The sequence below is a fragment of the Panthera pardus genome, unplaced genomic scaffold, assembly GCF_024362965.1.
Source record: "Panthera pardus isolate Hobbes unplaced genomic scaffold, ASM2436296v1 HiC_scaffold_324, whole genome shotgun sequence".
Taxonomy (NCBI): Eukaryota; Metazoa; Chordata; class Mammalia; order Carnivora; family Felidae; genus Panthera; species Panthera pardus.
In genome coordinates this window covers 51,387-120,000 of record NW_026526904.1, presented here as the reverse complement: position 1 = coordinate 120,000, position 68,614 = coordinate 51,387, and the positions used below count along the sequence as shown (strand labels likewise).

Genomic DNA, 68,614 nt, shown 5'->3' with positions numbered 1-68,614 from the left:
GCTGAATCCCTGTATCAGTTCTAGTAAATCTTGGTGGAGTATTTTGGGTTTTCTTAATAGAATATCATGTTGGCTACAAATAGTGGAGGTTTGACTTCTTCCTTGCTGATTTGGATGCCTTTTATTTCTTTTTGTTGTCTGATTGCTGAAGCTAAGTCTTCTTATACTATATTAAATAATAATGCTGAGAGTAGATATCCCTGTGTTGTTCCTGACCATAGAGGAAAACCTCTCAGCTTGCCTCATTGAGGATGATATTAGCTGTGGGTCTTTTGTATATGGCCTTTATGATGTTGAGGTATGTTCCATCAATCCCTACTTTGTTAAGGGTTTTTATCAAGAAAGGATACTGTATTCTGTCAAATGCTTTTTCTGCATCTATTGAGAAGATCATGTGATTCTTATCCTTTCTTTTATTAATGTGCTGTATCACGTTGGTTGATTTGCGAATATTGAACCACCCCTATAGCCCAGGAATTAATCCCACTTGATTGTGGTGAATAATTCTTTTAATGTACTGTTGGATTCGATATGCTAGCCTCTCATTGAGAAATTGTGTATCCATGCTTATTAGGGATATTTACCTGTAATTATTTTTTTTTAGTGGGGTCTTAGTCTGATTTTGGGATCAAACCAAATGCTGGCCTCAGAAGGAGTTTGGATTTTCCTTCCATTTCTATTCTTCGGCACAATTGAAGTCTTGGTATTAACTCTTCTTTAAAAAAAAATTTTTTAATGTTTATTTATTTCTGTGAGACAGGGAGAGACAGAGTGTGAGAAGGGGAGGGGCAGAGAGAAAGAGGAAGACACAGACTCCAAAGCTCGCTCCAGGCTCTGAGCTGTCAGCACAGAGCCCAACACGAGACTCAAACTCACGGACAGTGATACCATGACCTGAGCTGAAGTAGAAGGCTTAACCGACTGAGCTGCCCAGGCGCCCCCCCCCCCAATAGTTTTTTATTGGATGCCAGACATTGTGAATTTTACCTGTGGGGTTCTGGTTTTTATAATAACAGTAATAATTCCTTTAAGTGATTTTGAGCTTTGTGCTGGGATGCAGATAAGTTACCTGGAAACCGTTTTATCCTTTTAAGGCTTGCTTTTAAGCATTATTATATGTGACCAGAACAGCCTTTAGTCCACGGTAAATTTTCCCAACTACTGAGGTAATAACTAGCTGTGAGATCTACCCAACCCCCTGCATATTTTGAGGTTTTCTCACTTCTGGCAGGTGAGAAGATGAACTATTTCCGTCCCTCTGTGAACTCTGGGGTTGCTCCACACATTCTTTTTTGGTGGTACTTTTCCCTTGCTTGGGTAATTTCCTCACACATATGCACTGATCAGAATTCAGCTGGAGACTCTAGGGGAGCCCTATGCAGATCTCCAGAGCGTGCTCTCTCTCTCTCTCTCTCTGCACTCTCTCTCTCTCTGCAGTTCTCTCCCCCTCCATGCAGCTCTCTTTTCTCTGGTCCTCTAATCTCGGAATTTTCCTTGTCTTGGCCTCCCTGAATTCTCAACTGCTTCCTCAACTCTGGGGAGACCATGGGCCTCTGTTTTGGGTTTCCTCTCCTTGCACTGATGCCCGAAAACCCTCTCCAGGCAGTAAGATGGGGAAAATTATACTACTCACCTCATTTCCCCCCTTCTGTCAGGTATCAGTGACCTGAACTGCCTGTTGTACCAGATCCAAGAATTGTCTGTTCCAGTTTTTTTAGTTATTTTAAGTGGGAGGATAAATCCAGGCCTGTTTCTCCATCATGGCCAGATCCAAATCCTAAGTCAGTCTTTTTAAAAAAAATTTACTTATTTATGGGGCGCCTGGGTGGCTCAGTCGGTTGGGCGGCCGAATTCGGCTCAGGTCATGATCTCGCGGTCTGTGAGTTCGAGCCCCACGTCGGGCTCTGTGCTGACAGCTCAGAGCCTGGAGCCTGTTTCGGATTCTGTATCTCCCTCTCTCTGACCCTCCCCCGTTCATGCTCTGTCTCTCTCTGTCTCAAAAATAAATAAACGTTAAAAAAAATCAAATTAAAAAAAAATTTACTTATTTATTCTTGAGACAGAGGTGGGGGGGGGGCAGAGAGAGAGGGAGACAGAGAATGCCAAGCAGGCTTTGTGCTATCAGCACAGAGCCCAACGTGGGGCTCAAATGCACAAACGCTGAGATCATGACCTGAGCCAAAATTAAGAGTCAGACGCCTAACCGACTGAGCCACCCAGGTGCCCCCAAATCCTGTCAGTCTTGAACTAATCCTTGAATGCTGTGTTAATAGGATTGGCTGTCTTTCTCATGTGACATGTGTGTGTCCTGTGATGAAGAGGTTCAAGGAAACTCCCAGAGTTCTGTCAGTGTAAGGGTGTAACAGTTGTTGCTACCCTAACAATTACCACTATTTATGATAATGAGGATGTTACAGAATTGTGTGTAAAGCATGTGGCATGTGGGCACCATTAAAGAACATCTGCTACTAGAGGCAGAAAGGAATACTGTTTTAGGTCAATACACCTAGAGTCACAAGGTGCAGGCTTTGCTGTGGACTAGCAAGGGGATCTAACCCGTTGGTATAGCAAGGGGATCTAACCCCTTGGTACTTAAGTTTCCTCATCAACTGGTCTACTAACAGAATCGGGGTGAATGTGGGCTACTGCACCCACTCAAAGGGGAGAGTGCCAGGAAGGAGGCTGTGAATGTTCAGCTGGGTCCAGAGGCAGAGAGTCCATAGAACACAGGGCCTCAGCATGTCCCACTCAGCAGTGCAGGGAGAGGTGCATGTTGCTTGCATCATCCCTGGACATATCCTGCAAGTGGCTAAGAAGTCCCTGGAAAACAAGCCCACGGGACATGTATAGGGAGGAGTGACTCACTGAAATTGAGAGTACTCTGGATATCTAGTCTTTCCACTTCATGCTGTGGGGACCATATTTGTTTCAGGGTCTTTGCTCAGCTTTGGCTACTTTTATAATGCCAGCAGCTACTGCTGTCACTGACACTGCTGTGGAATAAGGCACAGCCAGGGGTTATGGGCAGGAGCTCTGGGGCCAGACATACCTGGGAGTGGGTGCTGGTATCTCCCCTCCTGGCTCTGGTGAGCTTCAGTAAGATAGTTAGCTCATACATAGTATAAGTTACTCATCTGTAAAACAGTGATTAATAATAATAACCACCTCCCAAAGATGTTATGGCTATTAACGGAGTTAACTGATGGTTAAAACAGGGCATCTGTGGAAACAATACTGACAAAAACAATAATGATCCTGGTTAATGTTTATCACAAATTTATTCTGCATCAGGCGCTATGAAAACTCCTGCTAGGGTCATCTCATTTGCTTTTCACTACAACCTATGAGGATTGACACTATTTCACGGTGGAGAAGACTGAGGCACAGAGACAGTAAGGGAAAATCCCCAGTCACACAGCTGATATGAAGAGAACAAGCTGAGATTGGCACTCAGGAAAACACCAGAACCCAAATTCCTGACCACTGCTGGGGATGGGGTATGGCATGGAGTGGTCCATTCCAGAGGGGCCTCGGCTGGGGCTGAAAACTCAGAGAAGGAATCAGAGAGGGCTGCTGTGGGCAGTGAATACTGGGAACACACACAAAGAGGGCAAAGGGGTCAGAAGGAAGGCAAGTGATGATGCCCTCCAGATGGTTGGAATCAAAAACTCCTAAGAAGTGCTCCAGTGGCTGCCCTCATGGGCTTTGGCCTCTGCTTGGGCTGTCCAGCAGCCTTGGGGCACAGCTGGCCAGAGGCCAAAGCCCATGAGGACAGCCACTGGAGCACTCCTGCGATCATGCTCCCCCAGTCCCCCCGAGGGTCCCTTCTCTGTGCTCACAGACCCAGACCTGCACAGTGTCATCCCACCTCCTGATGGGACACTCATCCCAGCTCCTCTTCTCAGAAAACCTTCCCTTTACCTCCAGCCCTGGGGGACTGCCCTGGATCCCCAGTCCAGGGCTGGAGTTTCACCTGAATCCTGGAGAATTTTCTGTTCCTCCCTAACAGGGACATTATTACAGACCCCTACATGGTGGCAGGAAGACCTCTGTCCTGCACAATGTTGTGCGTTTGCAGGGAGCAGGAAAGGCTCTGGGTGGGTCCTCTGAGGTAGAACTGGGGTGCTGGTTGACAGGACAAAAACAGGAGGGACAGGGTGTAACTGAGGCCCAAGACTAGGGCTGGAGGAGGGGGCTAAAGAGGCTCCTGGGGGAGAAGGGGACACCTGGTGGCTGGCAAGGGGAGCAGGGAGATTTCAGCAGAGGGAAGAGGTGAAGAAGCTGCCACCAGGAGAGGGGGTTTAGGGAAAGGACAGGGATGATCAGAGGGATTTAAGGGGGTTGCCAGAGGCAGTGATACAGTATCCCTCTCTCCGGGATACAGTATCCCACAGTGGGCGCGGAGAGATGGCAGAGACGACAGGATCCACGACCTCCATTTGTGGATCTGGGATTCACCTTAACACCCCGTGGGGCAGGATGCAGAAGTCGCTATGATCAGAGGTGACCAGGGTGGGTCAGACGATGGTCATTCCCAGGATCCAGACCTGAGATGTCTCTCAGAATCCTTCAGTCTAAGAGACCTCCGCATCCCTGGGGTGAACCTGCCTTCCTGATGACGTGGTGGTGACTGCAGACAGCGAGGGCTGCAAGAGCCCAGGCCTCTCCCCCATAGGGTGGACTGAACAGAGACTCACTGTCACGGCCCACACAGCAGCCCTGAGCTGAAGATTTGTGGCTCTGTGTCACAGGGTGCAGCCTGTAGTCTCTGTGAGTGGGTGTGTGAGGCCGCTGAGCTGAAAAGGAGCTATTACCTCAACTAGGAATCCTCTCAGCTGGTTGGAGTCTAGTTGTCACATGTGACATCTTTGAGCTGTTTGTGGTTGGGGTCTAGGATGAGAGGCCTCTGAATGATTTGTGAGCCTCTATCCCAGGGTATGAGGTCTCTGAACTATTTGGGGGAGTCTTTGTCCAGAGGGGTGGGTCTCTGAAATGTTCGTGTATCTGCATCTGAGAATGATTTTGAGAGGAAGGCAGGATGCACCTTACTCTCACAGGGCTTAGCACTAGGCCTGGGATTTCACATTTGCTGTGCTTTCCCCCATGCCTGCCCTGCTAGGGATGAGGGCTTAGGGCCCCCATCCTCAGGGAGGGCCTTTCCTCAGCCATACACAGCCCCTAGGAGCCCATGGTAACAATACAGGTCAAAGGAATATCTGTTAGCATTACTCCCATCCTTGCTAGGGGCCAACCACTGTGACAAACCTATGGACATGTACTAACTCAGCTGATCTGCCCAATCCTCACGGAGAAGGTCGCTATTTGCAGGTGAGGAGCCTGAGGCCCAGCAAGGGAGGCCAATCTAAGCTCCTGAGGAGGGAGGAACTGGATGTAACTTAAGCTTTTTGAAGCAGGCAGGGAGACGTCAGCACAGCAAGGCCAGGTAGGAGGTGACCAGGAAGGGGGAAAGCTGAGGTTAGTGCATGGCCACAAGGACCCTGTAACTGACTCACTTTCAGGATGTCTGTCCCTCTCTGGCACTCACTCACATGCCCCGTTACCGGGCACAATACTTGATGCACAAACGTAGAGGTGGTGGTAGAAGGTAGACAGGTGAGGGAAGCACCTCAAATGCACCAATTTTCACAAAGCCTCAAGCAAACCTAGAGATTCCTGCCCCCACTTCCCTCCTTGCAGCACTTTTGGGCACTGAGATCGGAAGGAGGGCAGTCAAGGTCATGAGGGGGTGTGGGCAACCCTGTGTACAGCATAAGCCTCCCCATACCTGAAATGTGTCCTTGTCCTTATAGGCAGAGGGTCCTGATGTATGTCAAAGCAGTGGGACTGAGACCAAGACCACAGGCTGCTGAGGTATTTCCTAGATACCCCTGGGGAGGGGCGTCTTTTCCTCTGGAGAGACAGGCACATCATCCAGTAGCAGAGCTGGGAGCCCATAGGTGGGTGCTAATTCAGTGGGGACAGTGGTGCTGCCAGATGGTCTCTCTGTCTCAGTCTCTCTAATGCTATCTTCCTTTCTGTCTTCTCTGTGCCTGAAACTTTGTTGCCCACCCACGTGGGTGGGACCTCACTCACCCAAGAGGACCCTTGCTTGGCCTCTCCTGAGGCTATCATCTTTTGACATGGATACTCATGGGGAACTGTTAGGGGGTTGCTCACGAGTCTATGGAGCTGTCCAAGAAGGCATGTTCAGCTGCAGATGGGTAGAAAAAAGGTTCTCCCTTAGGGCAAGCAAGGAGCTGATCCCCATGTATTGGGTGGCCTGGGCCTCTGGCCTCTGAAAGGGGGCTTCTGAAATAGGGGCTTCTCTGCTAAAAAACCAACCGACCGACCAACCAACCGACCAACCAACCAACCAACCAACAAAAAGTCTCCATGGCTCAAACACGATAGTCAAACTCCTCACCATGGCCCTGAAGGTGCTTCACTATCTGGCCCCCATTACCTCTCTCACCTTGTCTCCTACCTCTCTCCCTCAACCATACTTGGCCAGCCGCAGTGGCCTCCTCACTGTACCTCATACACCCTGCACTGAGTTCCACTCCTGCGTTTTTCTACTGGCTCCTACCTCTGTCTGGGATTGTTTTCTAGCAGATATTCATCTCCAGGTGTCTGCTCAAGGGTCACATTCTTTGAAAGACCTTCCTTGACCTGATTCTAAAAATTGTCCCCCTCTATTTCATTATTCCGATTTAATTTTAATCGCAATTGCCAAATTACTTGACAAATTACTTACATTTTTGTGCTGTATGATCCCAATAGAATGTAAGCTCCATGAGAGCAAGGGGGGGGGGGTTGTTGTTGTTTCCACGCGGTCATATTCCTAACACCCATAATAGTGCCTGACACATAATTTGGAGGGAATTAATGAATGAATGAGAGAATGAATAAGTACAAGGCTGTGGTGAGACGCATAGCTACACAGGCCAAAGGATTCTCCTAGGGAACACGTTCACGGGTGGCAGGATGCTGACAAAGTCCGCAGTCTTTATATCACTTTCTCAGTGTCCTTGGGGCCCCTGGAAGATGGCCCTTTCCCTAACAGAAACAAATGACTTATTACTGACAGTCAATCACAAAGGCCTGACACACAGCAGACCTCTAACACCATCCCCGTGCTCTACCCCTCCTGCCCCTGTTCCCCCACTAGACCTAGTTTGCATTGCCCACGGAGGCACAAGCCAGCACAACGCCTACCACATTAAAAAAAAAAAAAAAAAAAATCACTTTTAACGCTCCCTATTACACTGGCGGCCACCGGAGACAGGTAAATTTCAGCGCAGGAAGACTTTCTCCCGAGTCCACCACTGCAGCGAGCTGGGGTTTACACCCTGGCTTTGCCCTCCCTCCCTTTGGGACCAGCCTGGAACGGTCCGTGGGCATCTGCATCGACCAGCCATTCCAGGTACGCGCCACTAAGGGGCGCGCGAGCTGGAACGGTAAGCGTCACTGGACACACCTCTCAGGGCCACAGAGGCAGGACCGTCCACTCCGGGAGGTACCACTAGAGAGGGGACTCCGATTTTGGAATAATCCATTGTGTATGTGACAGTACTGAGGGTCTGCTTATACAGCGTGTGGCATCAGCCACAGGTCGCAGCGGAGGCGCTAATGGCGCCGCCAGGTCCTTCCCCACTCGCTCCACTCCATTCTTCCTGCCCATGTGAACCTATGTGAACACCGGGTCTCAGGCCGCTTTATTCATTTGCACTTCGCCGACTCCACCCCTCCGTTTCTACATGGTTACGTCCAGCTGGGCAGCAACGAGGTGAGAGACTGGCTCTCCTATATATAGGGGGCGAGGTCAGAGACTTTCTAGGTGATGATTGGTCCGGGAGAGAGTGTGCCAGAGTAAGCCCTTCCGGGGCGCAAAATGGCTCCGGAAAAACTCCCTACTCCCCGCCCCTGTCTTCGTCTACCCCGTTCCCATTGGCTATCTAGCGGGGTCAGGCACAACGAGGGCAGGAGCTCTGGGCGAGGGGTGTGTGTGTGTTTGTGTGGGTGTGGGTGTGTTTGTGTGTGTGTGGCTTTTCAGAGGGCGCAGTTTTTCTCCGAGTTGAACTACTCTCCGACTGACTGCCCCGAGGGGCTGAAGATGCTGTCCCAGTCGGTGGCGAGGTTCGGCGCAACAGCTCGTTTGTAGCCAGAGTCTGGCGCTGGACGCGCGCCGTGACTGTGCAACTGTCTTCACGTGAGCTCTTTCAGTCTTGTTCAGCCCTAACTCGGTCACAAGCCTAGTCGGGCGCATTTGGCACGGCGCCATCCATCCTACAGATGCAATCAATTAAGTCCAGGGCGAGGTCTGTGCGCTTGTTTGGCGTCCCTGCCTGGGAAGTAGAGTGTGTCAAGCAGTTTGGGGATGTGTATGGCTAGAGAGGACATCACAGGCACAGTTTGAGTATGTTTGATCTCTCTGAGCCTTTTAGGAGATTGTGAGTGAATGGGATATTTTATCTGAGTGGATTTTGTACGCCACGGGATAAGGACTTTAGGCCGTGCGTGTCTGTATATCTGGGGGTGCATTTTCTGAGCTTTTTGCGCATTTATGTCCGTGGGGTTGAGATCTGTGTGGGCGTCTGCACCCCAGGGTATGAGGTCTCTGAGCTGTTTGTGATTCTGTTTCAAGTTGTGATATCTCTGAGCTGCGTGGGGTGGGGGGCATTATCTTAAGGTGTAAAGGATCTGTGCTGTTTGCGAGTCCAAGGTGTGGGTTCTCTGAAATGTCTGGGGACTTTAAAGATAAAGGTTATGTGATGTTTCTGAGTTATTTGAGCTTCTGTCTTTCCCTTTTTATTTTGAGGTCCTTGTAATAGCTTGGGAGGTGTCTGCAGGGTTTGGGAGTCTTCTCTAGGATGTGAGGTCTCTGAGCAGATTTAATTTGTTTCCTGGAGTGAACACGTTGATCTGTTGCGGGGGCGGGGGGGGGGGGGCAGGAGTTGTTTCAGTGTGTATGATCTCTGTTGTTTTTTTGTATTCTGTGACTCAAGTTGCAAGCTCTTTGTGCAGAGATTTTTTGAATCTTTTTTAGGGTGTGTTCAGGGATCTGTTTTTGGTGTCCCTGGGTATCTGAGCTGTTTGGCGTCTGTGTCTGAGAAGTAAAATCTTTTATCTTTGTGGTTGTGAGGTCTCTTTCCAGGAACTGAGGGGTTTGGAAGCTGGCAGATATGATTCCAAAGCCCGGACCCCCAAATCCTGGTTGTGTGTCATCGGGAAAGTCACTTGTTTCCTGAGGATTAAATATGTGTCAGCATCAATAAAATGGGGGCAGTGCGTGTCTTGGAGGGTACCTGTGCAACTTAGAAGTGTGTGTAAAGGTCCTGACTCCCAGCCATCCTTCCACAAGAATTTTCTGATCACCGGCTGTGTGCCTGAGTACTTTCCTTGGAAGTCGGAAGTACAACACAGGATAAAACTGACAAAGTGTCTTATTCCCTAGAGTTAGCCAGTAAATGTATTGACTGTCAGAGGATGTCAAGTGCTACATAGAAAGAGAAGGTGGGTTGGAGGAAGGAGTATGTGGGGATCATGTTGGTATTTATGCAGGGTGATGAGGGAATGACTCCCTCAGAAGGTAATGACTGAGCAGATTCCTGAGGAAGTGAAGGAACAGGCCGTGGAACTACCTGCAATTGTTAGAACATTACAGGCAGAAGGTACAGCAGGTGCAACAGTACTGAGGGGAAATCCACTGAGTATGTTCCTGATATCAAGGAGTCCTGTAATGCTGGCAAAAGCCCTCAAAACTGGTTTGACACATAGAGCGCAGTGAAAGGTGTCTGGTGTTGCTGTCTCTATTTTTCCCACAACCTGTGAGGGAGGTGGTCTTTATCCCCATTTTATAAAGGACCGGAAGAAGGGCACTCCAAGAAGTGCCCAGAATCTGATCTCCTGTTTACACCTGAAATTGCTAAGAGGGGTGAAACCTTGTGCTCCATCATGAAAGACTTGAGACATGAGAGGCTTGAGTGTCAGAGCTGCAGGGCCCACACCATCCAGTTTGGATGTCAGCCAGCCAGCAGATATAAGCGATAATATGGGAATCATGCCCCTCGTTACATTTCTACACTTGATGGAGGTCCGGACTGAGAAAGAAATGGGGCAGAGAAGAGAGGCAGGAAGGGGAAGCTGGAGAGCAATGAGGAAAAAAAAAAAACCCAACACACTGGCTTCATGATATTGCCTGGATTTGCCCCAATTCACTTTAGTTAATTGATTGTATTGAGATATATTCACCTCTCCCCCTCCCTTTTCTTTCCCTTCCCTTCCCTTCCCTCCTGTGCCTGAGCAGTTCAGCTCTAAAGCCATTAGGTGCTACAGAGCAAGGCAAGTGTGTGCATGTAGGGGCATCCCACACTTGGAGTCAGAGCCCAGGCACAGTGAGAAGGGCATCCATACATAGGGGCAGACTGCACTGGGGACAGAGCCCAAGGTAGTAAGTAAGGAGGATGTCCCTGGGGGTTGGATGGGGAGAAGGCTAACTGGCTCAAGGGTTCAAACTTCAGTGGAGTGTGGAGGTCAAGGTCAGGGATTGGTTCAGCAGAGCATGTGAGGATGGGCCTCTGTGTACAACTGGGATGCCTTATATACTTTAGGATTCGTCAACTCACTAAATGTGGAAGACTCGACTCTCACTTTTGGAAGAGGAAATTTCAAATACAGAAAGGAAGAAAACAAATTCTGAGGTGTTCTATTGGGATTGGAGGTCTCCATGTGAACTCATGCTTTATGATATGTATGCGTGCGTATGTGCATATGTTGATAGATACAGATGTACATATGTATGTGTGTGTGTTTGAATGTGTACATACATGTATTCCAAACTTTCTGGAAACAGCAACATCCCAATAGTAATAAGTACACCTAGCCCCGACCGTCCTGGCTTCTAAATATTATTCTGCATTCAGTGATGGGTTCCCAGGCTGGGAGAGCGAAAGGACAAATGAGCCTGGCTCAACTTGTGGTACCAATCATAAGGGACAGTTCAAGGAAACTTGTGGTACCAACAATAAGGGACAGTTCAAAGACTGATTTGGTGATGTCAGAAGGACACAGAAAATAGCCTGAAGGGGCTCCCACTGGACATTCTGGGGATGATTTTATTTTTTCAGTTTTAATGAGATACTATTGATATATAACATAAGTAAGCTTAAGATATACACGGTGATGATATTTATATATATATACATATATATATGTGTGTGTTTATATATATATGTATATATGTATATATATATATATATATATATACATATAAATATAAATGTGTGTGTGTGTGTGTGTGTGTGTATGATCCCCATAACTTACTCTTCTTATGGCCGGAAATTTGTACCCAACACCACCATTTTCCCCAACCGCTGGCAAACACCATTCTAATCTCTATTTCTATGAGTTTGGCTTTTTAAATTTCCACATATGTGAGAACATACAGTATTTGTCTTTCTTTGTCTTCTTTCAGTGTAAAGCATTCAGGGTCCATCCATTTAGTTGCAAAAGTCAGGATTTTCTTTTTATGGCCAATTAATATTCCATTGTGTATTTATAGCACATTTTCTTGATCCGTTCATCCCTCCATGGACACTTACATTGTTTCCATATCTTGGCTGTTGCTACACAGTAAATCATAAAATTGGAGTTACTCCTCCAATTTTGTTTTTCATTTTCAAAATTATTTGACTATTCTAGTTCCTTTACCTTTCCACATAAACTTCATAATCAGTCTATATGTCCAAAAAGTCCTACTGGGATTTTTTATTGGAATTGTATTAAAATGTTGCATTCCTTTGAGGCCTATTGACGCCTACGTTATTTTGATTTGATCAACCCAAGAACACAGTATGTGTCTCCATTCATTTAGGTCTTATATTTCTTTCCTCAGCTTTTTGTGGTTTTGAGCATATACATCCTGTGTATGTTTCGATAGACTGGAACGGGGGAAGCGATTGTAAATGGTACCTGCAGGTGGTTTCTGTATTTTGTCTTGTTATGTAATTGTTCATTGCTAGCATGCAGAAAGTTGCTTGATTTTTTTGTGTTCAGCTTCTATGCTGTGACAGCATTGAATTCACGTATTGGTTCTAGGAGGTTTTTTTCTGTAATTTCATGGGATTTTCTACATACATAATCATGTCATTGTGAATTGGAAGTTTATTTCCTCCTTCCTGACCTTTCTTTTTTCTTTCCTTACTGGAGTGACTAGGACTTCTAGCAAAATACTGAGTAAACAGAGGGGAGAGTGGATATCGTAGCCTCATTCCTGGTCTTAGGGAGAAAGCATGTAGTCTTTCCTCATTAAGCAGGATGGAGGGTGTAGGTATCTTTGTAAGATGCTCTGTATTGTGGAGTTGTTTCTAGAGAAAGTATTGTAAGTCCTGGAGGGTGAACGGGGCAATAGCTGAAACGTCAGCAATGTTCTGGTCTCAAGGCTGTCGAACGTGGTAGCATTATGAGCTACAGAGCCCCACGATCCCCCAGAGGACAGTTAAGATACAAAACCCGCTGTAATTCCCTGACACTCCTTAAAACTTCACGTACTCCCTGCATGCCTTCACGTAGCCACCAAATGTATGTCTGGTTAATGTCTAAAGGTCCATTGTGCTCTCTATCCATGCTTTGATATTCTTTGATCCTCTATCTAATGAAATATGAAATAAGGGCTATATGCAGTCTGCTGCTCTCTCACAGAGGCAGCCCTGCACACCCGCTCGGTCTAGTGTCTGAGAACTTCTTCAGTGCGTGGCCACACTATATCCAGGTTAGGAAAGTTCCCTTCTGGTTATAGTTTGCTGAATGTTTTTATCATGAATGGCTGTTGAATTTGGTCAGATGCTTTCTCTGCATCAATTGATATGATCATGTGGGTCTTTTTTTTTTTTTGATACACTAATATAATTTCTTAACTGATTTTTGAATTCTACACCAGCTTTGTATTTCCAGGATAAACCCAACTTGCTCATGTTGTATTATTCTTTTTATATATTATTGAATGATTTGCTAGTGGTGTCTTTGTCTGATTTTGTTATCAGGGTAATGCCAGTCTGATGAAATGATTCAAGAAGTGGTCCCTCTCTTCTATTTCTTTGAAGAGGTTGTAGAATTGCTGTTATTTCTTATTATATTTCTACTACTTTTGTAGAATTTTTTAAAATTTAGATTCAAGTTAGCGTATAGTGTAGTAATGGTTTCAGGAGTAGAATTTAGTGATTCATCACTTACATATAACACCCAGTGCTCATCCCAACAAGTGACCTCCTTAATGCCCATGATGCATTTAAGCTCACTCCCCCCCACCAACACACACAACACCTCTCCAGCAATCTTCCGTTTGTTCTCTGTATTTAAGAATCTCTTATGGTTTGCCTCCCTCTCTGTTTTTATCTTATCTTTGCTTCCCTTCCTCTGTGTTCATCTGTTATGTTTTTTAAATTTGACATATGGGTGAAATCGTATGGTATTTGTCTTTCTCTGACTGACTTATTTTGCTTAGCATAATACGATCTACTTCCATCCACAGTGTTGCAAATGGCAAGATTTCATTCTTTTTAATCCCTGAGTAGTATTCCATTGTATATATATGTACCACTTCTTCTTTATCCATTCATCAGTCAATGGACATATGGGCTTTTCCCATAATTTGGCTGTTGTTGATAGCACACTGTTACTTGTTCTTAAGTGTGTGGTACAGTTTTCCAGAGAAACCGTCTGGGCCTGGAGATTTCTTTCCTGAAAGTTTTTAACAATGATATTTTAGAAATATATGTATGTTTTTCAGATTACCTGGGTGGTGGTTTTTTGTTTTTTTTTGGTTTTGTTGGGTTTTGTTTTGTTTGGGTTGAGCTTTAATAGTTTGTGTCTTTCAAGCAATTGTTCTGTTCCATCTCAATTACCAAATGTAAGTGCATAGATTATTTGTTAGAATCCATTCAAATTCTCTGGATTCTGTAACCTATTTCATTCTGGATATTGGTAAGTTGTGTCTTTATTTTACTTATCTTTCTTTTTGTGTCAGTCTGGATAGAAATTTATGAATTTTATTGACCTTTTCGAAGAACCAGCTTTTGGTTTCATTGACTATCTCTATTCTTTTCCTGATATTTGCTCTAAACCCTGTTTTTCTTATTTGCTTGCTTTAAGTTTATTTTTATTTCCTGTTTCTAGTTTCTTAAGGTGGAAGCTTTCATTATTAACGTGGGTCCTTTCTTCTTTCTAATACAAACATTTGATGCGGTACATTTAACACTAAGTACTGCTGTAGCTGCATCCTGCAAATTTGGATATGTTGTATTTTCATTTGCATTCAGTTCATCTGATAAACAGTTAGTATCCAAAATATTTTCTAATTTCCCTTGAGCCTTGCCATTTGCACCATGGGATTATTTAGACATGTATCGTGTAATTTCCTTGTGTTTGGAGATTTTCCTCTTCACATTTTCTTACATATTGGGTTGTTTTTTTTTTTTCTTTTGCTCAGGCAACATTCTCTGTATGATTTCAACTATTTTATAACTTCTGATATGTGTTTCGTGACCCAGGATGCAGTCCACCTTGGTGAAACTTCCATATGTGAAGGGTTCTATACTTGTCAGTTACATCCAGGTAGTTCACGGTGTTGTTCAGTTCATCCGCATATTGCTAATTTTCCTTCTATTCCTTCTGCATATGACTGAGAGAGTGTTGACCTCTATAACTGTTACTTGTAGATTTGTTCATTTATCCTTCAGTTCTGTCTGACTTGGTTATATATTTCGAAGCTTTGTTATTGGGTGTTGTGCAGAGAAGAGTTAACGTAGTAGGCCTGAAACTGCTGTGCTTACAGACATCAGCATGTTGGCCCTTATCTTGCATCCAGGAACTTGAATTTCAGAAGGTTTCCCACCATTCCCTACCGAGCAGGGTGCTTTATTCTTCCTAAACTGTCCAAACAATATGTTTCATGTTAAACATCTATGAAACATCTCAACACATAGACATCTATGAAAATACCTTTCCTTCTGGGAATCTGAAATCTTGGTCTGTGCTGGGCAGACAGTACCTACGTGACCAGCCTCCATCCCAAACCTCTGACGCTGTGTTACTCACGAGGTGCCCTTGGTAGACAGCATTTCACATGAGTTATCATGATTTGTTGCTGAAGGGACAAATTGTGTGACTCTCCTGGGAAAGGACTCTTGGAAGCTTGCACTGGTTTCCTCCAGATGTTACCCAGGGCACCATTTCCCCTGGGCAATTTTGCTTTCTATCCTTTTGCTGTAATAAATCTTAGCCCTGAGGATGACCTTCACGTCCTCCTGGGGATGCAGCAAAAGCAAGGGTGGTCTTGGGACCTCCGAAACCATGGTGGCAGCCATGGGACTCACTAGCAGGAAAACCCTGACTCACTAAAATATGGTGGAAGACTTTGCGTAAAGAAAGGATGGCACGGTAGAGATGATAAGCTGCTTGTGCCTCAGTGACTATGGATGTGCCCACGATATGAAAGAGCAGCTGAGCTGTTCTGAAAGGTAAATGTTACACACGGAATGCAAAAATAAAAGGTCCAAGTCCAAGAGCGTTGGCTCACTGCATGCCTTGGCTGCTTTAGCCATGCTGGATGATATGAGGTGAACAAGTGTAGCCAACTTATGACTTGGGTCTTTATTCTCTGGAGGCCGGGGAAAAGGATCCAGACCTTCCCAAAGGTGAACAAAAATGTTGAAAGTTTAACTTGCTGTCTCCTGCACGTGGGAGAAGACAAATTTAATTTGTTGCCTGGGCTAGAAAAAGCTTTACATAAACTAGAGGCAAAGACGGAGGGGAAGGCATTCCAGCCTTTTCTTCAGCTGGCTTACTGCTGCTGTGGCTGCGCCTCCCGGCATTCCAACCAGGATGTCCCCTATATGGTCACCCGGTAAGTGTCCACTTACTGCTAGGAGTTTCAGTAAACTTGCAGTGAGAGCGAAAAGGGAGGATTTAAAAGTGGCTTTGTACGTTGTGGCTGTTGGTGCCTGGATGTCTGAGAAAACTGATGTAAGATGTTAGGCAGGGCCACTGTTCAAAGCAGCTGCCCCCAGCAAGGGTATGACCTGTTCTAGCCTGGTTGCTGGATAAAGGAGAGAGACAAAAGGGACAGGAGGTGATGTAAACCCATTTTGAAAATTTTGAAAATTCTGAAAATTCAGAATTTCATCCTGAACAATTCCTAATGATCATGAGTCTTTCTCATTATGTAATAGAGTTTTCTATGAGAATATTTTGGTCGCTTTTGCTAACAGGCCCTCCTTACAAAAGGTTTGGAGGAGAGCAGGAGATAAATAAAGTCAGGGAAAGGTTCAGTTTCAGAATTGTACGCACTGATTTTGTAACAGTGGAGAAAACAAACCTGGCACCTGGGGAGAAGCAGAGGGAAGAGGCGAGGACATTAATGGCCTGTGTCTGTCCAGACTATTCTTGGAAATTTTCTATTTTTTGTTAAGGAAACACTCTCAGTGCAGCCTTTGCAAGCCTTTGTGAGCACTGCGAATGCAAATTGACTCCTGAGCCTCGAGCCATACCTGCCAGAGCTCTGACTGTGGGACAGCAGGGGTGGCCCCAGCTCCTGGGCGTTGCACGCATGGCACCTCCACGTGACCTCCACCCTCAGAGAGAGGATGAACTGGTGTCGTGGACAGACACAACTTTGGGAAATAACTGCCTCCAGGCATCCCTCTAAAACCAAGGGCTCAAATGAATATTCCAAGTGGACAGGGAGTCCTAGAGGGGAAGGCCCGTGGCGGGAGGCCACATTGAGGCCCCGGTGAGCCGTGTTGCCGGATTCGGTGTATGTCCAGCTCTGGGCTCCCTAACGATTGTAAACTCTGTTTCAGGAGAATCACGTGTGCCCGCTAGGATTACCCTTCCTGTGTGTGTGCCCTGACCAGCCCGACACTGCCTCAGCCTGGAAGACTTTCAGGTCAGGTTCTGCTTCTCGACCGGTGTGTGCTGTGCCTGAATTTGTGCATCAGGCCAGCTAAAAAGGTTTGTACAAAAAAACTAATCAGTAAGTTACCTGTTTTTCTACATTAGACCTTTGTGGTTAGTGCAAATTGTTTTAACTGGTTAAATCTAGGACCCCTGAGGGATGTGATGGAGATCAGTCCTGCAGGCTGGTCTTACCCTACCGCATTGGTCCTAAGACTGAGACCTGTGGCACGTCCCTCCTGCCCTCTGCAGACCGGCATCTGTGTGGTTCATCATCATGACACTAGGTCCATTCATTCCCATTTGACTTCAATTCCACAAGTGTGGACTGGCCTTCTGCCGAGTGTCAGGTCCTCTGGCCTGAAGACACCAAGAGGTGTGTTTCCAGCCTTCCACGAGGCAGACACGAGGGAGACAGATAAGGAAACAAAGTGGCAATGTTCAGTGACCGCTGGCAGATCACATTGTGAACATCTCCCACTTAATTCCTCCGGTCCTTTCACAGCATAACCTGGAGAAGACCCATCCGGTCAGTACACTTGGGTTCCCCTCATTCTATTTCCTGCACGCACAGCCACAGATATCAAGTGATACTGGCATGTTGTATGAGACGCAAAGCCATGAACAGAATTGCTTTCATTGATGTATTTTCCAAAACAGTCAAGGATTATTGGTACCTTCCCAGGTAAAACAACATGCAAGTATCCCTCAATTTACATGGAAGTTAACATTTATGGAAAATCCACCTTATGTAAGTCTCTGTCAAAAAGATTTGCCTCCCTGAAACTTTCCCTTTTTAAATACTGATACTTCCCTTTAATCATTTCAACAATCACAGCCTCCCTCTGAAATTTTCAAAATGTGCCATTGTGGTTATAACCCACATAATATGCTGGTCCTTGCCTGGATTTGGTGAGAGGAAATACCATGGCAGCATGGTACTCCCAGGAAGTACTCCCTAGGAAGGATTCCGGGCACCCTCATCCTCTGCCTGCTTTCTGTGATAAGAACGTGTTTCAGGGACAGCTGAGATGTGAGGTAAAGCTTCATTTCAGAGGTCACCACTGCTGTGGAATGTCCACGCCCGGATGGTTTTGTGCTCGTCTTGGCTCTTAGCTCCTGGGACTGGGGTTCTCCTCCTCATTGATGACAAGCCTTTCTAGGTATGGACACCATAGTAAGGGCCTGGGCAAGGGCTTTAAGCTTCTGTCCTGTTCGGGACAGCAGATGATATCACAGGACAGCTGAAAGGACAAGAGGGAGATGATCTCCTAAGGTCAAAGGCAGGTTTTTGATAGGTGAAGGGAAGACATGCGCCCAAGTTCTGGTTGCTCCAGGCTGACGTGGAGTGGAGTGTGGGTGTAAGAATGAACCAAAGGCTGAGAGGACATGGGGAGAATAGACTGCATAACCTCACATCATATGGTTTACGTGGTCCTCAAAAAAAGCCCATGCCATCATGAGAACTTAATGTCATCTTCTGTCACCAACCCTACCCACTGGCCATGAAGAGAATGGATTTGAGATAGACCGAAGCTTTCATGGAGAAAGTCCAGTGGGGTCGTGATGTCCTCTCAGAAAATCTGCCCTGCCCTTGGTTTGAGTCTCAGGCTGTGCTCATTATGTTCTGCTTTCTGTGTGCTTTCAGATTGGTCTCTCATGTGTGTGTTTGTCTGGAAAGAGTCAGTACATTGAAGTCAGGCTTGCTACCACAGGGATTTAATAAAGTTCTTGAGAGTCTCCTAGGCAGAGTTAAAAATCACAGATTCTAGGGCACGTGGGTAGCTCAGTTGGTTAAGTATCCGACTCTTGATTTCGGCTCAGGACATGATCTCACAGTTCGTGAGAATGAGCTCCGCATTGGGCTCCTTGCTAACAATGCAGAGCCTACTTGGGATTCTCTCTCTTCCTCTGTCTCTGCTGCTACCCGACTCACGTGCATGTTCGCTCTCTTGCGCGCGCGCGCTCTCTCTCTCTCTCTCTCTCTCTCTCTCGATAAATAAACATTTTTTTAAAAATCACAGATTCTTAACATTGTGACCATGCTAAATGAGATTCACTGGGTGTGGATCATAGCATGTGCATTTTTAAAAAGTTCTTGGGTTCTGACTTAGGAGGACTCCTTGTCTGGGAACTACTGGAGCAGGGCAGTGGTCCCGTTTTTCTGCTGCCTGGCTTCTCTCTCCATTGTTGTGAGGGTGCAGAAGTGACAACAGTTTGGTGCCTTCTCTGATGCACAAACCCAAGAACTTCAGCTAGGAGACTGATGTGCTGTCTGCTGTACTAACAAGGCTCGGAGAGTTATTGTTTCCACAGAGTATCCTGAATCCAGTCCCTGTCAAGCTTCCATCTAAGTGATTGCTGTTGAAATCAAATTTCTGTATACCATGCAGTTCCGTGCTATAAAATCAGTTTGTGTTATATGTTAGGTGTAACTCTAAATATTTGCAGTGGCCCTTGGATCCTAATATTGACTGAACAAGTGCACAGTACAGTGAATTTTCTGCAACCTGTGCCTGCACCACTTACGGCCCGATGCCACTGAGCAAGTTACTTAACATCTGTGTGCCTCGTTTCCATTAGCAACGTGGAAACACTAGTTAGTAGTAAGTGTAGCTACTTCTTGGGGGCAGTTTAGAGTACTGACTGTGTTAAGACAAGAAAAGTCATCAGGACAGTGCCCGGCATGTGGCAAATTGCCGATCAATTCTAGCCGTTGTTGTTACTGTTGTTGTTCCCACATTTCCGGGAAGCATGTTCTGGAAAGATGGTGTCAAGACTACCTTTGACTCACTGGAAGGACTTAGCACTATCACTTCGGCTCCTTGGGGACTCAGGAATTGAGTCTGTGGGGCACGGTGGAGGGCGTGCTTTTATTAGCATAACGAGTATTCAGCTCTCCTCATGGGCCATTGGGAAGCCTAAATGCAATGCTTGGTTGCATCATTGTGGGTTCCTATGGAAAACTTGAATGGAAACTTCTCTAGGAAATTAGAACGAATGACCTGTTTGCACATTTTGTACAGTGTTTGGAAAATGAAGTGGTCACTGGATGATGATAGAACACGAGTGTATAAATTTGTGTAAACATTTCAAAGAGTGAAATGTAAAGGCCAAGGGCCTCATCATGTGGTGGCTTCTACAGCCGTTAGTTGTATTGAACTCCTATTGGGAGTTCAGTCTGTTGGGAAGATGTGAATCTGGTAAAGATACGAAACTGTTAACAGTCCAGTTTTCATCAGTAACATTTGTTTTTCTTCCACTCATATTCATTATTCATTTAACAAAAGGCTGGTGTATTAGTATTTTCTGAACTGAGTCATGAGGAGGTGGTAAACAGTGTGTTTGGAGAGTCTTAGGAAAGGTGCAGTGAGGAGAGAATGGGAGTGGAGGATGAGGTGAAAGTGTGCAGGGGGCAGGCAGAGAGAAGGAGTAGCAAACAGGAGGGAAGGATAATGGATACAAGCAGAAGGAAAGAGACAGGAATACAAGCTCACACTTCAGGAGGCTTACTACAGGCCTGGATTTGTTTTTAGCTCTTTCCCTACAGCAATGATTTTAAAATTCATGGAGTATCCACTGCAGCACTGTGAGGTAAGTGTTTTTAAGGGTATCGTCCCTTGTTCCATCCAGATGAGGAAACTGAGACCCGTAGAGGTTAAGGGGTGAAGTAACTTACCCAGAGCCACCTACTCAGCAAGGGCAAGGTCAGGGTTAAATCCAGGTCAGAGAAAAACATAACAGAGACATGGAATTTGGCCATAAACTGCAGTGCACCTCAGTGTCCAGTGTCCTTTGGTTCAAAAGACAGGTGAACATGTAAGACAGCTTATCCTGATTACACTGGATCAGTGCTTGGATAGAACATGATGTCTCAGGTGCACGAGAGACTGTGAGGTGACGAGTCAATACAGGCACATCACTAAGTCGGGATCTGGTTCATATCAAGGTCTATAGACGCGTTTGCTGCGGCAGATTTCAGCGTTGGTATCCTCATCATGATCATTATGGACAGTAGTTTATGGTATATATAATGTTTGGAAACAAAACAACAGATAAAATCCTATAGATTTTAAAGTCGTTTTTCTAAAGACTCGATCTCTTTGGTATCTTGACATTTCAAGATAATGAATTGCTTTGATATCCTTGCCAGCTGAAAACCCGATCAGTGCATTTAAAGCGGAGGAGAGCTATGTGGGACAGTAGAGCGGAGCAGTGAGGGAAGCAGAGAGGTTTGGATGGAAGGTTAGCTAAGTCTGCAAGGGCTATGAAAATGCCACAGACGATGCAGGCCAAAACCAAACCAAATCAGACAGCAACTTGCTTGTCCCTAAGAAGAGACAGTTGTGCTATTGAGATAAGCATCTCTATTAAAATTTCTTAGACTTTTGCTCTCTTTTGGCCCCCGGGGTGCAGTGTGTGGTTCTTATAAGGTAGCACTGCTTTGGTCACGCTGTGGGTGAGAGTGGCAGCCTCACCTGAAGCATTCTCCGTTTGTGGGCCACCTGGAGCACGTTATTTGAAGTCTGGAGGCCTGCGGATTCATAAGAGAAAACAGAAAGCAAATGCATAGTACAATAGTTAGATCCAGCCACCTCCAGTAGAGCCCTACATAGCAAGTGAGATGCAGGCACAGGTGTTGTAGTCATTGGTTGGGAAGTAGCAGGGTTGGGTGGGTGACTCAAAGAAGAAGCATGGAAGTGAGTACAAGGTGAGAAAACACATTAAGAGGGGACAAACAGCGAAAATCCCGTTTTCTGGCCTTGCTTTTCTGCTATGAAAATAGAGTGCTCTAGTATTGTGGGGAGAGGTTACCCTGGTCCGAGGTCCGGGAGGGAATCGCTGCACTTAGTGATGAGCATTCTGATGACCCGCCATGAACAGTAACGAGGGGACACTGAGTGTGTGAAGGCACGAAGGTCTCAGCCTTTACCATAGACACATTCATAAAGTTTCTTAGCCTTGCTGAGAGTAACACTGCCTCACCTTACAGAAGCTCGAAGCCGCCATCTGGCAACACCACTGGTGCTCCTCCATCTCCTGATCCAGCTGGGGGTGGCTGCCCAGGCACTGCTCCCTGAGTTGCATAAGTATGATGGTAACCGTGTGTGTGTGTGTGTGTGTGGCAAATATAGGGTAAGAGACTCTATTCATTTAAGTATGATTCACTAAATAAGTTTCAGCTCTTACCTAGACACTGTAGACACTGTGTTGGGTGCCTGGGCGATACAGTAAACAAAGACACATCACTGCCTTCGTGGAGTGAGTTTAAGCCAAATCATTCAAGAATAGTTAATCTAACAATCATATAAGTCAATGTAAAAATTACTACCGTGACTAGTGGTACCAAAGAGGTGTGTTTTATTGAGGTCTGATTGATAGGTAAAGCTATAGGTAAAGGTATTCACATGTACAACCCTTTCTTCTTGTTGGTGTGGTTGTTATTATGTGATTATCATTAGCGGTAAGAGCACTTTTAACATAAGATAATCTCTTAGCAATTTTAAGTATATAACGCAGTATTGTTAGGTAAAGGCACTACGCTCTGTAGGTCTCCAGAACATACTTCTCTTTCATAGTTGTAACTTTGTACCTTTGACCATCACCTCACCATTTACCCCTCCCCTTACCCCTGGCAGCCATTGTTCTACCCTCAGCTTCTAGGAGTCTGAGTATTTTAGATTGCATGTAGAAGGGAGATGGCCCAGTATTTGTCTTTCTGTGTCTGGTTTATTTTAGTAGCCATCAAGTCCTCCACGTCCAGATGACATGATCTTATCTGTGTAAAACCCTGAAGATTCTGACAAAAAGAAATTCTTATACCTAAGGAACCAATTCAGTGACATTACTTTCATTTTTAAAAATAGCTTACTGGATATGAGATTCTTGGTTGTTGAGCATTTTTTAATTTTTTAATTACCCAGTTCCTTCTGGCCTCCATATTTTCTTCTGAGTAAACTGCTATTAATTGTATTTCCCTCATAAGTGACTGGTCATTTTCTCTTGTTGTTTTCAGGATTTTCTCCTTGCCTTTGGCTTTCGGCACGTTTACTGTGATGTGTCTATGAATCTCTCATTTATCCTACTTGGAGTTCATTGAGTTGCTTTCAGGCACTGTTTCTTTGAATATTTTTTTCTGCTCCTTTCTGTCTCTGTTCTGGTACTCTCCTGCATCCGTGTTGGTGTTAAGAGTGTTCCATATGTTTGTGCAGCTCAGTTTATTGCCCTCATTTGTTTTCCTCACTTTCTTCAGACTGTATAATCGCTGTCCATCTGTCTTCAAGATTGCTAAATCTTTCTCTGGTAGTTCAACTAGTGTCGATCTCCTCGAGTGAATTTTTCACTTTAGTTACTGCACTTTTCAACTGCAGAACTTGTATTTGGTTCTTTTTTAAATAATTTTTCTCACTTTATTGTTATTCTGTCTTTGATGTGACATTTTCATCATACCTTCCTTTACTTTTTTGATTGTGGTTTTCTTTGTTCTTTGGACCTGATTATAGCAGCTACTTTGAATTCTTTATCAAATCTGACATCTGGTTGCAAGCACCGGCAGTTTCTGTTGCTTATTCATGCTTTCCTGTTTTTTGAATTATCATAATTTTTTTCGTGTCTAACTATCTAAAATATTGGAGCAGTACTGGGTACTGATCCATCCCACCCCTTCCTGGGTTTGTTACTTCTATTTCCTTGTCTAGTTGTTTAGTGTCTAGCTGGTTTATTTTAGTGGAGTCTGTTTTCTCTCCTTACTCTCCCCCACCCCCACCCTTGTGTTAGGCTTCAGATTTTAGTCCTCAGGGAGAGACGACTTGGGGATGCCTACTGTCCCCTTGGGATGACTGGTTGCGTCAGGTTCTCTCTGATTGTCTCTTTGCCTGACCACACCCAGCTGTTCCGGTTCGCTGACTGTGGGCTACTTGTTCAACCGTTTTCAGCGATACCCTGGATATATTGCTTCATAATATAAACCAGTGAAATCCGTGCTCCTTTGAAGGGCTAGCTGCTGAAGTTACTGTTTCAGAGTTTTTCTGACCCTAGGCAGGCTCCTTGCAGCTGTCTCTTCTCCCTGATTGTCTCAGGTAATCCGGCCAGCCTACAGTTGATCCTCTATGTCCAAGACTTCTACCAGTCTCCTACCGTTTGCCTTGTACCACAACCTCCACTGTTTTGCAAGTGCCCTTAGACTTGCTTGACCTTCTCCTCAACACCCCTTTGCAAATGAACTTTGTTCCTCTGAGAGGAGCTATCTGCTTCAGAACCTCTGAGCCACAACTCTGTAGCTGGGGAGTGGGGACAATGGCAGCACATTCTTTCTCCTGTTTTTCAGCATTACACTATGTAGCGTTGCTTTTGAAAATTTCCATTTTTAATTGTTTATGGCTGGTATATGGAAGCAGAATTTACTTTTACATACTGACTATGTGTCTCTTCACGTTGCTAAACTCGCTTCTTAATTCAAGTAATGTTTTATGGGTTTTTCTTACAGATTCAGGTGTTGCCAGTGAATAATGACTGTTTTACTTCTTTATTTCTGCTTGACTTTTTTATTGGCTAGAACAGCCAGGAAAATATTGACTAGAAGTGGTGAAAGTATGCATACTTACCTTGTTCCCTGTCTCAGGAGGGAAACATTCAGACCTTCAGGATTAACGATTACAGTAGCTTTAGATATTTTTGTAGATGCCAGTTATCGGTTTAAGGATGTTGCCAATAAACTGAATGAATCTTGCCATCTCCCCAACATTCATGTTGAAACCTTTCTCCAGTATGATGGTGATTGGAGGTAGGGCCTTTGGGAGGTGATCAGGTCATTCAGATGAAGCCCACATGAATGGCATTAGTGCCCTTATAAAAGAGACCCACCCCTGAGAGCTCCCTCAGCCCTCCCGCCATGTGAGGACAAGAAGTCAGCAGTCCGTGAAGCAGGAAGCAGGGCCTCACATCCCAAATCTGCTGGCACCTTGATCTTGGGCTTCCTGGCATCTGGAAATATGAGAAATAGATTTCTCTTGTTTTTAGAAGTCATCCAGTCTGTGGTAGTTTTGTTGCAGCAGCCCTAGGAGACTAAGCTAGAAATCCTTCTTTATTCCTAGTTTGCTAGGAGTTTTTATCAAGTAAATTTATCAAATAAATACTCTTTATGCATCTATTGAGATGCTTATATATTTTTAGTCTGTTATTATGGTCAGTTAGCGTGAGTGATTCTGAAACATTGAACCACTCTCAAAGCTGTGGAACCATTTCACTATGGTATTTTGTCTTTTTTCTATGTTGCTGGTTTCAAACAGCCGATATTTTATTTTGGATTATTGCATCTGTGGTCATGAGTGCTATTGCTCTTGTTAGCCTCAAAAGTAGAACAGCCAGTTATTTTACCAGCAAAATGAGTTTGTTCAGGAATAGCAGTGAATTACGGTTTGGAACAAGCAACCTAAGGCAAAATCCTAGGCAAGTCCAATAAGCAAAGTAGAGGAACGTTATTTTATGGAGAAGAAGGAGGAAGTTGGAAGGGTTGTTTTGAATGAAAGCCCATTGAAGAAAAGCAAGAGTTCAGGGTAATGACAGTTTCTCATTGGCTGAGTTGGAGGCGTAGTCAATATCTTACAGGACATGCAATGTACATCTTTTCCTGTTGGGGCCTACATGATTGTTTCATGTTGATTATTCTTCTGTTGGGTCTATAACTGACAGTTCTTCCTGTAATTGATGTTGAAGTGGTATGGTTCTCCTTTCTAGGCTCTGGACTCTAGTGAGGTTTCTCTCTTTTTTTTTTTTTTTTTTTTTTTTTCCCAGAGTCTGTAATTTATTTTCTTAATTTTTTGTCTTGCTTTCATATCAGGATATTGCTGGCTCTATAACATGTGTTAGGAAGTGTGACCTCATCTTCAGTTGCCTGGAAGACTTTGTTCAAACCTGCATTATTTCTTTCATATGTGTTTGATAGAATTTAAACAGTGAAACCATTCAAGCCTTGAGTTTTATGTGAGGGAAGGGTTTTTGTTTTCTGTTTGATTTAGTGAATTCAATCTCTGACAGATATAAGGCTAGTGGTGTTATTTTCTTGACTGGGGCCTGCGAGCTAGGGCCTTTCAAGGAGTTTTCCCATTTCATCTTTTTTTTGGATAATATTTTCAATAATATTTTCTCATCCACTTCATGTCTGAAAGATCTGTATTGATGTCTCTGCTGGCAGTAGTGATATTAGTAATCCATGTCACTCTGCCCTCATTCCTTATTATCAGTCTGGCTAAACCTATTAGATTTACTGGTCCTGTCACAGAACCAGCTCTTAGTTTCACTGATTCCTTTGTATTGATTTTATGATTTCTAGTAGGTCGATTTCTGCTCAAACCTTCATTATACTTTTTCTGCTTCCCTTAGGTTTAAATTGATTTTGCTTTTCTAATTTCTTAAGGTGACAGTTTAGACAGCTGATTTCAGACAGTTCTTCTTTTCTAATGTAAATATTTAATGATAAAAATTCCCCTCAATGCATTGTTGTAGATTCACCTTACAGATTTTTACATACTGTGTTTTGGTTTTCTACTTCTTGCAGGTTCTTCTTTGATCCCTGCATTATTGAGAAATGCCATTTAATTTCAAAATATTCTGTGGTTTTCCAGATACCTTGCTGCAATTAATTTCTGTTTAATTCTTTGCGGTCAGAGAACCCAGTTTGTATGATTTCAGCCCTTTAGAAGTTGTTGAGATTTACTTTATGGCACAGAATATGGCCTGTCTTGTGAACCTTGTGTGTGCACTTCAGAAGATGGTGTCTTGTGCTGTCCTTCTGTAAGCACCCGTTAGGTCATGGCTGTTGATAGTGTTGCTCCACTGCTCCATATAGTTTCTGATTGTGTTGTCCACTTGTACTGTCAGTTGTGGATGGGGGAATGTTGAAGGCTTCAGCTAACTGATTTCTCTGTTTTTCCTTTTAGTTTTATCAGTTTTTAGCTCTTGCATCAGTTTTTACTAATGCATGCACATTCATGATTTTTGGATCTTCTCGATGACTGGACCTCTTTTATTAAGTAACATCTGTCTTTTCCCCTTGTGATAATCCTCATTCTGAAGTATATTCTCTGTAATATTAATTTAGCCCTTCCAGCTTTTCCTGTGATTCACGTTTGCTGAGTGTATGTGTCTTAGTGTGTTGGGGATGCAGGAACAAAATACCACAGACTGGGAGGCTTATAAACAAACTTGGTATCTCACAGTTTTGGAGGCTGGAAGTCCAAGATCAGGGTGCCGGCATAGTTGGGTTCTAGTGAGGACCCTCTTCAAAGTCACAGATTTGTGGTTGTGTCCTCACATAGTGGAAGGACAAAGGATCTCTGGAACCTCTTTCATAAGGGCCCTAATCCTGTTCATGAGGGCTCTGCCCGAGGGCCTCATCACCTTCCAAAGGCCACACCTCCTAGGTTAGGAGGTATGGGGGTTAGGATTTAACATAGGAATTTTGGAGGAGACATCTTCAAACCATAGCATTATCGATAAATTTTCCTTTCAGTTACTTTTAACTCAATTTACGTATTCATATTTAAAGTGAGATTCCTTTTGACAGTACATAGTTGGGTCTTTCTATTTTTACCTAAAGTGACAAATGAGGTCTTTTAATTGATGTGTAGGCAGTGTACAATCAGTGTGTTAACAGTTTACGTTTAAGTCTTCCATCTGGCTGTATATTTTATCCTATGGATATTTTATTCACATTTTCCTTTCCTATTCCCTCTATAATTTTGGATCAGTTGAACATTTGGTGTTATTCCATTTTATCTCCACAATTGGCTTACTAGTTATATATCTTTAAACATTTTTTCGAAACGGTTGCTCTAGGGTTCTAATATATATTGTTGCTTTTCACACTGTGCCTTCAAATGATATTATACCACTTCCTGTACACTGTCAGAATCGTAGGACTATGTACCTCCATGTCCTTTCTCCCAGCCTTAGTGCTATTGCTTTCTTGCATTTTATTTCTACCAAGGTCGTAAACCCCACAACACATTGTTACTATTATTTAGATGGTTCTCTTTTACTGAGATTAAATATAAGGAAAAAATTCATATACGCCCGCAACTTTACCACATCCAGCACTATTCAGTTCTTTGTATAGATCCAGATTTTCTTTGGATTTCATTTGCCTTCTTCCTGAGGAACTTCCTTTAACGTGTTGTGTAGGGAAGATCTTCTGGCAATGAATTTTCTCAGCTTTTTTATTTCTTTGAAAGTTTTTGTTTCACCTTCATTTTCAAGAAACATTTGCATTAATCAGAAAATTCTGGCTTGCATGGATTCTGATCAGTCGTCTGCCCATTCTGTCCTGTTTGTTCCCTTGTATGTAATGTGTCTCTTCTTTTCCTTTTCTGTCACAGGATGTCTGTGTTGGTGTTTGAATCAGTCTTTCCATTAGTTGATTGGGCTTGAGTCCTGTGTTGCTATAATCACTTTAAATATAAAATAGACTTGGGAACCTGGGTGGCTCAGTCAGTTGAGCGTCTGACTTCTGCTCAGGTCATGATCTCCTGGTTCGTGAGTTTGAGTCCTGCATTGGGCTCCCTGCTGTCAGCACAGAACCCACTTCAGATCCTTTGTACCCTTCTCTCTCTGCCACTCCCCTGCTTGTGCTCGCTCTCGCGCGCGCTCTCTCTCTCTCTCTCTCTCTCCCTCAAAAATTAAATAAACATTTAAAAATAAATAAAAATAAATATAAAATAGACTTCAGGTTCCGGGTGCAAGATAGATCAGTATACAAAAATCAATTGTATTTCTGTACATTAGCAGTGAATAATCCAAATAAGTAAGTAAGAAAACAACTTCAGTTACGATAGAGTAAGAAGAATAACATATTTAGGAATTAATTTAACCAAGCAGGTGTGAGAGTTACACACTGAAAATTACAAAACACAGTTGAAAGAGATTAAAGCAAATTTTAAAAAATGGAAAGACTGTGTGTGTTCATCGATTGGGAGACTTGATATTGTTAAGATGGCAACATTCCCCAAATTGATCCAAGCATTCAGTGTAATCCTTATTGATATTCTAACTGCAGCTTTTTAGAAATTGAGAGACTGCTCCTGAAATTTATGTGGAAATTTCATGGACCCAGAATTAATTTAAACAATCTTGCAGAAGACGGCCAAAAGTGGAAGACTCGTGCATTCCCATTTCAAACATTATTTCAAAACTCCAGTAATGAATACGACGTGGTACTGATTTAAGGATACACCCAGAGATAAACAGAATGGCATTGAGAGTCTGGAAATAACCCGTCTGTCTATGGTGAGTTAAGTGTTGACAACAGTGCCAAGACAATTAAATGGGGAAGGAGCAGTCGTTTTAGTAAATGGTGCTGGGACAACTGGATAGTCAACATTTAAAAGAATCAATTTGAATCCAAACCTCGTACCACAGATAAAAATTAAGTCAAAATGGATCCAAGTCCATATGTAAGAACTAACACTATAAAACTTCTTCTGTAAGAGCGTGTAGGAGTAAATCTTTGTGACATTGGGTTAGGTGATGGATTCTTAGCTAGGACATCAAAAGCACAGATAATAAATGAAAAGTTAGGTAAAAATGGCTTCATCAAAATGAGAAAAAGTTTTTGCTTTAAAGGACACCATAAGAAAGTGAAAAAAACAAAAGAATGGGAAAAAGTATTTGTATATCTGATAAGGGCCCAGTAGTCAGAATGTAAAAAGAACTCTTGCAAGCTAAGAGTAAAAAGACAACCCAATTAATAATGGGATAAGGGAGGCACCTGGGGGCTCAGTCAGTGAAGTGACCGACTCTTGATTCTGGCTTAGGTCATGATCTCACGGTTCATGAGAGTAAGCCCCAAATCAGTCTCTGGGCCAACAGCATGGAGCCTGCTTGGGATTCTCTTTCTCGACCCCTCCCCGTTTGAGCATGTGCGTGTGTGCTCTCTCTCTCTCGCTCTCGCTCTCTCGCTCTCTCGCTCTCTCTCTCTGTCTGTCTCTCTCAATTAAAAAAATGGGCTAAGCATTTGAATAGACATTTCTATTAAAAAAGATCTGCAGATGCCAAATAAGCACATGAAAAGATGCTCAAAAATATTAGTCGTTAGGAAAACAAAAATTGAAAGCACTATGAATTATAACTTTCCACCCTCTAATATGGATATAATTTAAAAAGTGAAAATAACAAGTGTTGGGGAAGGTGTGGAATAATTGAAATCCTCATACATTGCTGGTGAGAATTCAAAATGGCACAGCTGCTGTGGAAAACAGTTTGGCAGCTCCTCAAAAAGTTAAACAGAGCTGCTGTATGACACAGTTATGCCATCATAGGTATATATATCCAAGACAAATAAAGAATAAGCCCCCACAAAAACTTGTGTACGAGTGTTCCTAACAGCATTAATCACAACAGAGTGCCAACAACCCAGTGCCAACCAAATAATGAATATATCACCTGTGGTGATGTATCCATATAGTAGAATATTATCCAGCCATAAGAAGAATGGAGTAGTGATACTTGCTGCAACACGGACGAAAACTGAACACGTTATGCTAAGTGAAAGAAGCCAGACTCAAAGGCCACATAATGTAGGATCCTATTTAGTGGATATGTCCAGAATGGACAAATCTGTAGAGACATAAAGCTGCTAGTAAATGTCCAGGGCTCCTGGGAGGGGGGATTGGGCAGGGACTGCTAATGGCGTAGGGTTTCTTCTGGAATTAGATGTTGGTGATGGTTGGCACAACCATATGTACATAGTAAAAGCCAACAAAAAAGGGTGAATTTTATGGAAAGTGACTTACAGCTTAACAAAATGAAAAAAAATTGTAAAGGAAAGCATTTGCTTTTGAATATGATTTTGGCCATTTTAGAAGTACAGTTGCCTACCCCAAAAGATGTAATACGCTGTCCAGGTCTTGCCTTCACCAGTTTGATCATCAGAGGTGACCACTGTAGTCTGATAGGTGTTTCCGTCTTGTCCCCGTTATCAGTATTTACAAATTGCACCTGCACATACATATACACTTACAGACACTGGTTGAGTTAGGATTACCACTGATCTGCTACTCCCCATTTGAAAATAATAATAATAATAATAAAATAAAAATCTCTGGTCAGTACAAATTTGCTCCTCTTATTCTGTTTCAAGGCCAGTGGGTGCTCCATTGTAGGATAGGAACACTTCATCTTTCATTTACCCTCCCAAAGGTCATTGACTACCAATGGCCATTTAGAGCCCACCCCCACTCCCCGAAATTTGCTATTCTCATTGTACACATACTTCTGTGGCTGTGTAAATATTTCTTTAAGACAAGTTAATAGCAATGGAAATTGCTGGATCAAGGAAACCTTTTGCTAAGGAAACATCTCTGAAGTACCTTCTTGTGTGCCTGATACCACTGTATGTGCTGGGGAGACATTAGAGAAGACCCACATATGTTCCTCTTTTCATGAAGCTGAAATTCTGCTGAGGGTAGGGACACAGTAGAATCAAATTTTGATAGACGCCGTCAGAGAGCCCTGCAAAGTTCTTTTGCCAAGTCACACTACCCTCGGTGTGACTGGAGTAACAAATGCCCCTTTGCTGGCACCCTAAGCACCCCATTCATGACGTGGGAGATGTAGACAGGAGGCTGGACACTTTATCTCAGGCTCTCTGCAAGATCTTGGCGTATGCAAGTGGAATGATCCCTGTGGGGAGTTTAAGAGTAGTGAGACTATGATGGAAGGATGCAGCGCCCATTAGTTTTATTCCTGGGGAGGAGTGGAGCTGGAGGTGATGTGACCCCATCTGGGCAAATTACCAGGGTGTGGGGTGGCAGGAAAGGGTGAAAGGTTGCTAGAGGAGCAGCAGGTTGTACTTTCCTGTAATAGGATGTACCACTGAAGTCCCAGATGAAGCAGTCTCCTCTGGGAGGTACAGCTGGAGTGAGGGAGTCTTGTGTTCCCAAAGAAACCATTGCGGGCAGGGTGCAGGGGAGCTCACCACCATGCAAGGACCTCCACCTCTCCGGAGGTCACCATCGTCCCACTTCTGGCCCCAGCCCGTCAGCTGTACAGATTCTAACCAAGTAGGGACCAGGGAACATGGAAGAGGAGCACATGAATGGTTTCCTCATGGGTGAGCAGAGCAGAGATTAAGGACCACACTAGACTGGTTAGTCTAGATGGGATTGCCTGCCAGGATCTTCCAAGGAAAAGAATCCCATTGGCTGGAGGTGGGGTGTCCTTCTCAGAGAGTTTATGGGTGCACAGGTGGGGCTTTGAAGAGTGGAGGTGGAAGTGGAGGGTTTGGAATCATGCCGTGGAACCTCAGGCTGCTCACCAGCAAAAGAAGCTGAAGATGCTACCCAGGTCAGTGGGATCACTGGCTTCTCTTAGTCTGTCCTTTAGTCAGTCTTCCTGCAACTTTTTTTTTAACAGTGCTTCCAGGATCCCACTATAGTGAAATGAGCCCAATAACAAATCACTAAATCTTTCTCCAGTGTCCTGTTATGTGTCCACCAGACTATAAGTCTTGGATGGGCAGAGATATTTCAAAGAGGGGCTCATGACCTACTCCAAGCCAGTTTCTTGAGGGAAACAAGGTGCCCTACTCAACCCAGAGAAGTGAACACTTAGAGGATAGGATTTTAAGCATGAGACAGGAGAGATGTTTGAGTGAGGGCAGGCAAGTAAGAGATAGGTGGGTTCTCATGTCCATGAACTTCTCCCCAGTCGTTCCTTAAGCCCTGACTGTATTCACACCTGTGCCTGAAAGGCTGCAGATGCAAGACTGTGTTCCTGGGGGAGGGAAATTCACAATGGCATGAGAGATGGGCCAGTGTGTGTGTCCCCTGAGGAGGACAAGGTGCACGCACCAGGCAGGCCCAAGTCAGCCTCGCCGTGGATTCTGCCACGTGAGCAAATAGGCCTGCTCTGGTGTTGGCTTCATGGTGGGAGATCGGGGGGGGGGGGGGGGGGCGGGGAACGTATGCGCCTCACAGTTTGCACAAAGCCCCACAGGAACTGTGGACACCCTCATGCCACCTTCCCCTTTAAAGCAGAATTAGGCATTGAGAGAAGGGGACAGGTTTCCTTTGGGTTCCTTTGGGTGGATGGGGAGATGATAAGGTAGAGAAGCGGGTGGAACAGGGGCACCCTCAGTGGTCAGGTAAGTGGTCTGTGGCAGGTCATCCTGGCACGGCAATGTGAACCCCTTCACCATCTCCTTCCCCCACTGGTGTTCACTGGCTTGCAACAGACCTGCTGACTGAAGGTGTCCTTGTGTTTGGGGCTCACATGGACACTGGGAAAATTGGGTGGCTGCAGTGCCTCCAAGGGTTAGGAGCTGAGAAGGCTGAAGAGAGCAGTGTGTTCAGGGTGAATGGGATGAGGGCCAGGCCTTCCACAAGACTGAGAGGGCGTGGATCTACCCTGAGCAGCGTGGGACTGTCCTGTTCTGCCTTCCCCACAGGTTCCGATCCCCACGATGGGGCAATGGCTCCTCAGCAGGAGGGCTCTGGGGCCTTAAGGACAGTGGGAGTCTCCTGAAGATGGCATGAACCCTTCCAACCTAGAAGGTCTCCCCATTTTGATGGGTGGAGGGCTCTACTGTCTGTCAGACATGTGAGCGGGGGCTTCCCTCCTAGTTGTGGCCTGGGACCAGTGCAGCTGAGTCATTGTCCAGAAACAGCCAATGATGGCAAAACCTGGGGTCATTTATCCCTGGGAAAAGAGGTTCCTCACGTGCCTGGATGGGTGCACTGGGATGGGGGCTAATACTGTGGAGACAGCGGTTTCCAAGAAAGGCTGTCTGTAATTCTGTATTTCAGTCTCTCTGTGCTATTCACTCATGGGGCTGGGTGAGACCTCATTGTGTCTCTAATTGACATGTGTCCTGTATGGAGTGACTTTTTGTGTTCAAAAACAAGATGTCGTTTTACGAGCCATTTTGGGGTCCAGGATTTGAGATGTATGAGCTGTGAGAGGGTCTGTGTCCAGTATGGGAGATCACTGAGCTGTGGAGGGTTGTGTGTCCAAGTGAGAGTTGTCTGGGCTGTTAGGGGTCTCTCCTGGTGAGTGAGGTATGTGATCTGTTTTAGGTGCAGCGTGCAGAATGTAAGTTGTCTGGGGCTGTTCCCATTATGTATTTCAGGAATTAGGGTTTGAGCTCTCCTGAGGGTCTCTGTTGAGGTTGGCATATTTGAGCTCCTGGGGGCCCATATTCTAGGTTGTGAGATTGCAAAGGTTATTTGTCATGGGACAGGAGGTATCTGAGCAAGCTTGTGTTCACGGTACAGGTGTTTTGTGCTGTTTGTGTGTCTACATGCAAGGTTGTCAGCTCTGTGATTGTATGGCATCTGTGTGCAAGGTGTAAGGTCTGTGAGCTATTAAGTTTCTATGTTGCAGGTTGTCAGGTTGCTAAAATGCATGTGGATCTGTATTATAGAATTTATCGCCTCTGAGCTGTTTTGTGTCTCTCCTCATATCTCGAGTTCCATAGGAGTTTGAATTCTGTGGGTGGTTTGATATTGTATGTCCAATGCATTGAGGTCTCCTAGCTGCCTTCTCTTGGGTCTGTATCTCATCCACTCCAGCTTCGAACAACCTGGCTTCCTAGTCTAGGCCATTGAGTCAATGTGGTTGGCTTCCCTCAGTGTGTCAATGGGATATTTTGGGTTTTGAGAGCCATAGTGGGAGGCCCATGAAGTATCTGGGAGTCTGTGTCTAGGGTATGATGCTTCAGAGATCTGGGTCCCAGGGTGAGGAAACTCGCCTCTGTCTTCAGTGCTTTCTTCCAGGGATTGACACTTCTGAGCCACATGAGTGTTTATACCCTGATTAGAGAGCCTTTGTCACACACTGAAGTTCATACTTGAGGTATTTGTGGCCTCTTCCTGATGTTTCAGTCTGACAACTGTCCAGAAAGACAGAGCTTGATCTGAGTTGACTGACTGAACTCGTCTGTTCCAGCTCCTAACAGCCTGTCTTCCTTGTCTAGACCATTGACTCTGTGTGGTTAGCTTCCCTGAGACCCTTCCCTAGGGTTGGGTTCTCCCAATCTCGAGCTTTAGCTTACCTATTTCATACAATCTCAAGTACAGTTTTAAATGTAGTCCATATTCAACTAAAAACAGTAGAACCAGTGCTTCCCTAAAAAAAACTATTCACAAAACATTTTGCTGAATCCCAGGAGGTTCCAGGTAAGACACTCCAATAGGAAGTTGTTCACAATCTGCTCCTTCCAATATGGAATTTTAAAAAATCTTTTCTCTCTGTTACTGGTACCTTGAGAGGCTCGGGCAAGACAGGCCATTCACTTTTAGGTTTTTGACAAAACACCCTAACACTCACACGCGTGTGCACGTAGACACACACACACACACACACACACACACACACACACACACACACGACCCACCCAATACACACATTAGTAGTCAATATAAGGAAATTGTATTGGAAATTTAAATGGAATTCTGTGATTAATTATAAAGCCAAGTTTCTCATCACACTTATATGTCTGCTGCCCAGGATTGGCTGTTTTTCAGCAAACTGGACAACCAAACATGCCTTCTTTTTGTAAATATTATATATTGGAGCTTGTAATCTGATTACAACACTCTAAATAATTGTATACCAGTGTAGGAATGACAGAGCCTATTTTTTGTATGTCACCTCCTAGACAGAATTCCTCAGATGGTTTAATACAGGAGGTGATGCCAAGGAAACAGACTGTTTCTGAACCCGTGGAACACGGACTGGAGCCCAGTTATGGCCTGGGGGCGGGGGGGGGGGTGTCTAGCAATGCCCATGGGAAGTGTCAAACTCGTCTCCACTAAATATGGCATCCTCAATTAGAGAAAGAGAAATATGCCACACACAGGTTGTCAAACCTCAGTTCTGACACTGCAGAGGCAGGCTTCTGAGAAAAACAGCTGTTCTTTCAGAGAGCACTGCTCTTGTGTGGCGCAGAAAGAACGGTGGTCCTGTGACACGAATGCACGCCCGGCTTGTTCTAGGGAGATTCTCCCTCTTTTATTCTTAGGTTCCCGCTTTTGCTCTCATGCATGTTCTTTCCCGGGATCCTGTTCCTTCCATCCCTGCGCCAGCGCACCCCCTCCTATCCTCAGCCCCAGGTCTGAACCCCCACCTCCCCAGAAGAGAAGGGCTAAGACCACCGAGAGGGGAAGTCCTCCCGACTTCCTAGAGAGACCAGCCACAGGAGGAGGGGCTGCGGGACTACGTGTGACATCACAGACATGGGACACTATGGAGAAGCCGGGTGCTCCTTAACCTTCCTCGGGCTGCACGGGGCAGGGAGGGACAACGGGGTGCCCCGGGGCGAAGTGGCTTCCTCTCCGTGGGCCGTGGCGTGGGTACTTGGAATCCGGGACTTGTAACCACGCAGGGAGTAGAGAAGGTTGAACCCACCCCAGAGTGACTGTGGCGCACCTGAGTGACTGCACAGGATACATGTTTCCCGAGGTGGTAGGGAGAGTTTCCAGGCGCTGCGAGTGACGAGTGACGTTGGGTTACTTCCTTTGTAGGGCGCACGTGTGGCAGGAAGTACCACTTTCAGATCTTTGTGTTCTTACCGGTCGTTTTTGCATGCGTGCATACTAGGAAAGAAAAACCAAACTAGTACAGCACCTCACTATTCAGGCTGTTGCAATGCTGAGAGCAGCCCAGATCTGAACATCACACGGTCTGCGCAGGGTGGTTTTGCCTCTTTTCCCCTAAGGATTGAGTAGACCCATTATAGTGGGGGAGATTTAAGGTAGGATGTTTCTGCATTCAGGATTAGTCTCCACGAACAAGAAATGTTTCTCTCTGTGTCTAGCTAGTTTCAGGAGGGCTGACTTCTGATCTCAGTTACATCAGGGAGCTGGAGGGATTGTGTGTCTGCCCCAGTCAGCAAAAGGAGAAAGGTCTGTGTTTGGCCTTGTCGCATGTAAACCCAGGAGCCACCCGACAGACATATGGTAGGGCGTGACAAAGCGTGAGGAGCAAGGCTTTTCTAGGTTAAAGGGGGAAGAGTGGTCTTTTGTGATAAGCCATTTCTGAAACACGAAAGCCTGTCGAGATTTCTTGACTGTGGCTCTCTTCAGGGCTCGAGTGAAGTTCAACATTGTCTGCAGGGTAAAAATGAGCATGGCATGTTTCGTGCCTGTCCAAGCAGATAGCTAGATAAGCAGAGATTCTCTTTTTAACCCTGGAAGTAATCTACACTTGAAGAGCACTTTATAGTTTTAAAAGGTAGTATTTTCTTGATCTAAAAGAAGGAGGCAACCATGAGTCATTATCCTAGAATAGGATCATCATCCTCATCTTACAAATGAGGAAACTGACCACAGGGAGGTGAAGTAACCTGCCCAAAGTCACACAAGGAGTAAGTGATGGGGCCCTGATTCAAATCTTGGTACATATGGCTTCACCACCTGCCTGCAATACAGGCACACACTGTTGGTTTCCAGATCTACACATCCGGCTCTCTCCTGTCCCCTAACTTCACACCTGAGACAACTGACAGGCTCACAGACAGATTGCACTCAACAGGTGCTAGGCACTCTCTGGGACTCTGTAAAGATGACTTTACAGAGAAGAGAACTGTTGGAGAAAGTAGGTCCCAAAGGCTCACCCGCCGCCCTCTGAGGGAGTGAGGCTACAAGAAGAAGACTGGAGGGTCTGAAGGGGGGCTGTGTCTTTGAGGGACAAACTGACAGGCTAACTATCACACGTGATAAACACATTTCTTTTGATTGTTTGTTTTAATGTTTATTTATTTTTGAGAGACAGAGCACTAGCAGGGGAAGGGCAGAGAGTCGGGGAGACACGGAATCCCAAGCAGGCTCCAGGCTCTGAGCTGTCAGCACAGAGTCCAACGTGGGCCCCGAACCCACAAGCCACAAGATCATCACCTGAGCCGAAGTCAGACGCTTAACCTTAACTGACCCACCCAGGTGCCCCTAAACACATTTCTTTGAATTAATTGTTTTTCTTTTAGCACTGCCAAAACACACTGCATGTTGAAAATACACACGGCAGATAAGTAAAGCCAACCAATACATGGATAAGCAGAGAGACTCCCGTTTTGCCTAGGGACCGCCTAACTTGAAAACAGCATTCTGCTGTACAAGTAGAGAACATTATCCTGGACTAAATGAATCAGAAATTAGCTGTGTTTTCTAATTATTAGCATCATTCTCCTATTACAGAGGATGCATCTTAGGCACAGAGAGGCTAGGTCAGCTCCCCCAGGTCACTGAGGTACTAAGTGGTTGAGCCCCACAGGCAACGATACACAACATGTCCAAAAGTGAACGCACCTGCACCCACCCCCACTCCCCATGCATCGGCATCTCCTCCAGTGTTGCCTAACCCAGTGAAAAGCAGCCTTCTACCCAGCTGCTTCGGCCAGCGACTCTTAGAGCCGTCCTTCCTTGCTGCCTCTCTCACCACCCCCTCAAACACCAAGTCCGTCCAGTCCAACCTCCTACGTCCTTCAAAATAAGATCTTGACACTTACTTCCATCACTACAGTTAGTTCCCTAGGCCACATGACCCTCCTCTCTGCTTGATAACTGCCACCAATATTAACCCTTGGCCACAAATTTCTTCATCCCGCTACCTGAGGGACCATTCTTAAATCCTAATCTGGTCTTGTGTACCCTGCTCAAAACTCTGCAGGGTCTTCCTGCTGTTCTTGGGATAACGTCCAGCCTCCTGGACCAGGCACAGCAGGCCTTGCCTACCCTCAAATGCCTCATCTTCAGCAGATGGCCTCCTCCACCCCCACTTCATATTCCAGCCAACTTAAACCTCTTTCTGTTCAGTAGATGGCCACTGGGCTCGGGCACTCTCTCTCCTCCCTGCGTCTCCTGTCCCCAGCCTTCATTTGCCTGATTCCTACTGATGTTCAAGCAAGCTATCAGGTTAAGTAGAGAGCGATTTCCATTTAACCCTAGGAATCCCTGGATGAAACGGCACTGTTAATAAAACTTTTTACTGAAAAGTGATGGAGATTTCATTATAAATTCTCCCAAATAGATGTTTTACCCTGGTTCACAGTGAGTTAATTGGAGATCCAATCTGACAGCACAGTTGTTCTGGAAAAGGCTTCCTTGCTAGGAATAGGATGACACACAGCAAAGATCTCATCTCCTTTCATATGGATCCTTTGATGCACTTGGACACGGAGTTTGGAATGTGTCACAAACTTTCCCAATGTGAAGGGGCCCTGCCTTCCAGTGAGGAGGGATAAGCAGAAACGTGGAAAGAATATGTCACTTTATGGCACCTTTGACCCAAGAAATTAAATGCCTTCCACTACTTCCCTTGGACTTTGTTTTGATAATGTTTCACTCTGAGTTGCAGCCTGAGTTTCTGTTGGGACAAGAGAAAGTGTACTAACTAATCTTCCCTTTACAAGGGGTTTGGTCTGTTAGTCCCTGTGGCCATCAAGGAGGCAAAGATCAGCTGCTGCTCACTATTGGAGCCCTCTAAGGGATCCTGACAGTGCCTTCATAGAACTCCTTAGGGGTCCCTACCAGGTGCCAGAAACCCCTGGAGGAAAGTTTGTCAGTTCCTGTGGGGTCCAGGGGGCAGCAGCACCCCCTGCTGGTTCTGTCTTGTCATAGACTCAACTGTGAGCATTAACCTCATTCACTATAACTCCTCTGCCTAGGCATGAAATGAAGTGTGTCCCTTGGACAAGAGAAAAGATGGAACCACCGGTCCAGCCACCACCACAACCCCCAAACCCGAACCTCAGCCAGAGGCGTGGACTAGAGTCCCAAGGTCCTGGCATACTTGCTCCATGCTGACATGTCCCTCACACAGGGCACCGTGTGACTGTCTCTTCTGCAGCCTGGCTGTTGAGGAGCTCAGCTGTGCTGGTATATACAGTTTTATTACCCAAACACTCAGGTAAGTGTCAAAGCCCACTGTCTGTAGACAAGGAAACAAACGGAAAGGTTTAGGTCGCTGGTGCAGGAAAGGGTGGATCTGGGCATCACACCTCCGTTTCGCCTGACTCCAAAGCCCGACTTTGCACTCACAGTGATATTCCTGGATTGTGTTTCAGCTGCTGAAATGCATATATTGTTCCAGTATTGTATAGTCATCATGGTCCCAACACCTGTCCACCTTGAAATGGAGGTACTCAGCAACCTTGGAGGGTTCTAAGATTTTGTGCCTGTCCTCCGATGAGCTGCCCTGAAGCCAACAGACCTGGAGTCCCTTGGCATGGAAGGCTTGCCTCAGAACCAACAGCCAAGCAGGACTTCAATGTCCAGGGCTCCCCCCATGGAGCGGTACTTTGCCATGTTAGAGAGCCTTTGCAAGCAACCCCACCACCCAAATTAGGTCTCTACCTGTCTCACTGGTGACCAGGTGTTACAAATTGAGAGGCAAGCAGAGGAAGTGCTTTTAGTAGCTGCATCACAGCCGTAGCACTGACCAGACCCCACTGGTGATTTGAAGCCCAGTAGCCCAAGGACTGCAGTCCGACTCTAACTAGGTGTCTCTCTGTTCTTCGGCGTGCGTGTCTGTACACTGTGGGTGAGCAAAGTGCCTGTGTCATCAGCCTCCCCAGCCTTGAGAGGTGTGTCCTGACCAAACACACACACATACACTTAAGTAGGGGTAAGAGGCCCTCCTCTGTGTCCCTAAGGTACTGTGATTTCAATTCTGCCACTGCTCTTCTCACACAATGTGCAGTGGTCATCTGCTTGCAGACTACACCCTGTGTGATCCCTGTGTCCCCACTGAGTCCAGTGAACTGACACATGAATTCAGGTGGTGCTTAGAACATGTTTCTTCAGCGAAGGAGGGACCTTCACCCAGGGTCCTTCATCCCAAAGGGCAGCTCGTGTACCGGTTATGACACAGGAGGATGGAGTAAACGGGACATCTCTGTACTCAGATTCTCTGTGAGGAGGAGGAAGATTGGATCTTTTGTACCATCTCTAATTCCAGAAACTTAAAGAGGCTATAGAGGGATTTTCAATGTGTGGGTCACTGTTGCCCCATCGGCCACAGTTCTGGTCTCACAGTGGAACTTGGGTCAAGATCCTTGGAGCTCCAGGCAACTCAGAGAATGTTTTTCAAGTCCCGAGCGACTGGTGCACAGAGTAGGTGCCCACAGTGATCTGTCCAGTAGGTGGATTGTTGAGTGAATTAAGGCTGCTAGTTAAATATGGGATGCTCTGGCAAGAGCACAAATCGCCTTGGGGGACGGGACATGAACACACGGGTGAAGGCTGTGTCAATCCAGGTGACTGCTGTCAGCCTCACAAGAAGGCGCTCCTCCTCACTGTCCTTCCAGCTCTTTGTCCAAACCTGCCTCTTCTCTAAGTGGTCCTCTCCATGTCCCTTCTCTGCCTAACTTACAGCCCGATACAGGCTGTCATTCGGCATCTGTGATCCTTGGGTGTCCTTTGCAGTCCAGCTGACTGAACAGAAGCTGACTCAGCACAGCAGGATCTAGTGCCTGTCACCCGTTGTTCTCCCCTGCTTTCTGTTAGACTCTCACTCCCTTCCCCTACCCCCCAGCTGCTCCAGCCTTCTGGCAGTATCTGCACTGTTTCTGGAAGCCTCTGCCTCAGACACTTCTTCCCAACTGTTCCCTCTTGACAGGAAAGTCCTGACCCCAGAAATGTGCTTGTCAGATTCCTCTCCCTGTTCACAATGTTTGTTGAAAGGTCACCTCTTCGTGAACCCTGAATTCACACCCTTGGGGATACTTTCTAGGTTCTGCTTTTGGGGCTGACAGATCATCTGGAGAGGCATTGCCAGCAAACGTGCGGGGGCCTGGGTCTAAGAGCCAAAGAGTTTGTCTAGAACCAAAGAGAAGAACCTGGAGAATGTCCTAGTATTCTGACTAAAAGGCAGAGGGGCACCCAAGAAAACGGGAGGTCAAATTATCACCGAAGGCAGGCCAGCCCCTGAGCAGCTCCTCAAATGAGTGGAATTGTGTTCATGCATCACTTGTAGCCTGAACCATGGGCCCTGAATGCTGAGGGAAGATCCCTGCTCTCCAGTAGCCATAGTCTGACCAGAAACTCAGAGGATAAGGCCCTGCCTGCAATAGCTGAGTGCCTGTTGTCTTTGGGGCCACTATGTCCAGACCTGGCCATGCAGCTTCTGTTGTTCTAAGATGGGGATGGCAGTACCTGCCTTCCTTGCTTCCAGGGCTCTTCTGACAAACACAAGATGGAAAGCGCGCACACATACACACACACACACACACACACACACACACACACACAAAGATCAGAGAACTGGAAAGAACCTAGGTCCTTGATGGCGTCACCAGACCCCAGAATATGCCCCGCCTGCACCCACCCTTACTTCTGATTTCATTCTGTGTGATTGTGAATTGCCTTTGTGATTAGACCTGTTTGAGGAGGGGTTTCCTCTTTACTCACAGCACAAAGCAGACTTCTGGATATGGGGAGCATCGTGGGGTTTGGTTTTCTTTTCTGTGGGAGCCATGTCGTGTCGTGGGTAAGGGCACAAGCTCTGTTCCTAAACAACCTTCCTTCCAACTCAGTTCTGCCACTTGCAGTCCTGCCATTTTGAGAAGTGTACCTGGCCCTGTGCCTTACTATCCTCACCTGTGAAATGGGCTTATTATTCTTAATAGTGACAATACCAAGCAGAGAGGGTTGCATTTGTGAATACATAATGAGGTAATGCAAGGATGGTTCACAGAATTGCATCTGCCACATTCCCTATCTTTACACCTACTGATGCTGCCATGGGAGAGGTGGCAGGTCAGGCTTTACACCACGTGAGCTAGAGCAAAGAACATAAAGATCACATTACACGTCTGTGTTCAGCCCTAGAAACTCTCCTCCTCTGCCACACATTCTCATCCTTTGCGTCATGCACGGACGATCCGTCACCAGAGGGCTGACTCTCCCACCTGCGGACCACAAATACACACCGTCTTACACTGTGTGCATCAATCCAGTACACTCCAGTTATGTCCTCAGATAGCCTGCCCTGGTCCTGGTGCCGGGGTGGGGGTGGGGGGTACCCCAGGGCAGGTAACGGAGCACATGATGTTCCCTTACACCCACACGGCATCGGAAGCTGTCTGCATCCTAGTGCCTGCCTTTCTTTCCAGACTCACCTCCCTCCGCCCTAAAATTCGGATTACACTCACACTGGATTCCAGGGCAGACCCTGCCACTTCAGTCTCTCTCCTTCAGCCTCAAATTCCTCCTGGTTAAAGGCAATAATCCTGCCTACTCAAGGTTTGTTGGGAGACCTCCAGGAGGCAACAAATGTAAAACACCTAGCTGACGTTAGCTGGCACATGGAAGGCACTGGATAAGAAACAGCATTATCTATTTCGCTTCTTTAATCCACAGCACCTGGAATGCAAAGGGTAAGATTTCCTCCTTTTATACGGCTGAATAATATCCCATTGTATAGATGTGTCACACTTCCTTTATCCATTCCACTGTTGATTGACAGGATTGTTGTTTCCATTATCCTGGCTACTGCGATTAATGCTGCAGTAAATATGGGAATGCAGACATCTCTGAGAGGCTGGCTTGAGTTCTTTTGGATATATGCCCAGGAGTGGGATGCTGGACCAGATGATGGGTTTTTTGGCGGTTTGTTTGTTTGTTTGTTTGTTTTTAGTTGTTTTGGAGGGGACATCTGGATACGAACAAGATCATATGATAGTTTTAATTTTTTGAGGAACCTCCATACTGTTGTCCATTGTGGCTGCACCAGTTGCGTTCCCACCGACAGTGTACGAGGGTTCCAGTTTTCTGTATACTCTCCAACACTTGTGATCTGCTCTTTGTTAGTTTGTTTGACAATAACCATCCTCACGTGTCACATGTGTGACGTGACATCTCATTGTGGTTTTGATTTGCCTTTCCCTAATGCTTAGTGAAGGGGAGCATCATTTCATATACCTTTTGGCCATTTGTATGTCTTCTTTGGAGAAATGTCTATTCAAATCCTTTGCATATTTTTAAATTGGTTTGTTTGTTTTCTTACTATTGAGTTAGAAAAGTTTATTATAAATATTGAAAATTAACCCTTATCAGATACATGGTTTGCACATCTCTGCCCATTTTGTAGATTGCTTTTTCAGTTTGTTGATGTTTTCCTTTGCTGTGCAGAAGCTTTTAAGTTTGATGTAGTCCCACTTGGCCGTTTTTGCTTTTTCATGACTGTGCTTTTGGTGTCGTTTCCATGAAATCACTTGCCAAGACCTGTGTCACACAGATGTTCCTTTATGTTTTCTTCCAGGAAGTTTTACAGTGTCACGTCTTATACTTAATCTTCAATCCCTTTGGGGTTGATTTTTGTGTGTGGTGTAACGTAGGGTCCAATATCGTCCTTTTTGCACGTGGGTGTCCAGGTTTCCCGGCACCATTTGTCCAAGAGACTGTCCTTTCCCCATTGCGTATTATTGGCACCCTTGTCAAGATCAGCTGACTGTACATGCGTGGGTCTATTTCTGGGTTCTCTTCTGTCCCATTGGCCAGTGTCTGTCTTTCTGTCACTACCATACTGATTTACTTACTGTAGCCTTGAAATATGTTTTGAAATGAGGAGGGTGGGTACCTCCAACTTTGTTCTTCCTGCAGGTTGCCTTGGCTGTTCTGGGTCTTCTGTTGTTTCATATGCATTTTAGGATTGTTTTTCTAAACTTGTTTTTCTAAAATTGTTTACTGAAAAATGCCATTTGGTTTTGAGAGGAATAGCATTGAGGCTATCATTTTTCTTTTTAATCTTTCATCTTCAACTATAGATTACATTGATTGATTAATCAGTTATATTCTAAATCTGAGGATTGCATTAGTTGGTTTTCAATTATTGAACCACCTTTGCTTTCCTGAGCTAGCCCACTTGATCATGCTGTTTTTCCTTTGAATATGTTGCTGGATTCCATCTGCTAGTATTTTGTTGAGGAATTTTGTTCTTGTGCTAAGGAAGAATATTGGTCAGTACTTTTCTTGGTATCAGTGAAATGCTAGCCTCATAAAATCACTTGCAAGTATTTCCCCCACTTCTGTTTCCTGGAGGACATTGTGTAGAATTTGTGTGTGAGTGTTTTTATTCCTGTCGATATTTGGTAGAATTCACTGGTGATACCATGTGGGATTTTCATCATAGGCTTTTAACAACTGATTCAGTTTCTGTAAATGGCACTGAAATATGCATGTTCTTTCACCTTGGGTAAGTTTTGGTGGTTTATGGTTTTTGAGTAATCAATCCATTTGCACATTGTTGCATTTATGTATGGAGATTTTCATGTAATATTAATAATATCGTTTCTCTCATATTTCCTGGGTCTCTAGTGAAATCTCCTCTTTCATTCCTCTTGTTAGTAACTAATTTCTTCTCTTTCTCTCTCTCTGTCTCTCTCTCTTTCCAGTTTTATTGAGATATAATTGACAGCACTGGATAAGGTATAAAGGATAATAATCAGACTCACATATATCATGAAATGGTTACCATAGTAAGTTTAGTTGACATCCACCATCTCAGAGACACAAAAAGAAGAAAAAGAAACCAATGTTTTCCTTGTGAAGAGAACTCTTAGGATTTACTCTCTTAACAGTTTCATTTATATCACATAGCAGTGTTAACTATAGTCATCATGTTGTACATTATATTTCGTTATTTATCTTATTTTTCTTATACCTGGAAGTTTGTTTCTTTTGGCCATCATCCTCCAATTTTCTTCTCCCTCCCCAAATCACCACCTCTGACAACCACAAATCTGATAGCTTTTTCTGTATATTTGGAAGTTTCCTTTTCAATTCCATACATAAGTGAGATAATGCCCTCAAGGTCCAACTATGTTGTCACAAATAGCAGGATTTCCTCCTTTTTATGGCCAGATAGTGTGTGTGTGTGTGTGTGTGTGTGTGTGTGTGTGTGTGTGTGTGTCTGCCTGCCTGCGTGTCTGTGTATTTACTTGATCCATTTATCCATCAAAGATGCTTAGGCTGTGTCGATATCTTGGCTATTGTAAATAATACTGCTATGGACATAGGGGTAAAGATACATCTTTGACATTGTGGTTTCATTTCCTTCAGATATACTATCAGAAGTGGAATGTCTGTATCATATGGTAGTTCTATTTTTAATTTTTTGAGAAACCTCCATACTGTTTTCCATAGTGGCTGCACCAATTTACATTCCCACCAAAAGTACACAAGTATTCTTTATTCTGCGCATGGAAGCTGGCATTTTTATCTCTTGTATTTTTGATGCTAGCCATTCTAACAGGTGTGAGGTGATACCTCATTGTGCTTTTTATTTGCATTTCCCTGATGATTGGTGGTTTGCAGCAGCTTTTCCTGTACCCATTGGCCATTTGTACGTCATCTTTAGAAAAATGTCTGTTCATAGCCTTTACCCATTTTTACTTTATTTTATTTTATTTTATTTTATTTTATTTTATTTTATTTTATTTTTTTAATGTTTATTTATTTTTGACACACAGAGAGAGACAGAGCATGAGCAGGGGCGAGGACAGAGAGGGAGAGGGAGACAGAATCAGAAGCAGGCCCCAGGCTCTGCGCTGTCAGCACAGAGCCCGACGCGGGGCTCGAACTCACCGCGAGATCATGACCTGAGCTGAAGTTGGATGCTCAACCGACTGAGCCACCCAGGCGCCCCACCTTTACCCATTTTTAAATTCGATGATTAGTTGTTGTTGTTGTTGGTTTTTTTTTCAGTTTATTTTGTTTTGTTTTTGCTGTGGAGATGTATGAGTTCTTTATATTTTGGATATTAAATCCTTGTCAGATATACGGTTTGCAAATATTTTGTCCCATTCCATATGTTGTCTTTTCACCTTGGTGGTTTCCTTAGTGTGTAGCTTTTTAGTTAGATATAGCCCCACTTGTTTTTGATTTTGTTGTTTGTGCCTTGGGTGGTATATCCAAAAATCCATTGCCAAGACCCGTGTCAGGGAGCTTTGTCGTTATGTATTCTTCTAGCAGTTTTAGTTTCCAGTCTTACATTTAAGCCTTTAATCCATTTCAAGCTAACTTTTGTGAGTGTAAGATAGGAATCCAGCTTTATTCTTTTACATGTGAATAGTCCATTCTCCCAGCAGCATTTATTGAAGAGACTGTCTCTTTATCCATTGAGTATTCTTGACTCTGTTGTCAAATATTAGTTGGCCATACATGCATGGGGTTACTTCTAGGCTCTCGATTCTGTTCTGTTAGCCCACGTGTCAGTTCTTATGCCAGTAACACACTGTTCTTATTACTCTAGCTGTGTAGTATGGCTAGAAGTCAGAAGTGTGATGTGTCTTCTTTGCTCTTCTCTTTTTTTTTCTTCTTCAGTCCTGTAGAGGTTTATCAATTTTATTGATTATTTCAAAGAAGCAACTCTTTAAAAAAACGTTTACTTATTTATTTTGGGAGATAAAGAGCATGTGAGCGGGGAAGGGGCAGAGAGAGAGGGAGAGAGAGAATCCTAAGCAGGCTGTACAATGTCAGCCCAGAGCCTGACATGTGGCTCAATCCCACGAACCTCGAGATCATGACCTGAGCTGAAATCAAGTGTCAGACGCCTGACTGAGCCCGCCAGCACCCCATCAAAGAAGCAACTTTTTTTTTTAACGTTTATTTATTTCTGAGACAGAGAGAGACAGAGCATGAACAGGGGAGGGTCAGAGAGAGAGGGAGACACAGAATCTGAAACAGGCTCCAGGCTCCGAGCTGTCAGCACAGAGCCCGACGGGGGGCTCGAACTCACGGACCGCGAGATCATGACCTGAGCCGAAGTCGGACGCCTAACCGACTGAACCACCCAGGCGCCCCAAAGAAGCAACTTTTAATTTGAGTTTCTCTAATCTGTCTTGTTAGAAATTTCATTGATCTCTGTTCTTGTATTTTAGTAAAATTCTTACTGCTGCTTACTGAGGATTACGAAATGACTTCCCTAGGTTTGAACATCCTTTTTACCTAGATAAAAGCCAGTGAAAATTCAAAAGAATGTGTCACCATGGTGGAAATTTTAGCCATTGTCTCCTTTTGGAAAGTACATGGACACTTACGAGTATAGCAGATGCTGGTCACACATGGAGTGTTCTTAAAATTATGCTTGAATGGTTATAAAAAGTCGGCAGGGTTGACTGAGCTTGCGCCACGCTTCAGGCTCCCTATTCATTCATTCTCTGTCGTCTCTCTCTGTCTCTCTGTCTCTCTCTGTCTCTCTCTCCCCCCCCCCCCCCTTGCTCACTCGCGCCCTCTGTCTCTCTCTTTCAACAACAACAACAACAACAACAACAACAACAACAAAAAGTGGGCAGGGGATTCACATGGTTGACTGCAGGGCACCATTTTTCATTACCTGTGATGTGGTTTTGATGATTAATCTCATGCCTGAGATCCTGATTATATGCCATCCGAATTCTGAGTTTGGAAATGTATACTCTTATTTAAAGCCCAGAACCATCGTAGGGAGTAGGGCTCATTATTATCCCCATTTAACAGATAGGAAGCTGAGGCTCAGAAACGTTAAGTCAGATGAATAATAACGGAGTTTTCTTTCTTCTTTTATCACCATTTGATGTAGTCTGGGTCCTTCTGGCCACACACCTCCCTTGCTAGCTTCCAGCTCTTTGATAACCTTTGTCTTCAGCTTCCTGTCTAGACCAAGGGCCAGGTGGAGCTGTGAGCATGGACCACACCTCCATGGATCCACTCCGGAAATGCAGCTCAACACTGATTTCTGAGTCTTCCCCGATGATCTCTGAAGAGACCTCCCGGGAAGTCACGGCAGCCTCCTCTCCTTCCTTCTCGGAACTGCTTATGATGGGCCTGGGTGACCTCAAAACCAGTCCTGGCACCAAATACCCTGCCCCTCTTCCAGAGGGGCTGCTCCAGCAGCGCTACAGAGATGAGAAAACCCTACAAGAGAGGCGGTGGGAAAGGTCAGCGTCCCCTCAGAGGAAGAAAACCCTTCTGGGGCACATGAGACGGCGGCACCTCGATCAGGTGGCACCTTATCGGGTGGAGAGGAAAGCCAGGATCTCCTCCTCAGGTGATAGAGATCAGAACAGATTCAGATGCGAATGTCGATACTGCCAGAGCCATAGGCCAAATGTCTCTGGGATGTCTGCAGAGAGGAAAGGGGCCCCCCATGCTTCCTCCTGGGAGACACTGGTACAGGGCCTCAGCGGCTTGACCCTCAGCCTGAGCACCAGCCGACCTGGCCTGCTGCCCGAAGGGGTGCTCCAACAGCAGGAAAGAGACGAGAAGCTCCAACTGGAGATGCAGCAGGAAAGCAAAAGGATGTTTCAGAGGCTCCTAAAGCAGTGGTTGAAAGAAAACTGAGGCTCTCATCCTCACGTGACACAGGTCTGAATGGCTCCAGACATGATCCTGAGCGTGGATTTCTTTTGGGGACCAACCAGTAAGCAGTCGTCAGAGAAGTGACAAGAGCAGCGTTGATGACTGAAAATTCGATCGGCGTGAGCCCTCATCCAATCCCAGGAAGGTCCTGTCTTTCCTACCTTGAATTTGTGGATCCCTGTGGGGCTTTCTATGGGACACCGCATACCCCAGGGGTCCGCAACTTCCTTATTATGGCTCCCGTGATGCATGTTGTCACTTTCCCACCCCGAACTCTGCCTCTCCTCCCTGCCTTGTTGTCAGTACAGTAGAGAGCTTCTCTGTAGCATGAATGCCCCATTGTCGATGGCCATGTGCTTTTGTGCCATTTCACGGACTGCCTCCCAGCAGCAGCACTGGTCTGCTGGAATGGATGTGTGCTGAACGGAGATCCACTTTCAAGAGACTGACGCTAAAGGAGGTGCAGAAAGGGACCTGGAACTGGAACTTGGTGGTTCACTATTGTGTTGTCTGTGTAAGCCGTTATGAGTATGCTGAGCTAAATGTAGAACATTGTTTCCCTGCTTTATAACACGGATGGTATTCCCCTCGAAGGAATTTCTGACCCGTTACCTCATCATCCTTGCCAAATAAATATACATATAAAAAAAACCTAACTTTTGCATTCAGGTTCTTTATCCATATTGGGTTGTTCTTTGTCAGGTGTGAGGTCGCCGCATTTAAATTCTAGAGCAGCAGATCACAGTTTATCAGGAGGTTTGGAGCCAGGCCTAGAGGGCACCAGGGAACACCATCGAGTCACCGTTTGCAGCCCTGCAGCACGAGCAGCCTTCGGATCATCCGGGCAGAGCAAGTTGAAGAGTCTTCCTGCCCACAGAGAGCTGGAAGCACAGCCCACCGCCCACGGTATGAGGTCCTGGGGGGATGGTGCCGGCCCCCCTGGCGTAGCATCTCCAGGGGCTGTACCTTGTTGCCCGGTATCCCTGGGTTGGGGAATGCGAACAGCAGTTTCATGCCTGCATCACGGAGTCATTTCAGAGTCGTTTTGGGACTTACATGTGTGCCTTTTCATTTCAGGAGGCATTAATGAGGCATCATCCTTCTTCCTCCCCACAGATCCAGTGCTGTGTAACCCAGGAAGTGCCCGTGCAGTCCCTCTGAACTACAGAGAAAGTCTGCTTGCGCCCAGTCTCCGTAATTAGGTAATGTCCAGAGCTGTGTTGCTGCAAACATCTGTGAGTCTTCTGCAGACAGAAGTGGCTTCAGAGCAGGTGTGTTTATTATGTTCTGAACGTGTGATCTCTCCAGAGAGCTTGGTGCTCAGGTGACCCTGCCAGGCTCGTGTCCCACTTGACAGGAGAAGGTAAACAAAGCAGGGATGTTCTTCCTTGAAACTCTGAGGCCTAAATTTACACTGGTCGTTTGGGGTGTGGTTAGCAGGATAACATGCGCATTTCACTTTATTGATCTTCTCCTAGGTATCAGACAGTATTCTACATGTCTCCATACATCAGCTTATGGAATCCACTCCCAGAACCCATCATTGAGCAAGACTTCGATCTCACTTTGTGTGTGAAAAGCAGAGTACAGAGAGGTCAGGTGAGTTGCTCAGTGTCGCAGAGGCACTGAAGGAGAGGGTGACAGGCAAACCTAGGCGGACTGAATTCAGAACATGACTCCTAACCAGCTCACCAACGTTAACCTCTATAGAGGCCGGGGGTGAAGTGCGGAGAACCAGTGACTTTGGTGGACGTTTCCCAGCTGGAAGCCTCAGGTCTGGTAAGATACCTCCTTGAATCCTCCCCATAATGCACTAGGGCAGGGGCACTCCTACCCACCTGGCAGAGTTCAAGGAAGTCATAAAGAGATGGCTTTACTGCAGCAGCCACACCAACCACAGACAGATGTTTAGCCACTCGTTAAGGTTTCATCGTCTCACCCTTGCCTCCCCCACTCCATGCAAGGCTGGCTGCTGGGGTGGGGAAGTTTGGAGTAATCACAAGACAATCCTGGCCCTCGGGATTGAGCCTTTAATCAGGGAGACCTGTAACGCCCATACATGTGGCAAAGAGCCGTCATGGAGCCCCTCTGTGGCTCTGTGGCCAGGGGACGAGAGGGGTGGGAAGGAACGGGGTGGGGCAGTGTGGATGTGGGGCTTGCTGAAGGTGCTCCTGACCACACTTACTCATGGCCTGCACTGGGGCACATGGGGAATGGGTGGGCAGGTGTGACTGACAGACCCAGTGGTACCATCCCACCCCTGCCTCAAAGTCATTGTCCCCTTGCCCACATACCAAGTGTATGTGGGTATCTGGGGGTCCCATCTGAGTCGGCACACGGTCCCAAGTTATAGACTAGGAGATGGAATCCACTAATGTCCAGAGATGTTCAGCATGTCAAATTCTGCATTTTTTAAATGTTTATTTTTGAGAGAGAGAGAGAGAGAGAGAGGGAGAGGGAGAGAGAGGATACAAAGTGGGAGTGGGGGAGGGGCAGAGAGAGAGGGAGACACAGAATCTGAAGCATCAGCATGTCAAATTCTAGGCAAGAGGCAGAGGGAGAACCACCAGGAGGCAAGAAATACAGGGAGAGCATGGGGGTAGAGTGGAATGCTCAAATCAGAAATCTCAATGTACCTATCACAAGTAAAGAAATTGAATTTGTTATTTAACAACCTTCCCACTGGGGCACCTGGGTGGCTCAGTCAGCTGAGTGTCTGACTCATGGGATCGAGCCCTACTGTCAGTGCAGAGCCTGCTTGGGATTCTCTCTTTCCCTCTCTCTGACCCTGCTCCACATTCTCTCTCTGTCTCTGTCTCTGTCTCTCTCTCTCAAAATGAATAAATTTTAAAAATTGATTTAAAAACCTTCCCACAGAGAAAAGCCCTGGGCCTGCTGGCCTCATTGCTAAGTTCTGTTAAACTATAGGAAGAGATAATATCCATCCCTCATAGGCTGTTCCAGATAGGAGGAAGGAACATTTCCTAACTCATCCATGAGGACAATATTACCCTGCACCAAAGCCACACATGACAACACAAGAAACTATACACCAATATCTATCATTAACATCCATACATAAATCCTCAACAGAATAGCATATCAAATCCAACAACATTTGCAAGGGGAAAACCAGCTAACCAAGTGAGATTTATCCCAGGGTTGCAATATCGCTTTAACATTCAAAATACAGTTCGGGTCAACCAGCATAGTAATATAATGAGGACAGAAACCATGTGATCATGTTGATGGACAAAGACATTTGACAAAATTCGAGGCCCATTCGTGATAAAAATGCTCGTCCAACTAGGGACAGAAGGGGACGTCCTCATTCTGATAGGGCTATCTACAAGAAAAATATGTCTCCTGTCACATATTTATTAGTGAATGAATGCTTTCCCGCTGAGATCCAGACCAAGGCAAGGATGGCGGTTCCCACCATTTCTGCCCAACATTGACTGAAAGTTTCAGCCAGTGCAATCATGCAAGGCAAAGGAACGAAAACATGGAGAAACTGGACACGAAAACTATGTCCAAGCAAAAACTTGTACTCAGATGTTCACAGCAGCATTATTCATAATCGCCAGAGAGCAAAACAGTGTAAAAAAGTCTGTCAGCTGGTCAATAGATAATCGAAATGTGGCAACCCATGCAGTAAGATGCCACTGATCTATGAAAAGGGATGAACTTCTGATTTCTGCTACAACATGGATGAGCCCCCAGAGTGTTCAGCTACATGAAAGACACAGACACGAGAGTCCACTTAAAGCAGGAGTCAGTTTCTAGGAAATGCCCAGAAAGTGCAAACCTACAGAGATAGAAATTACATTAGACTCTGCCTCGGCCTGGAGGTAGTAGTGGGAAGTGAGCGCTGACGGGTACACAGGGTCTTTCTGGAGAGAAGGAAATGTTCTAAAACTGAACTGTGGCAATGGCTGCACGACTCTGTACATTTACTACAAGTCACTGCATTGGACTCTCTAACTGGGTGACACTGGTGTGTAATTAGAGCCCAATAAAGCCCTTTGGAAAATGTAATGCAAATGTCTAAGTAAGTCATGGTGGAAAAGGTATGCCATTGATTTTATAACACTAAGGAACTGTCCCATCTCCCTTTCCATGTTCTGGGTCCTGCCTGCACGACCCATCATCACCTGCCTCCTCCCTGTGGGTGAGGTGCTCCCACCAGAATGAGTCACTGTGCACATCACAAAGGAATGCTGCTGCGTGCACACGTCTGTGTGAGTGTGTGTGTCTGTGTCTGTGTGTGTGTGCGCTCATGCGCAGGCACCCGCTGGGTGAACTTAATGGTTGGCTCAGAAATCCGTGGCTGGGGTCAGGCTCCTAGGGTCCATCCTGCATCTGAAAACCCACTTAGGAGTTTTCCTTTCTTCAGGAATCCCATGGACCTGGCTGCAGTTTCCCTGGTAACCAGCCTCATCCTTAGCTTTAACTTCCGGCCACAGGAAGATGTGTAGAGTGGGGAGGGGTGTTGTCCGCCCCCCACTGGGCCCCCTGCCGCACTCAGCAACCCAGTGTGGAGACACAGCAGAGAGGTAACCAAGACAATGGAAATCCCACTGCCTCAAGGCCCTTCCCTCTCCCCTCTGCCTGCCTGTCATGTAAAGAAGGGGACGCAGATGCATAAACACACTCCTCCGTCCTGTAATTGTTCTAAGTGTGGCTGTAAAATAAATATGTCACAAACAGCTCCTGACTAATAAATACAGAAAGCAAACTGATGGCTGCTGCAGGGAAGGGGGTGGGTGGATGGGACAAATGGGTGAAGGGGAGTGGGAGATACAGGCCTTCAGAGAAGGAGGAATGAATAAGTCATTGCATCAGAGGCATAGCACAGGGAATGTCGTCAATTGCTGTCGTAGCATTGTATGGTGACAGATAGTGGCTACACTTGTGGTGAGCAGAGCATAACACTAGACATGTTAAGTCCCTGTGATATACACCTGTGACTAATGTAACATTGTGTGTCAACTTTACTCATGTAAAAAAAAAATAGCTCTTGAAAGAAGACACATAAGGAATTTTTGTTTTTAAATTTCAGTAGTAACACACATGGCTCTAAAGTTCAAGATTCTATTTAAACCAGGACAGGTGAAGCTCAGAGATGCTTCTCAACATCATCTGTGCATCAGATCTTTCCTGGAGCAGTTTAGAATGACTCAACACCTAAAAAACAGACAATCCAATAAATATGGGCAGAAGTCATGAACACACATTTCTGCAAAGAAGACATACTGACGGTTAATGGGCATATGAATAGATAATAGGTACCGATCATCATAGGGAAATGCAAATCAAAACCACAATGAGCTATCACCTCACACCTGTCAGAATGGCTAAATTCAAACACACAAGAGACAACAGGTGTCAGCGAGTATCTGGAGAAAGGACCCCTCCTGCACTGTTGCTGGGAATGCAAACTGGTGCGTCTACTGTGGAAAAGTATGGAGGTTCCTGAAAAAGTTAAAAATAGAACTACCCTAAGATCCAGCTATCGCCTACTGGGCATTTACCCCCCAAAATATAAAAGCATTGAGGCGCCTGGGTGGCTCAGTTGGTTAGGTGTCCAACTTCGGCTCAGGTCATGATCTCGCAGTTTGTGAGTTCGAGCCCAGTGTGGGGCTCTGTGCTGACAGCTCAAAACCTGGAGCCTGCTTCGGATTCTGTCTCCCTCTCTGCCCCTCCCCTGTTCGTGCTCTCTCTCTTTCCCTCCCACTTCCCTCCCTCTCTCTCAAAAATAAACATTTAGGGGCGCCTGGGTGGCGCAGTCGGTTAAGCGTCCGACTTCAGCCAGGTCACGATCTCGCGGTCCGTGAGTTCGAGCCCCGCGTCAGGCTCTGGGCTGATGGCTCGGAGCCTGGAGCCTGTTTCCGATTCTGTGTCTCCCTCTCTCTCTGCCCCTCCCCCGTTCATGCTCTGTCTCTCTCTGTCCCAAAAATAAATAAAAAAAGTTGAAAAAAAAAATTTAAAAAAAAAAAAAAATAAACATTTAAAAAATTGTTAGCAGCACCTGGGTGGCTCAGTCGGTTAACTGTCCAACTCTTGGTTTTGGCTCAGGTCATGAACTTGCAGTTTGTTAGTTCAAGCCCCACATCAGGCTCTGTGCTGACAGTGTGGAGCCTGCTTGGGATTCTCTCTCTGCCCCCAAACCGCTCGCTATCTCTCTCTCAGAATAAATAAATAACCTTAAAAATAAAATAAAAAATGCAAAACACTACTTCAAATGGGATGCATTAACTCCTATGTTTTAGCAGCATCATTTGTTATAACCAAATTACAGAGGCAACCCAAATGTCCATCGAAGGATGAATGGATAAACAAGATGTATATATATATACAATAGAATATTATTCAGCTATAAAGAGAATGAACTCTTTCCATTTGCAACGACATGCAAGGAGCTGGAGAGTATTAGAAATCAGTCAGTCAGAAAAAGACAAATAGCATATGATTTCACTCATAAGCAGAATTTAACAACCACAAAGAATGAGCAAAGGAAAAAAGAGACAAACCAGGAAACACTCTTAACTATAGAAAACAAAGGGATGAAGGGGATCCTGAGTGGCTCAGTCGGTTAAGCATCGGACTTTGTCTCAGGTCATGATCTCAAGGTTCAGGAGTTCAAGCCCCACGTGGTGCTGTGTGCTGACAGCATGGAGCCTGCTTCAAGATCCTCTGTCTCTCTCTCTCTCTCTCTCTCTCTCTCTCTCTCTCTCTCAAAAATAAAAATAAAAAAAAATTTTAATTAAACAAGAAAACAAAGGGATGGTTACCAGAGGGGGCATGAAGTGGGGGGGGGGGGGGTGCGGGATGGGTAAAATAGGGGATGGGGATTAAGGAGTGCACTTGTCCTGATGAGCACTGGGTGTTGTATGGAAGTGTTGAATCACTGTATTGTACACCTGAAACTAACATTGTATGTTAACTATACTGGATTTTTTTTTTTTTTATACTGGATTTAAAATAAACTTTGTACTAAAAAAAAACAAACCCCAGGGTCAGATGCTAGTGCTCCATCCCTGGAGAGCCTGATTTAGCGAGTCTGGAATGTGGCCCCCACATAAGCAGTATTTGGAAATGTCTCCTATGAAAACTTAGATTGCAGCTGTGCAAATAGAACCATCCTTAAGGAGAAAACCTAAAATCAGAAATATGAGACTCCTTTGCAAGGAAAGCAGGTTTCCATCGTTACCTGCTGTGGTTGGCAGATCTCACAGGCTTGAGGAGAGGAAAAACATGCCATGTAAATGCGGGTTTTAAAACTGACATTGTATCTGCTGTTCTCAATGTTGGCGAAAACCAAAGTTTGAAGTTAAAACCCTGGATTTGCTGTTGAAGCGTGTGACTTGTTACTGCTCGTCAAGATCCCTTGTGCTTACTTACTTTAAACTTTGCATCGCATAGATAACTTCTCCAGACAGATCACAATCATTCTTTGAAGATGGATTGGCTGAGATTTGTATCAGTTGATGTAGATGGATCAGCGGTCAGGCTTATCTGCCAAGTTATGGAGTTTCGTTTTTTAACTTTTTATTATAATTTATGTTTAAATGAATTCACATGCTCAGATAAGAGACCAACTAGGTCCAGGTATTTACGATGAAAAATAAAATTGAGCAGTCCCTTGTTTCATGCTCATGCATGGACACGTGCCTCCCCAAACTTTCTCTTTTAGCGATTCCTTCTGGATATTCAAGTCCATATTCCAAATCATGGGCTTACTGCTATGCCTAATCCATTGAGGTTAGACATTGTGAGTTCTTACAGAAGATGAGGAGTGCAGTCTCCCAGATATATTACAGGGCCCAGGTCTTCTGCTCGGAATTCCTGTGTGGAACCACCCAAACCAGGGGAAATCTCTGCTCAGGATGCGATCAGAGTGCATCTGCCAAGGAGGATCCCTCCTGGGGGACTTTACACACATCTGTGGCAAGGTGAAGATCATGGCTTAGCCTTTTCCAGAGCAGGTCCCAGAGAGTCATTGGACAATGGAGAACACACCTAGCAGTATCTCTAGGATTTTGCCTTCGGGAATTGGGTGGATGGCAGTGTCCAGCCATGAGACAGGGAATAGAGGTCTGGGGTCCTGTGCAGATTTGTAGGGCTTGTGGGATTTGCACCTGAGTAGAGGTGTCCTATAGGTTCAGCCCATGGGGTCCTGGGGCCCAGCAGACATTTCTTAGGTAGACTTGTTGATGGGAAAAGCCATCAGCATACAAGGGGAAATAGATGAAATCAAGTTAGATGCATGGAGCTCTGGATGGCCATGTGGTCACCCACGGATCATGTATTAGGATGAGGAGAGCACAGGGAAGAAGTTGGAACCCTGGGAGAAAAAAGAAAAAGATTTAGGAGGGGATCAAACAAGGAGACTTACAATTAACGACTGAGAAGTAGGAAGAAAGCTTGGGTGGGCTGCTGTCACAGATGCTGAGGAAAGACAGCATTTTGAAAAAAGAATGTTCAGGCTGCCAAGACAGCATCGGGTACTTTGGTTTTGCAACATGGAGCTCTTTGGAGAATTTAGCAAAGGAATGTTCCACGGGTGGGGGACACGGTAGAGGGAAATCCAGAGGTAAAAAGTACTCTCCTCAGTCTACACTTTGAAGAAGCCTGGCTTGAAGAGAATCAAGGCCAGGGTGGTAGAGACAATTGGCTGTGTGCTTTCAGGGGATGTTCTTTTCTGTCCCCAAAAGCAAGACAGAAAACAAGATGCAGGTTCTGGAACCTCCTCTGGATGGTGAGCACTGTTGAACAGATGACCGAGTTGAGAGTTGGATGAGTCTCACAGGTGTTTCTTTCAGGGCAGAGCAGTGGGATTGGGTAGCAGTGGGGTTACAGGAAGTCTTCCATCATCTCCCACGCCATCCTTACCCCTGTGACCCATGCAGATGTGGCTACAGAGACTCAACATCTTCCAGGTAAAAGCCTCAGTGGGTGGTGTCCGGGGAGAGTCCAACATTGAGTTGTCAGACTAGAGAGGAACGGAGGGGGAGAGATTGGGAAGTTCTGGCAGAGGTGACATCAGAGGACAGGAGTCCTGTTGGGGGTGCTCAGAGCAGTGATGCCGTTGAGAGCAATGGATGTAAGGGGCTTGGGTTTGGGGTGATGGCAGGGCTGGGGATGTGGGCATTAGGCCACCACATTCAGACCCAGTATCTGCGAAAAAGATGTTTCTTGGTTTGGTGCAACCTTGTCTGTGGCCTGTGCCTGGATAGACTTGAGTCTTCTGTAAAACTAAGGCCTCTTCAAGAGATTGGCCTCAACATGTCCTATCTGATGGTGAGGGTGCTTTGGGGGTCCTTCCGATGAGGAACAGAGAGGCTGGGCCGTAGAGCAGCAGAACAGAACTCCCGTGTGATTCCCGCCACCACAAAGTGTATCCTCGGATCCCCATGAAGGGGGTGCAGGGTGCAGGTTGCAGTGGGTTTTTGGAAGTACAGGGAGTGGCCCAGCTCTAAGATCACACACCAGGGCCACCTGGCAAGCCACCGTGAAGTAACTCAGGCGAATGCTCTCAGGCGAAGGACCAAGGTCCAATCCCAAAGCAAATTCTGCCATTGCTACATGGCCACAGCCCAGGCACTGTCAGAGCTCAAGGTCTTTGGGATGGGAACCCCATCTTTCCAAAGCTCCTTCTCACTGCTTGATGGGGGAGGGAGGGACAGGCCATTATCTGAGAGGAGCCCCAATGAGGAATGGAGGCCAGGTGGACCATGGCTGGAAGAAGAGACCAAGGCCTTGCTCCAGGTCTTTCCATCCCCAGAGTGACACAGTAGGGTGTAGGCTTCTTCAGGACTAGTCCCTGGCTTCCATTTGAGAGACTCTAGGACCTCAGGGCACCACTGTCCCATGAAGATGAAGGGTGGGAGAAAGCACGACTTTTTGAATTCCAAGAACCAAGTGGGACAATGGGTATATCAATGTGTTCCAAGTCCTACAGCCTCCTGTAAAGAAAGCCTGTTGAATGGAGTACTGTTCCTGCTGCATAATTGTGTTATTGTTACCTAATGGGCTCTCCTTCATGGAAAGCACACTCAGGGGGCCAATGACAGCAACTGTAGACGTGAGACATGTCCTTTAGGGGAAGTTTGATTGTTGGTCTCTCAGAACAAAAGCCAGTGTCCTACCTGAGGCCATGTCAGGTATAGTGGACATGGGGAGGATCTACCTTGGAGATTAGATATGCTGAGGACCCAACAGAGGGGGAAAAGAACTTGGGAGATATTGCCAGGTCTGACAGCAACCACTGGGATTGTCACCCCTGCCTCTCAACTCTCAGGAGGAAACTCACATGATTTACCGTCCAAGGACACAGGAAAGGAAAACCTCTACCTCTTCTAATAAAAACTGGTGGCCTTGTACACGGTCCTCCAGGCTTTCTCCTCTGGTTCTGGGAACATTTATGAAACCCAACAACACAACACTGGCACTGAAGTGAGTGTCTGTGTAGCAAAGGAGAAATTGCCCGTGGAGGGCAAGGAGGCCATCAGGAGGCCCTGCTAACCTCGGTGACAGCCCTTGTCACTGAGTCCACTCTGCGTGTCTGGGGCGGGGGGCGGGGGGGTGGGGCTCCCTTCCCTCATCTGTTCTGGGGGTCTGTTTGTGGATGTTTGAAGCTTCCTGAGTTAAAGGACAGGACAAGACAAGGACCGCTGATCTCTCACATGGACGGCTTGGCCAGTGGGCAGAGGAAGAGCAGGTGGGGATGGTGAGCTGAGATCACAGAGCCACTCATGCTCCTCAGACCCCATGGGCACGTTGGCTTATTTGGTCCCTGACTGATCTGATCTACACCATGAGAGCTGACCCTCTGGACTATGGAATGCAAGGGGAGGGGGGAGGAAGAGCCATTAATTTACATCCACTATGATAGCTACGTGTGGTCAGATGTAATCAGTGAATTGTCCAAATATACAAATGCTCAGTCTCTTTAAGTGAAAGTGTTCTCACATTTCCACCCCCTGCATCCTCCTCCCAAGATGAGGAAGAGGTATGTGTGGCTACAAATCTGTGCGATGATGTGGGTAGCAGGTCTATGACACACTTATGTGGCTCACAGTGCCCTCGTGGTCTCTGAGGGAAGGACAACACTTGTCTCCCAGGTCCAGCTGGTGATGCCATGCATGGGGCTGGTGTAACTTGCACTTTTGTCCCTCTCTTCTTGGTCGGGTCCTGGTAGTCCCTGACTGACTCAGATTTACCTCACTCTGCTGGCATCTGCCAGTGCCTCTGAATCTGGGTTGCATCCTCCACCCCACCCCTGGGCAAGAGCTTCCAGTCCACAGGCTCAGCTGCAGAGGCATCTAAGTCTCCAGCCAGGTTAAAGCCTCCTTCATGAACCTCTGGCTAGGAGCTCAGCCACATTCTACATCCCCCAGGGTGGAGTACAGCTTCCCTCACCCACCCACCCCACCCCCACCCCCAGGTCTCACCTACACCACAGCAAGAACTAATTTCAGCTCCAGAAAGCTACATACCCACACTCCAGCTGCCCTTCTACCCAAAGAGAGAGGACGGCCATTGGGCAGAGGGTACCTGTGCATCCCAAGTGTGAATGAGGTGAAACCCTCCTTTCCTTGGTGTTCCTCCTCGCTTCTTGACACCCATCCCTTGTCTGAGCTGTGTTGCCTCTGCCACCACTTGCTCTGTGGGCCTTGCTGCCCTGGACTGAAACGGACACTCTTTCTTTGGCTCTTCTTTCTTATTGACCCAACCTCCCATGCTATATCCAGGTGAAAAGGAGCATAAGGAGAAATTGGCACATTGTCAAAAACAATGGAAATTGTGGTGACCTATCCCTCCCACTCAAAAAATATGTATAAAGAAAGAGATGGAGTCAAAATGTCAATACTACCCAAAGCTATCTACACATTCAATGCAATCCCAATCAAAATTGCACCAGCATTCTTCTCGAAACTAGAACAAGCCATCCTAAAATTCATATGGAACCACAAAAGGCCCCGAATAGCCAAAGTAATTTTGAAGAAGAAGACCAAAGCAGGAGGCATCACAATCCCAGACTTTAGCCTCTACTACAAAGCTGTCATCATCAAGACAGCATGGGATTGGCACAAAAACAGACACATAGACCAATGGAATAGAATAGAAACCCCAGAACTAGACCCACAAACGTATGGCCAACTCATCTTTGACAAAGCAGGAAAGAACATCCAATGGAAAAAAGACAGTCTCTTTAACAAATGGTGCTGGGAGAACTGGACAGCAACATGCAGAAGGTTGAAACTAGACCACTTTCTCACACCATTCACAAAAATAAACTCAAAATGGATAAAGGACCTGAATGTGAGACAGGAAACCATCAAAACCCTAGAGGAGAAAGCAGGAAAAGACCTCTCTGACCTCAGCCGTAGCAATCTCTTACTCGGCACATCCCCAAAGGCAAGGGAATTAAAAGCAAAAGTGAACTACTGGGACCTTATGAAGATAAAAAGCTTCTGCACAGCAAAGGAAACAACCAACAAAACGAAAAGGCAACCAACGGAATGGGAAAAGATATTTGCAAATGACATATCGGACAAAGGGCTAGTATCCAAAATCTATAAAGAGCTCACCAAACTCCACACCCGAAAAACAAAGAACCCAGTGAAGAAATGGGCAGAAAACGTGAATAGACACTTCTCTAAAGAAGACATCCGGATGGCCAACAGGCACATGAAAAGATGTTCAACGTCGCTCCTCATCAGGGAAATACAAATCAAAACCACACTCCGATATCACCTCACGCCAGTCAGAGTGGCCAAAATGAACAAATCAGGAGACTATAGATGCTGGAGAGGATGTGGAGAAATGGGAACCCTCTTGCACTGTTGGTGGGAATGCAAATTGGTGCAGCCGCTTTGGAAAGCAGTGTGGAGGTTCCTCAGAAAATTAAAAATAGACCTACCCTATGACCCAGCAATAGCACTGCTAGGAATTTACCCAAGGGATACAGGAGTACTGATGCATAGGGGCACTTGTACCCCAATGTTTATAGCAGCACTCTCAACAATAGCCAAATTGTGGAAAGAGCCTAAATGTCCATCAACTGATGAATGGATAAAGAGATTGTGGTTTATATACACAATGGAATACTACGTGGCAATGAGAAAGAATGAAATATGGCCTTTCGTAGCAACGTGGATGGAACTGGAGAGTGTGATGCTAAGTGAAATAAGCCATACAGAGAAAGACAGATACCATATGGTTTCACTCTTATGTGGATCCTGAGAAACTTAAGAGAAACCCATGGGGGAGGGGAAGAAAAAAAAAAAGAAAGAGGTTAGAGTGGGAGAGAGCCAAAGCATAAGAGACTGTTAAAAACTGAGAACAAACTGAGGGTTGATGGGGGGTGGGAGGGAGGGGAGGGTGGGTGATGGGTATTGAGGAGGGCACCTTTTGGGATGACCACTGGGTGTTGCATGGAAACCAATTTGACAATAAATTTCATATATTGAAAAAAAAAAAGAGATGGAGAAATGAATGGGCACAATGCCAAAGGCTCCTCCGAGGTGGCCTACGATGTGCTTAGGGTGTGAGTGGGGTCAGGCAACATGGATATCAATGGTGGCCTTGACAAGAACACTTGCAGTGGAGTGACAGGGACAGAATCTCTGTTGAAGGGGGTCGAGGAGCTAATGGTCTCAGGAGAAGTTGAAGCAGTTTTGCTTTGAAAGGCACAGATGATGTGCCAGTAGCTGCAAGATGACATGTGGGAAGAAGATGGGTTTCCCCCCCTTGGGTGTGGAATGCTCCAATGTAGAGAGAGCAGGTGATGGTTCAGGATAGAGGAGAGACAATTGCAGGAGCAGAGTCTCTGAGAAGGTGGGAGGCCTGGGATCCCGAGCAGCAGTGAGGGGCTGGTACGCAGAGGGGCAGCAGAGAATGCCAGGACAGAATCAGGTAGGTTGGGTTTGGGAAGCTCTGAGAAGCCCCACCTGATTGCTACTGTCTTCTCCGTGAATTATTAGGGAGGTGCACTGGAATGGAAGAGGATTGCAAGTGAGTGATGTAGTTAGTAGTGTGGGCAGGATGAGTGGGAGTGAGAAGCCATTCTCTCCTGACCATGGGATTAAGATGAAAGAATTCAGTAGGATTTTAAATTTTGTCATGAATGCTCTGGTGCTCAGATACAAGCAGGGAGTGTTTGGTATTGGGCGTGAACCAGTGAGCCACGAGGTGGCCCAGGGGTCCATGGACTGGAAGCCCCCAAGAGGCTGAATACTGTGGATGTAGAGTCATTAGAGGGAGGGAGCTGGAGAAGGAGGGCATCCTGTTGGGGGTGAGGAGAAAGGGGAGTGCTTGGCAGCGACAGCAAGGAGGGGAGCGGGGTTCCTGATGCCCACACCCCAGGGCAGGTCCCCGGGCAGCGGGATGTTCGGTTCGGGAGAAGAACAACCCTGAGGGTGGAGAGGACCGGGGGTGGCCAGGTGCTCTACTCGAACCCTGAGGAGGCCAGGAGGTAGTAGAGGAAGGAGGGTTGAGAGGACAGCCAGTGTGCCAAGGGAGGAGCGTTTTCACAAGCTGGGGTGAACAGGAGGACAATGACCAGGGGATCCATACACGCATCGCCAGAGGGATGGTCGGGGCTCCCGGGAATAGCACAGGACTGGGATATCAGCGATTCAGGCCTTTGGACGCGTCGGGAAACCTCATCAGACTCAGGCAAGCACACAGTCCACGACCTCACTCAGCCACCGTAGGCACTCACAGAACCCACCAATCGGAGCGCAGCCCCAAGCCCGGGCATTCTACCTCCTGGGTGAAGGGACTTCCTGCCTCTGCAGGCATAGTTCCGGGGAGGGATGATGGAAGGCTTTTGTGCCAAAGGAGGTGTGGCCGGGCCAGTTATGCCTGGCTCCAGCTTTCTCTCCCCCTCAGTGGCCTTCCTCTTTTTTCCCTCAGCTATGGTCTCCAGGGCTCTTCCTATGACACTAACGAAAAAGACAGATTTTACTTCGCGATATGCGGTATTCAGTTTCTCTAGCCAGTAGGTGACAGTGTTGCCCCGATCAGTGGGCTTCCACCCTGCCCTTTGTGCTTCAAAAAAGAGTAGCTGCCTTCTATTCAAAAACCAGGACTTGTTTTTGTTTTGTTTTGTTTTGTTTTGTTTTGTTTTGTTTTGCGCCTGGGCGGTTAGGCAGTCTAGCCTGGTTCTGTCACCTCTCAGTAGGTGAGCACACCAGTGAAGATGCACAGCTGTAGAACATCTTTTTTAAAATGTTTATATTTGAGAGAGAGAGAGAGAAAGAGTGCGAGCGGGGGAGAAGCAGAGAAAAGGAGGCAATCTGAAGCAGGCTCCAAGCCTGGAGCTGTCAGCACGGAGCCAGACAGGGGGCTCGAACTAACTCATGACCTGAGCCAAAGTGGAGGCTTAACTAACTGGGCCACTCAGGCGCCCTGGGACAAAACTCTAATGCTTTGTAAAATAGTTGCCAGGTTCCTCTGCAAATAGTATTTGCGCGTCTCTGAGTGGTCTAATTGACTTTCTGCCACACCTAGTGGTTACCAGGCATTGAGGGGAAGAGGTACTGGGGGGGGGGGGGTTCTTAATTAAAGCGTACAAAGAAAGATACAGTTAGGGGTGATGAAACTTTTGGAGTTGGATGATTGTGGTGCTGATTGTACAACAGTGTGAACTTCATGGTTCTGATGAGGGGGTGTGGGGCGGTCTGAGAACGAAGTGCAAGCTAGTGCACCCCTGCCATCCCCCGCCCCCCAGGTGGGATGTGTGTGATATTCCTCAGGCACTTGTGGCTGCCCAAGGACATAGGAAAGGAAAGAAAACAAATGGCCAACTGATAAGAGATCATAGTCCTACTGGACTTGGATCTCCATCAGTTTACAAGTATTTAGTAAATTACAAGAAAAAGGCAATCTTATCAACAGCCTAATCTCTAGAAGCCTGTAGACTGTTTCCTGGAGCCCCCACATCACCCCTCCATAGTGATATGGGAAACAAAGGCAAGAAGGAAATGACAGGTAAAATTAAATTTCCTTATAACCTGCAGCCCATTGACAAATACTTAAGGCAAATACAGAGTATAACATTTCTCCCCGTCATAATGTTAGTGACTTACTAGAGGGAAAACAACCATAGCTTGATAATACCAAGGCCTCAGGTAAGGTAGGAGTCCTCTTTAGTATATCAAAGTCCCTGTGGAGGCCTCCCATTTGACTTCACCTCCCCAACACCAAAGTATAAAACCAGTCATTCTTCACAACCCCAGAGCAGCTCTTAGGGCCCACAGGTCCTGTCCCCATGCATTAATATAATCACCTTTTTGCACCAAATACGTCTTCAAGAATTCTTTGTTGGTCGTCAGCTCTGGACCCGCTACCATCACCCCAGAAATCTCATCAGTGCTACAGAATGTTCATTTTAAACATGCTTAACATGGTAAATTTTATGTGATGGATATTTTAGCACCACCAAAACGAGAAAAAACATGTTTCAGGTGAAGGTGACTTGGCATAGAGTTTTTTCTAAATAAGTAGTTGTACAAATGGATCCAAATAAATTACAGATGTCAAATAATGCATGAAAAAAAAACGAATACTAGCAATATTGAAAAGGTAAATTGTCCCTCTTCCCTTGCTTGATCTGGGTTAGCCTGCATTCCCTCCTCTTTGTCTCATCCCCTGTCTCCCCCTCCCATACCTTATTCAGCAGTCACTGTGCTGTTCTGGGCTGGAAGGAGTGCGCAGCAGTATCCACATGTGCATGTGTCTGTGCGTGCACAGGACCCTTGATACAAGCTTATTTATTGACAGGACCCCGTGTCTGTGGGTGGCCTCACACAATACATCCTGTGGTTTAGTTTCTCCTCCTTCGTGTGGTTTCTGTTTTTTTCCTGAGTAAAAAGGATGAAGCTTCAGTTACACTAGTAACCATTTTTTTTTAATCATCTCAAAGTGTGATCACAGAAAGAAAGAGACATGGAGACAAGTGCTTTCTTATCTGCCCCGACCTTCAGTTAGCCTGATGCCAGGACTCAGTGAGGTCAAGCAGAGCTCATGTTGCCATGACAACAGAATAGCTCACCCCTTTCCAGCACACAGGCCCCTTTCCCTCCCTCTCCCTGCCTGCTAGATCTCTTCGGAGAATGGGAATGTGCTTTACCTAGGAGGGAAGGGATAGATGTATAGCAGAGGATGCAAAGAGAGATGTGTAATCTTGGGATTCCCTCAGAAGGACCTGGGGGAGGGACCACAGCCCCCCAAAAAGCATCCTGTACAGCACTGAGGTCCCAGGAGGCTACGAAGGGTATGAAAGCACAGTAGATCGAATGTGGTTCTGTAATTTTCTCCAGCAGTACAGGATGCTACACCATTTTTGTTAATGTTTGTTTATTTATTTTTGAGAGAGACAGTGCGAGAGGGGCAGGGTGGGGTGGTGCAGAGAAAGAGGGAGACACAGAATCAGAAGCAGGCTACAGGCTCTGAGCTGTCAGCACAGAGCCTGAGGGGGGAGGGCAGGGGAGGAAGCTGGGGGGTGGGGTTCCGACTCAGGGAAAATAGATAGGCCTCCAGTATCCTGTGAGTCTTCTTTAGCATATGAAAATCCCACTGGAAACTTCCACTTGACTTTACCTCCCCCAACTCCCAAATATATAAACAGTCTCTCCAAAGGGTCCCAGGCAGCTCTTCCTGCCCATGGGTCCTGTCCCCATACCTTAATGAAATCACTGTTTTGCACCAAAGACGTCTTCAGTAATTCTTTCTTGGCTGTCAGCTCCAGACCACCCCACCATCACCCGAAAACTTCATCACTGGGAGATGCTTGTCAGCAGTTGTAATGTCGGTACCCAGAGAGCTTCAGTCCTAAATCCTCTGCTCCCACCTGCACCTCATAACTATTAAGGATACTCTGGCAGCAGAGATGAACTTACCCAAAGCTTGTGATGTCTTCCAGGAGTTACGAGGAAACCCTGGGTGCATCTTCATATCTGACTAGTCCAGAAATATCCTTGAGGTTTGGCAACCCTTTTTCCAGTCTCCTATTTACCACATAATAAATTAAAAGATCAGCACAGAGACTGGCTCCATAGTTTAATGTTTCAAAGTAAATACTTTTCTCATTACCGTGGGGGGGGGGGGGGGAGCACAGTCTACATGACTGGAAAACAGAATGAAAGCACAACTGTCTAAAAGATAATATCCCTGAAATGAAAATGTTTGCTTGAGAACTTCCAATTATGAGCACAATGCCTTCAGTGGCCTTCCTGCTGAAGTTACAGTACAGGTTCCTTGCTCAGTCCTAACCAGGGCAGTTTCTCCCTAGCTAGTTCATGGCTGTGGGTTCCATCAAGACAAGACAGGTGGGAGCACTCTGGCCTCCAGCAACTCTTCTCAGGCTCCTGATTCTCCCGCAGACAGTCGCTCACACATGCAAAGCAATGATCTATCAAACTCATTTTGAGAATTCCTGGTGCCAGCCCTGTTCTGAGAATGGACAATCTCAAGTCACGCTGTGGGCACGTGTCCTGACTGTTCTAAGTGCAGATGGAGAAACCAAGGCACAGGGAGATATGGCCTGCCACCGTGCAGCCAGAGAGCTTACTGGATGAAGTTGAGACAGCACTGCTGCCCACCCTAGGTGACCTTATGATGGGCCCACCTCTTCTCTTTCTCCCTCTCATTTTTCGTGCTTATGTCAGTTTAAGTAGCAGTGAACTAATTTAATCGTTTAGAAGTAAACAAGACAGGGCAAAGTATTCATTTTGTCTTTAACACAAACACCTCAAAACCTTCTGAGAAGGCAAAAATGGAGTTGAAACCAGATGGTTAGAAGGAACCAACCATGTAAGGATTCAGGGTGAGACTTCCAGGCAGAGACAACTGTGATCACCAATGTCCTAAGGAGGGAAGAAGCCTGGTGTGTTTGAGGAATAGGAGTAGGCCAGAGTTACCGCTGTGAAGTCATGCGATGAGCAGATTGTTTGGATATGAAAACAGTAGCAGTAGATGAGCACAGAACGGGATGGATACAGGATGTTTTCAGAAGATCGAATCCAGAGGACGTGGTGCTGGGTTGCAGTGGAGACCAAAGGAACACGTCACATGAAGAGGCGTGCTTGGGACATGTTAAGTGTCTGCTCCCTTCTGGTCATCCAGCAAAGACACAGACAAATGTGGATCTCAGGGGACAGGTTGATGCATGAAGTACGAATGTGGGAGGTCCCATTGTGTCCATGCTCTGTGCTGGCACCAAGGATGAAACAACCCACAGAGAGAGTGTAGATGGGAAGGGCCCTGTTAAAAGCCCTGTGGAATAGGGAGTGAGCAATAAACACTGACAAGGAGCACAGTGGCCA

The 68,614-nt window shown here is 45.9% G+C and overlaps 1 protein-coding gene across 16 annotated transcripts; it reads left to right on the top strand.

Annotated features, from left to right (window-relative positions):
• The first annotated feature begins 7,973 nt into the window (after positions 1-7,973).
• LOC109261226 (protein FAM156A/FAM156B-like) lies at positions 7,974-53,315 on the top strand. 16 transcript variants are annotated; one of them, XR_002077306.2, is made up of 4 exons: positions 7,974-8,209; positions 16,857-16,942; positions 50,394-50,479; positions 50,756-53,315. XR_002077306.2 is itself a non-coding variant. In XM_019439793.2 (4 exons), the coding sequence occupies exon 4, from the start codon at positions 48,603-48,605 to the stop codon at positions 49,257-49,259; it is 657 nt and encodes a 218-aa protein (XP_019295338.1). In that variant the 5' UTR covers positions 7,983-8,209; positions 16,857-16,942; positions 43,052-43,315; positions 48,499-48,602; the 3' UTR covers positions 49,260-49,933. The 16 variants fall into 16 exon arrangements, 14 of the variants coding, with proteins under 14 accessions (XP_019295340.1, XP_053749536.1, XP_019295338.1 ...); XM_019439793.2 differs by lacking the exons at positions 50,394-50,479; positions 50,756-53,315 and adding exons at positions 43,052-43,315; positions 48,499-49,933 and having other exon boundaries at positions 7,983-8,209; XM_019439796.2 differs by lacking the exons at positions 50,394-50,479; positions 50,756-53,315 and adding exons at positions 15,662-15,901; positions 48,499-49,933 and having other exon boundaries at positions 7,983-8,209.
• Positions 53,316-68,614: the final 15,299 nt, after the last annotated feature.

Bases quoted from the DNA above. Each gene is read 5' to 3' on its own strand.
- LOC109261226 (XM_019439795.2), top strand. From the start codon at position 48,603: ATGGACCACACCTCCATGGATCCACTCCGGAAATGCAGCTCAACACTG.